At 35.8% G+C, this 71040-nt stretch overlaps 6 protein-coding genes across 9 annotated transcripts; 3 read left to right on the top strand and 3 right to left on the bottom strand.

The window, feature by feature from the left end:
• Nucleotides 1–15922: 15922 nt before the first annotated feature.
• chst3b (carbohydrate (chondroitin 6) sulfotransferase 3b) lies at nt 15923–20878 on the bottom strand. 2 transcript variants are annotated; one of them, XM_028476502.1, is made up of 3 exons: nt 20673–20878; nt 17418–17636; nt 15923–17295 (listed from the first exon to the last, which is right to left on the bottom strand). In XM_028476502.1, exons 2-3 carry the CDS (start codon nt 17495–17497, stop codon nt 16089–16091), a joined length of 1287 nt encoding a protein of 428 aa, XP_028332303.1. In that variant the 5' UTR covers nt 17498–17636; nt 20673–20878; the 3' UTR covers nt 15923–16088. The 2 variants fall into 2 exon arrangements, with proteins under 2 accessions (XP_028332303.1, XP_028332302.1); XM_028476501.1 differs by lacking the exon at nt 20673–20878 and adding an exon at nt 17735–17869.
• A 3526-nt stretch (nt 20879–24404) lies between these two features.
• On the top strand, nt 24405–32298 carry ghitm (growth hormone inducible transmembrane protein). Of its 2 annotated transcripts, none has more exons than XM_028476994.1 (9): nt 24405–24558; nt 24881–25041; nt 25944–26046; nt 29349–29460; nt 29536–29677; nt 29768–29876; nt 30589–30777; nt 31597–31768; nt 31879–32298. In XM_028476994.1, the coding sequence occupies exons 2-9, from the start codon at nt 24910–24912 to the stop codon at nt 31964–31966; spliced, it is 1047 nt and encodes a 348-aa protein (XP_028332795.1). In that variant the 5' UTR covers nt 24405–24558; nt 24881–24909; the 3' UTR covers nt 31967–32298. The 2 variants fall into 2 exon arrangements, with proteins under 2 accessions (XP_028332795.1, XP_028332796.1); XM_028476995.1 differs by having other exon boundaries at nt 24475–24535.
• A 1988-nt stretch (nt 32299–34286) lies between these two features.
• Nucleotides 34287–45861, top strand: LOC114482031 (cadherin-related family member 1-like). Of its 2 annotated transcripts, XM_028477197.1 has the most exons (18): nt 34287–34544; nt 34931–35026; nt 35273–35418; nt 35521–35571; nt 35706–35795; nt 36268–36354; nt 37583–37699; nt 38368–38511; nt 38579–38657; nt 38722–38822; nt 38912–39115; nt 39184–39336; nt 39999–40163; nt 40935–41002; nt 42149–42377; nt 43420–43674; nt 44489–44682; nt 45093–45261. In XM_028477197.1, the coding sequence occupies exons 1-18, from the start codon at nt 34472–34474 to the stop codon at nt 45124–45126; spliced, it is 2286 nt and encodes a 761-aa protein (XP_028332998.1). In that variant the 5' UTR covers nt 34287–34471; the 3' UTR covers nt 45127–45261. The 2 variants fall into 2 exon arrangements, with proteins under 2 accessions (XP_028332998.1, XP_028332997.1); XM_028477196.1 differs by lacking the exon at nt 44489–44682 and having other exon boundaries at nt 45093–45861.
• Nucleotides 45862–48527: 2666 nt separating this feature from the next.
• Nucleotides 48528–50206, bottom strand: LOC114482032 (leucine-rich repeat, immunoglobulin-like domain and transmembrane domain-containing protein 2). The gene is made up of 2 exons (XM_028477198.1): nt 49429–50206; nt 48528–49315 (listed from the first exon to the last, which is right to left on the bottom strand). The coding sequence occupies exons 1-2, from the start codon at nt 50195–50197 to the stop codon at nt 48528–48530; spliced, it is 1557 nt and encodes a 518-aa protein (XP_028332999.1). The 5' UTR covers nt 50198–50206.
• A 2194-nt stretch (nt 50207–52400) lies between these two features.
• On the bottom strand, nt 52401–55014 carry lrit1b (leucine-rich repeat, immunoglobulin-like and transmembrane domains 1b). The gene is made up of 4 exons (XM_028476589.1): nt 54853–55014; nt 54087–54547; nt 53583–53888; nt 52401–53485 (listed from the first exon to the last, which is right to left on the bottom strand). The coding sequence occupies exons 1-4, from the start codon at nt 54972–54974 to the stop codon at nt 52416–52418; spliced, it is 1959 nt and encodes a 652-aa protein (XP_028332390.1). The 5' UTR covers nt 54975–55014; the 3' UTR covers nt 52401–52415.
• A 4529-nt stretch (nt 55015–59543) lies between these two features.
• rgrb (retinal G protein coupled receptor b) lies at nt 59544–62523 on the top strand. The gene is made up of 7 exons (XM_028476708.1): nt 59544–59652; nt 60518–60674; nt 61162–61283; nt 61588–61741; nt 61835–61952; nt 62083–62196; nt 62372–62523. Exons 1-7 carry the CDS (start codon nt 59577–59579, stop codon nt 62510–62512), a joined length of 882 nt encoding a protein of 293 aa, XP_028332509.1. The 5' UTR covers nt 59544–59576; the 3' UTR covers nt 62513–62523.
• Nucleotides 62524–71040: the final 8517 nt, after the last annotated feature.

Below are 71040 nucleotides of genomic sequence, written 5' to 3'. Positions count from 1 at the left end.
ACCCCAATACTGGTGTGGTTTACAACTACCAGCCCACACCAGATGGACAGTTCTGCACCGTGAACCCAGACTTCCAGTATCTGGTCTCTGAATGCTCCCAACCTTCTTCAGAGAATATGGAGCAAGACCAAGAACTCTCCAAGGAACTGGGTCAGACTAGGGACCAGGACCAAGAACTGGGTCAGACTAGGGACCAGGACCAAGAACTGGGTCAGACTAGGGACCAGGACCAAGAACTGGGTCAGACTTCGAACAAGGACCAAGAACTGGGTCGGACCATGAACCAGGACCATCAACTGGATCAGACTACGAACCAGAACCAAGGAACTGGATCAGACTACGAACCAGGACCAAGTAACTCGATCAGAGTGCAGACCAGTAATGATGCGTCCTCTATCAAAGAGGACCAGAAGCATCTGGACAAACTCTCCTCAGAACAGAAGGAGAAGGAAGTCCAGAAAAAAACAAAGAAAGGAAAGGGCAGACGAAAGCGTAAACCTAGACTTTAGATGAAGTCGTCACCTTTAGGTTCACTTAGATTAGACACTTTGTTCTATGTGTGTGAGTGATTGTTTAGGGTTAGGGTTCTCCGGGTGCTCCTACATAAAAATATGTTGATATTTTGTGACTTTGCTGTGGAAAATATTTCAAAATAAAGGGTTCCATTTGATTGATCTCTACTGCTGTTTGTTCTTGTAATTTGTGTTCTTTGTTCTCATTTTATTTATGTTCTCAAATTATTTATTTTGCTTGTTGTAAATACATGTTGGGCTTCTCTGTAGACCAGGGGTTCTCAACCTTGGGTTTGAGAGACACTAGGAGGGGGTCGCCAGATACAATTTGAACCCATTTTACTTTGTTTTGAACTTTTAGCTTATCTATTAGCACACTGCATTATTAGCGGTGTCCAACATCTATTATCTGGTTCAAGGATTTTACAGGTGTATTCAGGCGACACCACAAAATCCCACAATAAAACATCAACAAACAGCTTACTTTGATTATCTGACGTGGAAGAACTGTTTGTCTGGCCAGCTATTCAAATTTCTGCTTCTACCATGAGTAAGTTCTTCTGCCGCTTCTTCTTCTTCTTCTTTGTAGGTGTGTTATGGTGGCGACTAATCTAACTCTGCTTTCTTTCTCATCTTACATTTTCTGGCCATACCGTGTAGGATGTCAGGCATCACAGGACTAAGTCAAAGGAATACAGTCATTATTATTATATTGTAACGGACTGAGTCCCAATGTAGTTTATTCAACGAGTGTTGTGGTTTCCCATGGCCGTGAAGACATCATTGTTACGTGCAGCTTTCTCTGCCAATGTTCGTCTTTGTTTACATGTGTTCTGTGTGTTGATTGGCTGGGAGGCGAGAAAAGGGCGGGGCGTAAGGGGAGAATGGGATAACATTTGGTTCCCACGGGTGTTGGTCACTTTTAACACATTTTATTTCTGATTAAGACAAGGATTTACATCTTTAAGATGACTATATACCACTGAATTACATTTTATTAAATTAGATGAATAAAAGACCAATCTTATTCAAATAAGTAAACATAATACATTAAATAAATAATTGTTTGAGTGAGTCACATGACTAGAGCATAAGCTGCTTTGATCTCTTGAACCTGAGATGAAAGGAGCTTCCATTTTCAGTGGCTGTGGCTGTGTGTGCTTCTGATTGGCGGAGAGTGAGATTGATGTCATCTTTGTGTTCTATCTCTGGACCCTGAGATGAAAGCAGGTCATTCTACACTGGCTGTGGTTCTGTGTGCTTCTTAACAAAGGTTTATGTTTCAGTCATTTTCTGAGCAGCAGCAGCAGTGAGGGAAAGAGTTTTAAAACTTCATTAGATCTTTAACTTCAAAATTATAAGATCAGAACAAACAAAGGACTAACATGGCCTTGACCAATATGAAGTCATTTTCACAGAAAGTGGAACAGGCTCCTCCCACATCCTCGTTTAAACAACACCTGGATTTCTTTCAGCGTCTCTTAGATGAATTAAACGATCTGAAGAAGTGTGTGATCAAGGAACGATCTGAAAAACTGATGGAACTAGAGGCTAAAGAAAGTTCTTTGAAGGACACAATCAAAGACCAAGAAGTCCAACTTGGTCAAAACAGAGAGAAGACCCAGGAATTAAAGGACAAATATGAAGTTCAATTAAAGGAGGCTCAGGACACGTGCAGCAGGCTCTCTGAAGAACTGCAGCTATCTCATGACCAGTGCAGAATCCTCTCCTCTGAGCTCATGGAGAGCAAGAACCAGTCCACCATGCTGTCTGCACAACTGGAGTTCTATAAGAACCAATCTAGTCTGTCCTCCCCAAACCACATGGAGCCCAATGACCAGGTGTGGAAAACAAAACAGGTTGACAGCAATGTGTGTGTCTCACAAGAACCTGATCAGCAGTTCATACCAGTCTACCAAGGGCCCACTACTAGTATGGTGGACTACTCCCAGCCCCCTCAGCGGTTAATTCCTGCTTACAAAGACCCCAACACTGGTATGGTCCACTGTGGTGAGCCCATTTACCCAGTGTACCCAGACCCCAATACTGGTGTGGTTTACAACTACCAGCCCACACCAGATGGACAGTTCTGCACCGTGAACCTAGACTTCCAGTATCTGGTCTCTGAATGCTCCCAACCTTCTTCAGAGAATATGGAGCAAGACCAAGAACTCTCCAAGGAACTGGGTCAGACTAGGGACCAGGACCAAGAACTGGGTCAGACTAGGGACCAGGACCAAGAACTGGGTCAGACTAGGGACCAGGACCAAGAAGTGGGTCAGACTAGGAACCAGGACCAAGAACTGGGTCGGACCATGAACCAGGACCATCAACTGGATCAGACTATGAACCAGAACCAAGGAACTGGATCAGACTACGAACCAGGACCAAGTAACTCGATCAGAGTGCAGACCAGTAATGATGCGTCCTCTATCAAGGAGGACCAGAAGCATCTGGACAAACTCTCCTCAGAACAGAAGGAGAAGGAAGTCCAGAAAAAAACAAAGAAAGGAAAGGGCAGACGAAAGCGTAAACCTAGACTTTAGATGAAGTCGTCACCTTTAGGTTCACTTTAGATTAGACACTTTGTTCTATGTGTGTGAGTGATTGTTTAGGGTTAGGGTTCTCCGGGTGCTCCTACATAAAAATATGTTGATATTTTTTGACTTTGCTATGGAAAATATTTCAAAATAAAGGGTTCCATTTGATTGATCTCTACTGCTGTTTGTTCTTGTAATTTGTGTTCTTTGTTCTCATTCTATTTATGCTCTCAAATTATTTATTTTGCTTGTTGTAAATACATGTTGGGCTTCTCTGTAGACCAGGGGTTCTCAACCTTGGGTTTGAGAGACACTAGGAGGGGGTCGCCAGATACAATTTGAACCCATTTTACTTTGTTTTTGAACTTTTAGCTTATCTATTAGCACACTGCATTATTAGCGGTGTCCAACATCTATTATCTGGTTCAAGGATTTTACAGGTGTATTCAGGCGACACCACAAAATCCCACAATAAAACATCAACAAACAGCTTACTTTGATTATCTGACGTGGAAGAACTGTTTGTCTGGCCAGCTATTCAAATTTCTGCTTCTACCATGAGTAAGTTCTTCTGCCGCTTCTTCTTCTTCTTCTTTGTAGGTGTGTTATGGTGGCGACTAATCTAACTCTGCTTTCTTTCTCATCTTACATTTTCTGTCCATACCGTGTAGGATGTCAGGCATCACAGGACTAAGTCAAAGGAATACAGTCATTATTATTATATTGTAACGGACTGAGTCCCAATGTAGTTTATTCAACGAGTGTTGTGGTTTCCCATGGCCGTGAAGACATCATTGTTACGTGCAGCTTTCTCTGCCAATGTTCGTCTTTGTTTACATGTGTTCTGCGTGTTGATTGGCTGGGAGGCGAGAAAAGGGCGGGCGTAAGGGGAGAATGGGATAACATTTGGTTCCCACGGGTGTTGGTCACTTTTAACACATTTTATTTCTGATTAAGACAAGGATTTACATCTTTAAGATGATTATATACCACTGAATTACATTTTATTAAATTAGATGAATAAAAGACCAATCTTATTCAAATAAGTAAACATAATACATTAAATAAATAATTGTTTGAGTGAGTCACATGACTAGAGCATAAGCTGCTTTGATCTCTTGAACCTGAGATGAAAGGAGCTTCCATTTTCAGTGGCTGTGGCTGTGTGTGCTTCTGATTGGCGGAGAGTGAGATTGATGTCATCTTTGTGTTCTATTTCTGGACCCTGAGATGAAAGAAGGTCATTCTACACTGGCTGTGGTTCTGTGTGCTTCTTAACAAAGGTTTATGTTTCAGTCATTTTCTGAGCAGCAGCAGCAGTGAGGGAAAGAGTTTTAAAACTTCATTAGATCTTTAACTTCAAAATTATAAGATCAAAACAAACAAAGGACTAACATGGCCTTGACCAATATGAAGTCATTTTCACAGAAAGTGGAACAGGCTCCTCCCACATCCTCGTTTAAACACCTGGATTTCTTTCAGCGTCTCTTAGATGAATTAAACGATCTGAAGAAGTGTGTGATCAAGGAACGATCTGAAAAACTGATGGAACTAGAGGCTAAAGAAAGTTCTTTGAAGGACACAATCAAAGACCAAGAAGTCCAACTTGGTCAAAACAGAGAGAAGACCCAGGAATTAAAGGACAAATATGAAGTTCAATTAAAGGAGGCTCAGGACACGTGCAGCAGGCTCTCTGAAGAACTGCAGCTATCTCATGACCAGTGCAGAACCCTCTCCTCTGAGCTCATGGAGAGCAAGAACCAGTCCACCATGCTGTCTGCACAACTGGAGTTCTATAAGAACCAATCTAGTCTGTCCTCCCCAAACCACATGGAGCCCAATGACCAGGTGTGGAAAACAAAACAGGTTGACAGCAATGTGTGTGTCTCACAAGAACCTGATCAGCAGTTCATACCAGTCTACCAAGGGCCCACTACTAGTATGGTGGACTACTCCCAGCCCCCTCAGCGGTTAATTCCTGCTTACAAAGACCCCAACACTGGTATGGTCCACTGTGGTGAGCCCATTTACCCAGTGTACCCAGACCCCAATACTGGTGTGGTTTACAACTACCAGCCCACACCAGATGGACAGTTCTGCACCGTGAACCCAGACTTCCAGTATCTGGTCTCTGAATGCTCCCAACCTTCTTCAGAGAATATGGAGCAAGACCAAGAACTCTCCAAGGAACTGGGTCAGACTAGGGACCAGGACCAAGAACTGGGTCAGACTAGGGACCAGGACCAAGAACTGGGTCAGACTAGGGACCAGGACCAAGAACTGGGTCAGACTAGGGACCAGGACCAAGAACTGGGTCGGACCATGAACCAGGACCATCAACTGGATCAGACTACGAACCAGAACCAAGGAACTGGATCAGACTACGAACCAGGACCAAGTAACTCGATCAGAGTGCAGACCAGTAATGATGCGTCCTCTATCAAGGAGGACCAGAAGCATCTGGACAAACTCTCCTCAGAACAGAAGGAGAAGGAAGTCCAGAAAAAAACAAAGAAAGGAAAGGGCAGACGAAAGCGTAAACCTAGACTTTAGATGAAGTCGTCACCTTTAGGTTCACTTTAGATTAGACACTTTGTCTATGTGTGTGAGTGATTGTTTAGGGTTAGGGTTCTCCGGGTGCTCCTACATAAAAATATGTTGATATTTTGTGACTTTGCTGTGGAAAATATTTCAAAATAAAGGGTTCCATTTGATTGATCTCTACTGCTGTTTGTTCTTGTAATTTGTGTTCTTTGTTCTCATACTATTTATGCTCTCAAATTATTTATTTTGCTTGTTGTAAATACATGTTGGGCTTCTCTGTAGACCAGGGGTTCTCAACCTTGGGGTTGAGAGACACTAGGAGGGGGTCGCCAGATACAATTTGAACCCATTTTACTTTGTTTTTGAACTTTTAGCTTATCTATTAGCACACTGCATTATTAGCGGTGTCCAACATCTATTATCTGGTTCAAGGATTTTACAGGTGTATTCAGGCGACACCACAAAATCCCACAATAAAACATCAACAAACAGCTTACTTTGATTATCCGACGTGGAAGAACTGTTTGTCTGGCCAGCTATTCAAATTTCTGCTTCTACCATGAGTAAGTTCTTCTGCCTCTTCTTCTTCTTCTTCCTTGTAGGTGTGTTATGGTGGCGACTAATCTAACTCTGCTTTCTTTCTCATCTTACATTTTCTGTCCATACCGTGTAGGATGTCAGGCATCACAGGACTAAGTCAAAGGAATACAGTCATTATTATGATATTGTAACGGACTGAGTCCCAATGTAGTTTATTCAACGAGTGTTGTGGTTTCCCATGGCCGTGAAGACATCATTGTTACGTGCAGCTTTCTCTGCCAATGTTCGTCTTTGTTTACATGTGTTCTGCGTGTTGATTGGCTGGGAGGCGAGAAAAGGGCGGGCGTAAGGGGAGAATGGGATAACATTTGGTTCCCACGGGTGTTGAGGTGATAGATGACAGAGTAAGACGGTTCATTTTGTGTTTAAATTGTTTATTTTGGCTTTGGCGGGCCGGATTAAAAAGACCAACGTGCCGGATGTGGCCCACGGGCCGTAGTTTGCCCCCTATGCAATAGTTGGAAGACTCTCCAGGTCGTCATTGATCCAACTCGTATGGATCTGCACCACCAATAAGCCATAACTTTAACAAATATCTTGAACAAGTCCTTCCCTGTATGCTTTTACATCTAGATCGTATATTTTAAGGAGCTTTTCTGTGGTTTCAGACATTTCTCCATCACAGTGTTTATCTCTGAGTGCCTCCAATATGGCCGCACATCCAGGTTACTGCCCAGAACATGGCAGAGGTAAAAACCTTCTATAGAACAAAAGACAGATAACGTAGAATAAAAAATAACAGTTTTATTTATTGTCTTCACCTTTTTAGGCTTTTAGTTTCTAATTGTAAAAATGTAAAAAATATATATAAATATTTAATTGTGTTTCTATATGCAGCACATTTCAGAAACTCTGCTATCATGTATTTGTTCCATAAACAATGGCCTGTTGTCTCTGTTTAATTCTGTAAACTAAAGAGTTGTTGTTGGTCCTGAGGCCACCAGGGAGCGCTGTGTCTGTTGCATCTAAACAAAAGTAATGAACATTTAGTCTTTTATATTTTATCTTCCTGCATATTTGCACTCATATGCCACTGATGTGTTATGAATATTCTTTTTTTCAACCTGGCAAAGGAATTAAGCCATAACTGTCAAGTTTTGGATTTGAAAATAAGGGAAATTTTCTAGCTCCCACTACCAGACAGGTTAAAAGGCTACAGGGACATTTATTAACAAAGAGCTGATCAATATGTGTCACTCATTAACCATCTACTGTAACTGAGCTTTACATGTTGTTCTGAGAAGTAAAAGCAGTGACTCCTAAAACTAGTATTTTGATACATAATAAGCTATAATATATATAATATTGTAATTTTCTATACAGCCTAAAAAAACATATATGTGTATATGAAGCACACGTGTTTATTTAATATACTTGCAGTTTATATACAAATCAACACATTAGATATTTACTGTTAATTTACATTGCATGTCTTTAGGTTAGACATTAACATTTTATTTTATTATATAATTTATTATAATTTCTCATACTCACTCATGTGGTTCTCTGGTATTCACTAATGACTTATTAAACACATTTATTACAGATGTTACATTATTTAACACTTTATAATGTGATTGGATGATTTTTCATGGTGACTTACGTGGTTCCTTCTGCTGTGGTAGACGTTAAAATATCAGTTATTAATCTAACAGAACGTGTAACTGTGTCACATCCTGATGGTCTTTATGAAGATAAACTCTATGTTATATTTTACAACATATTTACACCAGTTCTTTGTTTTTATCACCAGAACGTCTTCATTCATCATCTCTGTTCTGAGTTGTTTCTGGGTTTGTTGGTGATGTTGACACTATCTAATTAACTGGAGTCTTTTTTCCATCTCCGCTGTGTTTTCTGTCCACATTAACGTTAGCGATGATCTCTGCGTGTGTTTGCACCTGCTTGTCAGTCGTATTATTTTCCGGTGCTAAAACAATCAGCAAACAGTTCCAGATTTATTGAATTACATTGTGCCCACTGCATTAATTTATTTGCATTTCCTCCTCCCATATTTTTGCTCCCCTTTGAGCTCCGCCTACTTTAGACATTTAATAGCGGGAAACGCTCTAAATGGACTGAGGGCACATTGTGCACTCCTGATTCCCTGAGGTTTGTACGGCTCATTAGCGCATGGAGTGACGTTTGCACGCGTGTTAATACCTAACCCTGTAGTGAATCTGCCCCTCAGAGACGGACAAACATCTGCCAAAGCTTAAAGTCAACAAAACTTGATCCTGTTTTAAAATCAAGTTCCTTTTGACATTGTTTGACTTGATTTACTTTAATTTTGAACATGAACGTAACAGCAGTGTATCTCACATTGAAAAAAAGAAGATAATAATGATAGTAATACAAAAAAAATAAAAATAATAAATTAAACAAGGCAAAGAGAGAACAAATGTTACAAAAATCCTGCTCGTGAAGTCTGTACATGTTGGAAAAGGAAGTATATACTTAAATGATCCTACTTATTGTAATATCTAGTACGATGCATAAAATCTTCTTATAATAAACACCTATTTACACTATAAATATACATAATTCATTGATATATATAAATATATATATATATAATTATACAATTCATGTGATCCATTATACACACGTATTTACAATTTTATCCCTTTAACACAAGATAGACTTTATATATTTATGTTTAATTTGCTTTAAATTCAGACTTTTTTTTATTTCAACACACAAACTGTTCTACAACTAAAGCTTTTTTTGTTTTCCGTGTGTGTAGTGACACATTTTGTCAGCTCATCAAATTTTATTTAAATCCGTTTAGAAGTTTTTGAGAACATCTACTTTAACCAATGCAAACATTCCCTCCTTGGTGGAGAGTCAGAAGTTATAGAACCCTGTTCCCATCCTTAGTTTGGTGGTTTACTTTCCTAAAGTGAGCTGTATGGTGACACGTGATGTCCACTAAGACGTTCCTCCATCTCCTCTGATGTCAGCAGTGACTCCAAACGACAGTCTGGATAAACTCATGGATGTAGTTGAGTTCTGCTAAAGATCATCATGATGTCACATCTTTACTGACGTGGTTTATTTCTTCCTTTCTATGGTTTCTCTGATAAACTGTGAACATGTGTTGTTTATACCAAACACTGTCAGAGCTGGTTTGTTATTTCTGTACCAGAATGACTGACTGTGAAACCAGAAACAACATAAACTGAGAGATTGTAATTCACATTTAGATTTAAAGTTTGCACATAAAATGAGAGGTTTGTGGGTTAAAGAGCAACAGTTGTGCTGTTGGCGTCTGCAGAGATATTTTGGAGGAAAACACGTCTGAATTATCACTTTTTATAAGATGCAGTTTGGCTGTCACTGCTTTGTCATCCATTATTAGCCTTTATATATTTAGGTGTATATTCACCTCTTAACTTCTTATTTGATGTATTTATTCATCAATTTACCGCTGGTTTAAGTCAAGCACTTACAACTTCTATAAATCCTTTCTATCAGATTATCATTATCATTATGTTTTGGAGCTAAAGGTTAGATTATTAACATCTGTATGATGATGATTGACTTTTATTTGTGAACCATGTGGGAGACAAAGGAGCAGTGTGTTCTCTTTATCCCTAAACTTTCATTTATTATTAAATATATTGAACTGACATTGTGACATGTTGATGATTGTTCAGGGAGTAAATATTTTTATTATTTGACAAATGCACTATTTGGGCCCCTAAAGATCATTTAGGTTACATTATTGATAAAGCAAACTAATAATGATGTTTTAAAATCTCATGAACCAATTTTTTGATATATGTTGTTTTTCCATAAGTTTAAATGTAGCCCCTCCCCTATAGAAAAGTAAAGAGAACCCGCCTCCTTCTTACATAAGTACCAATTTTTATAAACACAGAAGATATGAGTGACTCTAATTTAGGGTTAGGGTAGAGAGTTAGTGTCAGAAAGACTTTTAATAGAATATCCACTCTTGAATCCACAATTCCAAGAAATTAAAGTGTTTGTTTGAAGATTAAAAAGCTTTGAGTTAAATAATCTGTTAGTGGACATTAATAACAGTCTGGACCTTACACACAGATGTTATTGTAGCTGTAGGGGACATCACATGGCACTCACTCTGTTCATCTACCGTAATAATAATAATAATAATAATAATAATAATAGTGTGATTATGTATTATATTTGTCCTGTCTGGACCGTACCCTGCCTCACATCCTTAGCAGACTAGCACAGCTGTTGTTGCACAATGACCCTAAACTATGACTTTATCTTGTGTTCCTTGTTCCTTCTCTAAAACTATGCATACCTGAGTCTTTCCTGGCAGTGAAACACACGCAGGTGCACAGCAACAAAAACAGCCTTTTACAGTTGGAATCTGACATTTCAGGTTTATTGACCACACTGTGAAAAAGAGGGGGGGGGGGGGGAATCAACACCTCTCTTTGCTGCATTAAAAAAAGAAGAATTTTTATAAACACAGAAGAAGAAAAGCTCCTCAGCCAATCACAGAGCATGACTGAACCAAATGTTTACGTATTTATATTGTCACTATCTCACAAATGTCCTGTTATTAATTCATTTAATTTACATATGTGTGTCATCATAGTTCCATTAATTATGAACTATAGATAGATCGATAAAAGGGTGGATGTTTAAACTTTTAGAACACATTTATAAAGTTGTAAAGATGAATTCTACATCAGTGAGACATATGGTAGATGTCAAATGAACAGTTATAAAAACCATGAATGCGGAAAAAAAACTGATGCTTTGCTTTGAAAGGAAAAACCTCCAAAATGTAGTTTAGATTATTATTATAAAATAATAAGTGCTGTGTTAACAGAAGGTAAACAGGACGTTTAATCTTTCAATGTAATGGGTAAATATTAGTTCATGTGATGCATGGGTCTTTTTATAACTTTTTTCCATGGGGTCAGAGACATCGTTCATTTTCACCCACCAACCTTATGAGACCACATCTTTGTGCAGTAGAAATAGAACAGCTTGGTATGAAAATGTTCCCTTCCTGTTGCTGAATCGTTTCCTCCTGCGTTGACTTCACACTCAGTGGAATTTAAAAGGAAGTACAGATAAATACTGAAAACACATACAGTAAATGGAGACATAATGGGTTTAGTGTCTGTTCTTTACAGAACAGCTGGAATAGATTTGATGTGAAACAGAAAGTTTGCTGTAGGTTTCACATACAGTATAATTACATGTATTGTGGTGTAAAAGATTCTCTTGTTTTATCACTTTGGTTTATGACAGTGTTTTAAATGAGAAGTGATAATAATATTTATATCTATTGATCTATATATCAATAGTTTTGTAAAACAAACATTACAAAGAACAAAAGAACAAAGCTAGGTCTAAATCATATTTACAGGAGCCAAGATCAAAGTGTGAAGGAGCCACTTTATTATTATAATTCATATTTATTCGATTATTCCTTGTTTCATTACAAGTGTGATTTACTGCTCAGAAATGTGTCTGAATTCCAGATCACATTAACTAAACCTAAACTAGGAAATCCACAGTCGGCTTAATGTAATCATTGTTCACGTAAACATTTAGCTGCGTCTGTATTGGACGGTGCAGCAGAGTCACATGACTTCTGCTCACATGTTAATCAGGAGAAGTTTGTCATTAATATAGAGGATAATCTGTGATCAGTTCATATACATCAGCCCCACATTGTTTCTCATTAGTTTGGTTTGAACCTTCTCCGTTTTTTAAGCGTTTAACTGTAAAGACTGAATTATTAGAGCGGGACAAACACTTACAGTAGCTCCAACTGTTGCCAGCGTATAAAAAAGTCACTGATGTGAATGAAAGAGAGTGAAATGTAATAAGTTAATGATGGTACCTTGAGTCAGACTGCTTTTTGTTTGGTTTTATCTCTCTTTAGTGTATTACTCACTGTATGTTGACTCTTGTTAAATTCATTTACACTGCATTTTATGAATCGTCTTCTATAGAGTATAAACACATTTTTTTGTTTAGTTTTTGCATTGTGGTAGGGTTAGGGTTAGAGTTAGCCCTAACCCATGGTGACGGCATAAAAATGAAAAACAAGTCAAATCAGATCTTATATTTAATGTTTACTTTGGCTCTTCTTTCGCCCACAAACTAGTTTGTTTTCCAGGAGGCGGAGACGCACTAAACTCCTGCTACTTTGACTAAACAACAACAATGGATATTTAAGAGTGTAATGTTTCTCTTTTCCTGTGTGAGCTGTTGCAGCGTTGGCTTGGCTTTGTAAAAACACTGAGGTCATAGTGGAAAAGATCAAGACAAAGAAAAGGCAGCTTAGATGGACTTTATATGGGCAGAGTTTCTCAGTGTTTATCACATCCATCCATCCATCCATCCATCCATCCATCCATCCATCCATCCAACCATCCATCCAAGTTACATTGTTCAGATTATAAGGCTCAGACCATTCTTTCTTTAATTGGAGCCAATACAGGAATGTAAATATAAGGTTTTGAAATATGTAATTTTTAATTTGAAGCAGAAACTGGAACAGGACATCCAAGGTAAACATATTCAGTTCACTCCTATGTCAAATTTACATACGCCAATCATAGAGCATGTTCACAGAGCATTCAATAAGGTTGGAAATTTAAAGAAACTCTAGGTAGAGTGTAGCACAAAGGAACAAAGTAGTAAATATGTATGAAAATAATACAATAAAACCCAAAAGTCAAATCTTTTAACAGGATATTTTACGTAAACACCTTAGACACTAAAAAAGGTGCCATATTTTCTCTATTAATCTACTGTACCTCTAAATTACTATTGTTTTTTTTACATTTCAGTGGTTGGATAGTTTGAGGATGTGGTCACATCACTTTTCACATCATTTACGTTCTAAATTCAGAATAAATGGGAAACTGTGTCAGTGCTGCTGTCAGCCACAACGGAAGTTCCAAGAAAAACCAAAGTGAAATAGTTGCACAATGTAGATATTGTATATATTTCTCTGATCATTTAGTATCTTTTGTTTGGTCTGATACATTATAGCCAAATTATGTTTTTATGAAAAGATCAAGACTGACTTTTTTAAGAGCAGAAACATCAGCACAGCGAGACACATGGTACTTCCTGAGAAAAGTCTCATAAAACCACAGTTACCTTTTCCTGTAAAAAGCCCCAATTTAGAAAAACATCTGACTTCACAATGACTGGCGTCCACATACTTTTGATCCACTGTTATTTAATGTCAAGAACTTTACAGGGTGAAATATATCTGCATGACTCAACTAAAATCAACAGTTTGAGGCGTGGGGCAGCATCTGCTGATGCATTGATAATATTCCCAGACAAAGAGTGAGAAGTCAATAATAGGGAACATGTATCTTTGCATCACTTTTCTAGTGAATGCTGGGAGTATTGTTCTCTTTTCTCAGCACTGTCATATTTTCACTCATTATCACATGCAGAAACCTGCAATAATCAAGCAAAGTTTTATGAAATGCATTCCTCAGTGCTCAGCAATTTGCAGGCTATTTAGATTTATTTCTTCTCCTCAACCATCATTATCACCTCAGACTCCAGTCGTGTACGTCAATCTCAAGCACGTCTGAATTGCCTCTATTTTATGGCTGTTTATCACAGCGTACTGCACGCTATGATTCTGCTGCTTTGCATATTCCACAGCCCTCATGGTTGATGTGGCTAAACATGATATAACTCAGCAGGAGGGTGTGGTTACCTAAATGTTTCACTGCTCAGAGGGGGGGAGGGGAGGGCTGAGAAGGCTTTAATTCAGTGGAAAGTGGTTATTCTATATTTGCAGTGACTCCACCCTCCACACGTCCCACATAAAGTCAGTGCAATGGAGGAGTTGATGAATGCTCAACCTCTTCTCATTAGCTGGATGCTGCAGACCTAACAAAACTATTTACAGAAATAGAACAACCAACTTAACCAGATAATGAGCTGTTGATAACAGTGAACACTGTGATGTGGCTTAGCAGCAGAGGAACGGCTAAAGAAGTGTTGAAACACAAAAAGCCACGATGCTGCGTAAAAAGGAGCAATCGAGGTAAATACGGAGACGCTGGGTGATTTCTGTAAGCGGGTGTGGTCAGGTGGACCAAAATGACACGGACCACATTATATGTAAAGTTAGGAAATTACTAGGTTGGAAAACTTAAATAGATGGGCCCACAGTGGTAAACAGCTGCCTCTGCACTGCATCCTTCATTCCTCTGTGGGACAAACCATTGGATGTGAGGAGAATAGAGAGAATAGTTACAGCTAATGCTGTAGTCTAACATTTACATTTGATAGAGGGTTATGTTTGTAATTATTCTATTACCACCCCCCCCCCCACCCCCAAAAAAAAAACAATAAAAAATCACAATAAATGAAACAAATCCTCCTGAACAGTCATACCTTTATTTTAATTGCATTCCACCAAACAGGAAACACAAAGTATGACCAACGATGCAAACCTTTATTTGGGTTGCTTTGCGTTTCCATAGCAACCTGATTTGGGTTCCACATCATAAATATGGCAAAGCCATTCAAGCCTTAAATACATTGGTGATCCAGTCACTTTAAGGTTTGTAGCATGGAAAGCGTGAGTTTACTAATTATAATGACCTTTTTAAGAAGCGTAAATTAAAATCAGCTTGTGTGTCTATATGGATTATTAGTGCTGAATAAAATACTACCACTGTTGAATTTCTATTTTTATGTCATTTGAAAAGCATTTTGTTATTTAGACGTTGACTTAGATTTGAACTTAATAAGCAACATGAGGTTCACTGCTTTTTTTAATGGCCTGTCAATGCATGGAAATTGAACATTAACCTTCTTCATTGCTTAATGGCAGGCTAGATGTTTTTATTTTAGCAGAATACACTTGCATTACGTAAAAGTTTTACAGCTAAAGCAAAAGCAGTTCATGTTTGCAAAAACACAACAACAGAAAAAGAGTTTTAACGTAAACAGAATATTGGTGTCTCCTGATTATGACTTTTGTGTCAACAAATACTTGTCGACAAACCTCGCACAATCCTGCAAACCAGCTGCAGTTGGAATGTCAGCGTACAGTAGCACAGCGGACATCTGTTTTATACGATGAGTCCTGACGACAACTTCAAACAGCTCTTTGCCTAATTACAAACATGCAGGTTTGCAAAATACAGTACAGGTGTGCAAAAAAGGTATCCCTGCAATGGCAGAGGAACAGCACATTCAGACATAAAGTCAAACAGACCTCTGAGAAATACAATATTAGGATTAAACAGTGATTAAAAACTACTTTCTAATGCGTTCACCAGCATTTTCATACAAAGCAACACATTTTGGTTGCTTTCTTTGGGATAACAACAGTATTTAAAATTTTCAGAAGATGCCTTGTGCAGAAATAACTTATTAATAAGCTCACTGTTTTTCTCTAACATACAGTTATCCCTCAAATGTACCAACATTTGTAAAGTAAATACATAAAAAACATGCATTCAAAGTGTTAGTCAAAGGAGACAGTGTGAAGTGCAAATATAGCAAGTCTAAATTTAACTTAAACGTTAACTTTTTGGACATTACCAAGACATTCTTCTTTCAATAGTTAGATTTGTTTCTAAAAAACATTTTTTCAAAAAATCCTCAAACATTCTTAAATAGTATAAACAATAATAATAAAAAAAAAACAACAAAAACAAACAATACATTTATTTTATTTTATAGCTACAGCTTTTGGGAAAAATCTTGTTTATATTTTGCTGATATATTGCATGATTGGTTTGATATTCAATTAATAAACCAGTAAATATGAATGACTTTGGAATTGCTTGAATTTAAATATTTTAAGCAACATCATTTCTTACTTTTTGGGAGGATTTGCATTTCTTGTTTCAAGTTTTGGGTAATTTAGTTGTGTTTTAGTCTAAAAGAAGTTCAAAACTTTATCCTCAATGAGACTAATTGACTTGTCTGTTAGCATTTTTTCACTGTTCACAAATTTGTACCCAAAAAGTTTCAGTGTTGGCCCACAGACTCTTTGTACAACTTGGGCGATCTTAAAGGGTAGATTAAACCTCCATTTCTCTACTTGTTCCGAGGAGTTTTTCTGCGTTGAGTAAACACCGCTGGCTTCTTTGGAGGCCTGAGTGTTCCTCAAAATCCAGGCTTTGACCTGTGGAGTGAATGGGATCCCTGTAAACCTGTACATCTCTGCTGCCTTCCTCATGGGGAACCGAGCGATGTCCTCATACCGCACCAGCATGTATCTCCGACGCAGCCACGGTGGCTGTCTGAGGCCGATCTCAGCCGACAGCCTGATGTTGTCACAGTTTCCTTTCAGCTTCCTCACCTCATCCTCATCAATAGGGACATTTCTGCCCATGGCCCACTCCTTCCAGTTCTTGTATTTGGCTGTGAAGGCCACCATTCGTGAGGCCAATACAGCCCGAGGATCCCGAACCAGCTGAATAAACCTAACGTCAAGCCGAGGATCCTCAGCCAAAGGACGAAGGGTCTCCAGCTGTCGCACCCTCACTGACTTGATGGCGATGTGTTCCTTCTGTCGGCAGGACTCTGAGGCCATGGTCAAGTTCAAAGGCCCACAGCGTCTGGCCCGACAGTGATATCGTTCAAAGACGCCTTTAATAACGGGGCTGCACACGGACTCGTCGCACAGAGAGCTGCTCGACTCCCGTCGAAACAGTGCTGGAGTGATGTGTTCCAGGGGTTTGGGCTCAATGAAACGCTCTAGTAATGTGAAGTTGCACAGCAGTAGTTGTTGTAACACATCCCTGTAAGCTTTGGCTGCTGCTGTGGCGTTGGTGCCACCGGTATCCAGAGTCAACATCTTCTCCACGTGCCACAGGGGCTCGAACAGATAGAACATGTTCCCGCCTTGTTGGTTGAAAAACTCCCCCACAAACGAGGACCCTGTTCTGGTAGTCGCCAACAGGAGAATGTGCTTCCGGCCTCTTATCATCATCTCCTGGTGCTCGCTGCAGTTTTCCAGGCGTCGCTTAAGTTTACTGAGTGTGAGGAAGGAACCGTTGACTTTCTGAAGTGTGTGTAAGAATCCACTGGGATGAAGAGGTGTTTGTTGAGTCTGCTTTGATGTAAGCTTATCTGAGACCCTAAAAACACATGAGTCACAGTTAGATTTAATGAATTAAAAGTTATGTGTTGTGCAACTATTATCATAATAAATGTGTATCTAGAAATGGTTAAATTGTTCATCTGAGTAAGATAGACATACCTGGATATAATGTTGTTTTCCTTTTCTATGATAACAATTCCCACAAAAAAGACAATATATATAGTGTATTTGATCCTCATTCTTGGATGTAGCTGTGTCTCCGTACGCCTTTACTGACTGATTCTTAATGGGTTCTGCCAATCTTGCCACGGGCCTCCAGTTGTCTTCTTAAAGATGTGAGCAAGTATCTGCGTTCCCTGTTGTAGGCAAAGTTTCATTCTGTAAATGAAATGAACATCAACATGTCAGATACACATTTTTCACATTTAAAAAATTGTGAGGAAGTGCTTTGTCTGTTTTTCTGACCCTATACCTACTTCTCATTAAAAAGGGAGAAGACCACTCAAATGTCAGATGATTAATAAGCATGTGATACAGATTCCCAGTTCCTCTTCTGGTGAAGGAATGCAAAGTGAGACTGCACCATCCTGCTCAACAAAGTAAGACTAAGGCTTTTCCTTGGAGACCAAATATCCTGTATTTGTAGCAAAGGACAAAGCTGAAAGTCACTGTGAAATCTAAACCAGTTCTTGCCACAAGGAAGTGCTTGTTATCTATAAGTGCACCAGTGCATTACAGGAACATGCCCACCCACCATGAGCACAGTGAGACTGCTTTAATCAGACCGTGTACGAGTTGACTCAAAATATACAAAGACAGACAAGCTGAAATACAGGTGATAGGTGAAAATTACGCCTGTTTTCTTTCTTTTCAGATAAATACTATGTCTGCTAAACTACATGTCTGCTACTGAAGAAATAAAGACAAAGAAAGAAGTTAGAGCTGCCACATCCTCTTCCTCTGACTGCAGCTGCTCTTCATTGTCAACACCTAAAGGATATGGTAAAAAAAAGTGCTGCAGCTGACATGAACTCCTGCTAGATGTTGTGCTTCTGAAACAGTGTCTGAAACTGACACATTCAAGTGCTAAGAAACAGAACAGTGGTCTGGTCGCTTGTCCCACAGTCATAAATTGTAGTCTGCAGAGCCTGGGGGCCACTCGGAGCTTTTAGGAGTCTGCAGAGGGAAGTCTAGCCAAGATAAGTGTGGTATTAATGTCACCTTTAGGTGAATATCATCTCCATTACTGCACCTTTATAATGCTTTGCTTTAAACTGAATGGCTTATCTTTAGGTATTAGGCTTTAATAGGGCTGGGCGATATATTGAGTTTTCTATTTTGGTGATATCAAAAATAAGAATATCAAATATATAGATTTACATATGTATACTTTTTATAGCTTATTTTGTATCAAAATAGGCACAGCTTTCTCTACTTCTCAGAACAGCGTGAAAAGCTCATTTAGATGGATTACTGAGAGCGTCCTAACCCAGACCTTCTCCTTTACAAGCCACACTCACACGTGCTGTCCCTGAGTCACTAAAGTGACATATTGTTCAGCCGTTTGATAATAAATGTGTCTGCAAATTTAACCCTGAATTATGTTTTTGGTCAGACTTAATTTGATTGGAAATTATTGAGATTTTTATCATACATCAACATTTTTAGAAAAATTAGAGAGATATGAGTTTAGGCCCTAAACAAAAAGTAATGAGACCAACAATGACATCACTTAATCAGCAAATTACAAAACCACATATGAATGTAACTATTGAGCTTTTGATAACAGGGAATCCCGTTACACAGATGTAGTTTCTGAGGTTAGGCTCACGTCCCGGTTCTCACATCATCTCGTCCAGGGCCAGTTTAGGGCAGAGGAGTCCGTCCGAATGACTGCAGTCCAAAGCCGAGGATGGTTGAACACTGTGTGTGAAATTCTCAGAGTGGGAATGGGAAGTTTACGGCTCCAATGGAGCACCGTCCACGTGGAATGTGGCGTGGAAGGAAAAGGTGAACAATTCGTCCACTGAGACACGTTTTCACTGGAAAGAAAAGTGGGATTTGTTTTGCACCACACTGCTGCATGCCACAACCACAAAGAGCCCCTCACAGAGGAGTGACTTGACCCCCCCCCCTCCTTTCTCTGGGTTGTGATGGCATAACATAAACTCACAGGTCATTTACACGTCACTAAAACTCTGGATGATTCAAGTCATGTTGGGCTGGACTGTAGTGATTTTACAGTTTTGAACACAATAAATACTACAGTCCATGTGACTTACAATTGTTCCTAAACAAATAACACGTCCTTTTCCCCTAATGTATAACACTGGAAGTTAATTAGGAGTAGCTAATTTAATATTTACTTTCAAAATAAGAAGACAAAAAAATATTCTGCATCAACAACTCATCAAGAAAATAAGTGGTGTGATGTTCTGTCATGTGTGTGGTAAATTAGATGTAGACCAATTATCTCTGCTTATTGCATCTGCTGTGCAAAGTGGAAAAAAAGAGAAAACACAAGAGCTGACATTGTTGAATATTCAAAAACCACTGAGGCATATGACACGTTTGATCATCTGCTCATAGGAAAACCTGCCACTGCAACATTTATCATGTTCATACACATGCTTCTAATAACCACCTCTGATTTAATGTAACCCTCATCTGAAGACATCATACACCCATACGCAACATTGCTTTTTTATCATTAAACTGGATTTGAAATATTCTGTGTAGAAAAGATATTTACAAAATACGTATCATTTCCTTCCATATAATACAACAATGCATTAACTTGTTTTAATTTTCAAAATAAATAGTGTAGGCTCTTATAGTGTATTCATTTAGTTGTTAGTAATTAAAATACACTCATTTAATGTAAAAGAAAAAAATGATTTACATGAAAATAATGCTCTTTCCAAATACCAGCAACAATATTTGTCTTTAGAGATGCCATGTGTGTTATTATGACAATGTTTGATCAAACTCTATAAAGATGAGTGGAAAATACATATTTAGTAACTAACTAATAAATAAATCTGCAGTGCATGAACTCAAGGGTCATTTAGGCAGAATAAAGTCATGTTTTCTTAATAAACTATGGAGGTACATTTGTGTCTATTTTTCAAATTAAAAAAAAAAAAAAAAAACTTCTTCAAAAATAAATATTTTCAAAGAAAAAAGAGTTCAATTACAAATAAAATTATATTTCAGACCCAAATAATTTGAACACGTTTTTTCTTTGATTGAATTTTTTTGTTGTTTTAATTGATTAATAAAAAAAACACACAAATCTACCTCCATAGAAAACTTTACCTGATGATTTATTACATGATTATTCTCTAGTGATCCTAGATGTGTGTTAGTAAAAAGCTGTTCATAAGTTAGTAGAACATGTGTTTGGTTGCCCACCATCATGATGATCAGCTTCTTCAGACGTTCCTCTTGCCATCCATGAAGCTCCGTCATTCTAAAAGTCTCTCCTGAGAGAAAGTAATCCCGTTACTACTCAGCACCACAAATAGTCCGAATCACAATCAAAATCAGCAGCTGGAAGAGTTTCTGAGAGGGAAACCTCTGGATCTACTGGAGTCATGTTTTAGGAGGAGGAGGTCAGTGAGCTCAGTGAACTGGATCTGTCTGCGACCCACCCACCCTCACCCTCACCCTGACTCACCCACCCACCCTCACCCTCACCCCGACTCACCCACCCACCCTCACCCTCACCCCGACTCACCCACCCACCCTCACCCTCACCCTGACTCACCCACCCACCCTCACCCTGACCATAACCCACACTAACTCTGAGCTAAACTTTAGACTAAATAACGGATTCACTGTAACGGTCCCTCAAACATTTACTGTAAATAAACACCTACTGTAAATAAACTTTATATATAAGAAAACAACATTAAATTGGTGATACAACTAAAGGCTGATGGGGAAAATTTACATTTATTTCATATAATTTAGGTCAGTTTAAAATGTTACTTGTTAGAGAAAAGCAGTACAAGCACGCCCCCTAGTGGAATAAAACCACAGTTAACAGAAACAACAGGTGTCGATGTTGTTTTATATTTTATTTACTGAGTAGTTTCTCCTTTTTTTCAGATTTAAGATGTGCTTTAATGTATTTAATTCAAACATCATTCGATCGTGAAGTTTAATAATATATTCGGGTGAATTGTAGATCTTGTTTGATTATTCCTATATCTGCGTCAAATATTTGTTTCATATTTTCAAATCTGTTAATTGTATTAACATCATCATTGTTATTATTATTATTATTATTGTTCAATTATTATTATTATTGTATCTAATAGTATGCGTCGCCGGGTGGAGCTTTCTTATCAAACTTTCTCATTTGACTCATTTATGTTTTTAAAACTCACTTCTTCAACAAGTGCCAGACTGTGTTATTGTCCCTATGTATTCATATGTATTGTATGAGTATATGTATTGTTACTGCATAATATAAGTTTAGTTTAGTCTTTATTTGAAGGGACAATGCATAGATACATTAATGTCATAAAAGAAAGATATTTTCTACAACAGCTAAATTAAGTGTGTGTGTGTGTGTGTGTGTGTGTGTGTGTGTGTGTGTGTGTGTGTGTGTGTGTGTGTGTGTGTGTGTGTGTGTGTGTGTGTGTGTGTGTGTGTGTGTGTGTGTGTGTGTGTGTGTGTGTGTGTGTGTTTGAAAACTTCATCTCCCAGAATGTTCTGTCGCCTAATGATGACGAATCTGGTATAAAAAAAAAATTTAACCAAGAATATTCAAGAAGGTTGCAAAGCAATTGCGTCAGAACTGTCACTGCTGCCCGATCGTTTCAACTGCCCGATCCTTTCAACGCATGCGCGTAAACTACGTCACTTCCTTCACTCTAAATCTTTACGACAGCGCTCCTAGGACGTAATATTTTATTTGTAAATTGATCATACCACCTTTGTTAAATAATTTGATGGTACACATGTAACTGTTTTTGTGGTGTTTTATTTGTTAATTTAAAAAAAAGGGAAAATCAGATGGGTTTCCGATCTTACAAATTACCCATGATCCCTTGCGCGCGTCGCCATCTTTTGTGTGGCTGTATCCTTTACAGGTAACCCAAGCTACCAATGTTAGCCTAATTTAGCCTATTTTAGCCTAATTTAGCCTAATTTAGCCTATTTTATCATATTTTATCATATTTTAGCCATGCCGCATACATGCGTTGTGTGGGGTTGTTCAAACAGAGCGAAGCCAGGGGAAAATAAGACAGTTTTATTGCATTCCTAAAATAATAACTAGTCAAGGAGAACAAACAGAAGAAACAAATGGTTATTTATCATCAACAGGAAAGGTTTCAAACCTGACCCAGAAAAGCGACATTATAAAGTCTGTAGCGATCATTTAATTACAGGTAAGTGTAGATATTATACATGTATGTACAATAGAGATGTTTCATAGCAAATATTAACAATATACAGTCTTAATATACTCTCTTGATTAAGAATCAAATAAACACAAAGAGAAAAGGTTTTTATGAGCTTTTATAATTCTACTTTCTAATAAAAATCAAATGAACTATATATATATATATATATAAAGCAGAAGATGGATGGATATATTATTTTTTATTTAAATAAAAATGATAATTAACGATATGCTGTCATTCTTATCAAAGTGTCTTGAATACAAATATAAAACAAAACATTAAATATGATATGAGCTACATTTGAACTTTATTCTGTTAAATAATGTTATATATTTCTATCACAGTCAAAACGATCATGTACCCTTAATTTCTGTATTTACAGGAAAGAGGGCAGATCTTTACGATGTTGCCAATCCAGACTGGGCCCCGTCTCTCAAAATGGGCCCCGAACTGCCAAAAAGAAACACAGTCGACCCTGAGTTTTTAAAAAAACGATATCAGCGGGAAAAGGAAAGGAAACACAAAGTCAAGGCTGCAGAAGCTCTACTCTATCTTCAAAAAGCCTCAAGTCCAATTGGTGACGTAGGAATGGGAGAATTAAATCTTCATAAAGACTCAACAATCAGCGATGAAGAACCGGGTGGATCAGATGTCATTGTTGATGACAGTAATGACAACGCAGAAGATGATGCGAGTGACAACGCTATCAGTGATGCACGTCTCATCGAAATGATGAGGACTGAGTTACAGAGACTCGCAAGTGAAAATATTAAGTTGAAAGACAAATTGAAAGAAACCAGGATAACACCAGAGTCATTGAAAGATGACCTTGACAAGGTCAGACATTTCACTGGACTTGACTATCAAACACTGAGGGCTGTGTTTGGATTAGTACAGGACAGTTTACCTGAGAGAGCAACAAGCCATTTAACAAAGTTTGAAAAGTTGATGGTAGTGCTAATGAAACTTTGTCTAAATCTTAGCCTACAAGACCTGGCATATAGATTTAAAGTGTCTAAAAGTTGGGTAAGTAAAGTGTTTCAAGATGTTATTCATATATTATATGTGAAACACAAGGGTCTAATTTTATGGCCAGAAAGAAAAGAAAATTGAAAATGTCAATGCCTGAGGAATTCAGACAATATTTCGGTTTAAAAGTGTCCATCATCATTGAGTGTTTTGAGATATTTAGTGAAAGACCATCCAATCTTCTGGCTAGAGCTGAAACTTGGTCAAACTACAACATAACACGGTAAAGTTTGTGATTGGAATAACCCCTCAGGGAGCAGTGTCGTTTTTGTCTAAGGGATGGGGTGGACGTACGTCAGATAAGCATCTGACAGAAAACTGTGGTCTTCTAGACAAACTTTTACCAGGAAATATTGTACTGGCCCATCAAGGATTCGATATCCAAGACAGTGTCGGGTTGAACTGTGCAGAGGTAAAAATACCAGATTTCATGAGAGGAAAGTGATGGTTTTGTTTTGTTTTTTCCGAACATGTAAAAATAAAAATAAAGAGAAAAGGAAGCAAAAAGTAAATAAGTATTATGGACAAGCAATAAATGAGATCATACAAACAAACTCTCAAATACTTTCTATATAAATGTAATGAACACATCCGAAAAGGAGTGGGAAGAAGTATAAACTTATACTTATAATAAAAACAGCCAAAATTAAAACAGGGTTGTACAAAAACTTTACTTTTAGCCTTAATTTTTAAACCAAAATATAAATCCCTGTCGCCATGGTGACAGGTAACCTGATCACGAACTGCCGTAAAATAGAACGACCGGATGTAGACGCGCATGCGCTGAACGGATCGTGTCAACCATCAACACACACACTTATATCAGCTAAGGTGAGCTGCGGACGCATTTTCTGGTATGTATGTAACCGTGACTTGTATATTGAACTCAGCTGTAATGTTGTTATTGTTTTATTTGGATGTTAACCGTGTATATAAAGTAGGTTTCAGTGTTCGCTAGCTGTGTACTATTTATTTTATTTTATTGACGCGTGTGAATTAGAAAACTACGTAACAGCAGCTAGCTAGCTAGCTAGCTAGTCCAAGTGTGAATATTCTAAGCTAACCTACGAATTAAAGCACTTTTATTTCTCATAATAACCATGGAGTCATTGTTCTAAATGTTTGTAGACCATGTGTTGTAATTTCCTAATGAGTTATGCTTTGTTTTTGTCTCAGACTGACTGAGTGAACATCCTCTAGCTACCATGCTAGTAGCGAGGCTAACATGCCTGAGGACTCTCCCTCTCGCCGGACTCCGTCCTGTGTTGACCCACAGTTCTCCAGCTCTGAGGTCCTCCATCCTGAAGACCAGTCCACCACTGCTTAGGCCTCAGCAGGTACTGTCATGCTTTGTATTTTATTATTATTTTTATGATTAACCAATGGAAAAAGCAAAACAGACAAACTACTTTAGAGTTCCTTTATATTTAGACGTTTAAAGTGAAAATGTTCATAACTTCCTCTTTGTCAGGAAACGTTAGCTGGTTAAGGCTCTGCTCAATGAGCCAGTGGTGGTGATTGTGAACTATGGAACTATAACATCTGACTGAAAACATGAAAATTAACTTTGAAATAATATCACAGATAGGGAAAGTCTTAACGAATGTCTTTTAAATAAAAAAAAAATCTCACCTCAATTCTAAAAAAAAGCTCAATTAGCACAACTCATTTCTATTGTTATTGTTTCAAAAACAATACATTTCTGACTTAAAAATTGTGAAATCATTATTTTTTTTGTCAGAAAATGATACCTCCTTTTTTCGTTAGGGTTAGATTGCGTTTAGATTGATTTCCCATCATTTAAAACATGGTATTAATAGTAAATACACTTGATGTGTTACTATTTGGTAACAAATATTAACACATCATTTTACTCAATATATTTATGTTTATACTGCCTTCTTCCATGACCTGGTTTTTTGTTCTTTATTCTTTTTTTATTCCCGTATAATGATTATCAGACTGTTTTATCGTGGCCAAATGCATCATCATTTCATTGTGCAGTGTATCTCTGAGGTTTTGTTTGAAATACAATACAATAATCTAATTTATAGCTCTAATCTTACTCTACGTCTCTTGGTTTTACATAATAAAGGTACACACCAGATTAGTTTTCACACATATTGTGGATGTTATTGACCTTTCTTCCTTCCTCAGTGTCTGCAGTTTCATAGAAAATGCTGTTCAACATTTGTTTCCCCACTTGGTAAAGTTTGTGTTTATGTATTTTTCCCCCCAGGGATTTTCTTCCAAAGCTCGATTTGGTTTTCGCCGTGTGAAATCAACCAGGGATCAACTAAAAGAAGCAGCTTTAGAGCCAGCAACCGATACAGCCATCAAAAGTAAAAACATTTACTCTCACATTCATCCTATTTTATTTATTTTTCTACTAAAAGCAGTATTGCAAAAACAAAACACATTTTGTTCTTAAATAAGTTATAAATGAGAAGAAGCCAGTGCCTTTTCATCTTAACTCAGTTTGTTGGTTTTTCATTATAATTGTGTATCACTATGAGCTCAGTGCATCGCTATTTTAATAAGGCCTGAAACATAATCCACAACATTAGACTGTGTTCAAATATACACCAATGTAGGACTCTCGCAGATTTAGTGCTAACTCTGATTTTTTATAAAGTTAGTTTCAGTTGATGAATGAGCATTGTTTCAGATCAATAAATACATGAAATGAGAAAAGTCCCAGAGTTTTTGGAATGAGACAAAGATGACAGGATATAAATGTGTAACCCCCTGGCCAATTACTGACCTGCAGTCTGACGCATCGTTTTTCAGACTCGTTCCTTTTTTCTTTACAAATAAATACCGAGGTCCTCATTTATAAACATTGTGGAGGATTTAAACCAGTCCTGTTCTTTAGACATTTAACCTGGAGTAATGTACCCCCTACTCCTGCACACTTAAAAAACACAATAATGTAATGTCATATACAATGTCGTCCTACAGTGAAATTAGTCTCTGAATTTTAAAATGTTAAATCTTTCTCCACATTAAGTCTTATTCTATATTTTGTTTTGCACATTTTTCACCACTAGAGGATCTACTTCATATCCATAACCCATGTTCCAGAGGTTGGAATAAGTCATAAATGCAAGTCTTAAAGTTACAAGTCAAGTCACAACTATGTGATCAAGTCAAACCAAGTCACACGTAGGCTTGTTTTACAAATTTTAACTGTGGGACTTTTATTTCTTACTTATTTAAATACAAAATTGCCTATGGGTTACAAATGTAAATAAATTACCCTAAATGTAATAAATACAATTATATATTTACTTTTAAGAAGCACTTAAAATGCACTGAAATAAAATCAATAAAGATGAATTAAATGAACAAAACTTTGCAATAGCTATATACACTGTCTATATGGTGTTTACTGAATAAAAAATGAGGTCATTCAGTCATAGTTCACCTTCTACCTGAGGCACTCAGTTTGGCTTTAGCACAGTATGAACTACCTCTAGGGGGCAGTGCAGTGTTCAGAATATAAATAAATAACTTTTCTTATCTTCTGCTAGCTCTACATGGAGTTATTTTGCTGTGATTTAATGTCATTTAAACCACTTCCTGTTTAAAATGTGGAAGTGTTAAAAAGGTCTATTATCCTGATGCATCTGTGTAACTGCATAAACAATATGTCTGCCCCCTCTCAACATACAGTAATACCATCTTTAAAGGGGAAATATTATGCAATTTTTCACTCATCTTTATTTTTCCTAAGAACCCTAGAAACATAGTATTTGAAGTTTATTTTCCAAAACTCACCTGTTTTCCAGAGTTTTAGCCTCTGAAAAGTCTGTTTCTGAGCAGTACTGAAATGGGGCAGTTTTGGGGCGTACTTATATATTTTCATGAATGGGCGTGTCTAGAGACGCTGACTCCATGTCTCGCTCTTTTACAGGGTGATCAGTGATCACCAAAGCCATCTGTTGTTATTTTCAGCCAAAAAACTGGACATTACAGTAAAACACTGAGTGAGTCTGTCTCAGTGCTTTATGGTCTCACAGCAGCAGCTGTCATTCAAACTCTCACTAGAATGTTAATCTGCTGAGTCACTTTCTCCTCCTCTGCTCTTTTAACTACAGGAATAGTGCATTTTTATTTAATAATCATTTGTTTTCTCCAACCGCTGCGTTGTATTGTGTCACAAACACGTCAGATCAGTGATACGATGCAATATAACAGGTTCACCAATGCGCTGACACGACAGTGTACGATCACTGTGGACACGGCACCGCCAGCAGGAAAGTTCTGTATTTAGTTTTACTGGACTGTGTGTGTGCTGTGTGGACATCAAGTTACCTCATCTGTGTTCAAAAATATTTTTCATAATATGTCTTCTTTAAGTCTAGATTTTATTGTCATCTCACCAGACACCAAACAGATGGTTTACATTCACAAACTTTATTATTGTCAAAATATTAAAAAAAAAACCAATGATCTTTTTACTGTAGCGGTGGGCAGTGGTTTTAAAGTTTTGAGCCCAACATTGTTTGTTCTGTTAGGAGTTAGATTCAAACTTTTACAATCTTGTTACTCAGGCTGGCGTCCGTGGTGACCACCTTCTTGGACTTGCTTTCACAGCATAGGGGGATCGTGTGGCGCGTGATCGAGCGAGCACCACTGGCGTGGGAAATTTTCAACCCTCTGAGGCCAAGTTTAGTGAAGTTTGTTTGTTGTTTTATTTTTGTAATAACATTTAATTCAAAAGATTGTTTCCAAGATGTGCTTTTTAAATTTAAATGAGGTTTTATGTTGGACCTGCAGTGATATTGGAATGAACACACACACAGTAGAGCTTTTATCAGACTAAACAAGAAGACCTGAGAGAACACCACCCAAATCTGTCCCACCAGAATGAAGACGATGTCTCTTTAAACCTGAACACGTTTCAATCAGACTTTGTTCACATCTGGGTGCGTGCACGTGGCAGCTTCACGTGCGCTACATCTGGTTGAAGATCTTTTTATATTGAACGGTGCACACAGGCAGCATCAGGGGCAGCTAAAGGGCTGTAGGGGTCCTCAGGTAAAGACTGGAGCATCTGAGCAGATCGCCTGTACTAAATGGACAGTATGGTTGATGAATGTGTTTCTGGGTTATTCAGATTACAAAAAGAGTTTAAACAACCCGTGCACATTTGGAAACAAATATTATGACGTTACCGATTAAAAAAGGTAAAAACAACAGAAAATTCTCCTACGTTGCTGAAAACTGAAAGTAGGGGGCGCCATCGCTTCGCAGGGGAGAAAAATTACAATGTCGGGGGTCCCCTACACTCAATAAATATATTTACTCAAGAATAAAAATCATCATATAATAATATTCAGTGCTGTGAGCTACATCTTGATATGTAATGTATGGCATAATTTAATACTTGAATATTTTGCTCAAATATTAGTTTACTTTCATTTTTGTGTTTCGGCTAATGTTATGTATTATATATGCTTTGGTTATTATGTTTTAATTTGGTTATATTTTCTTTTCTGTGAATGTTAGAATAGCTTTAGCAGTATAGCTAATGGGGATCTAAATAAAACAATTTTGTTTCTATTTCTTTTTAAATTTCATTGTTTTGCAGAACATTCAAAGTACTGGTGTAGTGTAATATAAGGTATTATTTTGTTAGTTGACAGCATGGGGAGGATGATCTTGGCTGGGGGTGCAGCCGTTGGTCTGGGAGCGCTGTGCTACTATGGACTGGGCATGTCTAATGACATCGGTGCCATCGAGAAAGCAGTGTGAGTCTCAGCGTTCTCTAACATTTCAAAGCTTTAGCTTCGTGCTGTTTAAATGTCATTTTTATTGTTGTGCAGGATCTGGCCTCAGTATGTGAAAAACCGCATCCACTCCACATACATGTACTTCTCAGGAAGCATAGGGCTGACCGCTCTCTCCGCCGTAGCCGTTAGCCGCACCCCGGCACTCATGGGTCTGATGATGAGGGGATCCTGGCTCGTAAGTTTTATAAATATGATTTCAAATGAACAAATGCTCACTTGTTAACATGTTTCCATGGTATGATGATGTTTGTAATCAATAATCCAGGCGATTGGAGCAACGTTTGCAGCTATGATCGGTGCAGGCATGCTGGTTCGATCTATTTCATATGAACACAGTCCTGTGCCCAAACACCTCGCTTGGATGTTTCACGCAGGTTTGGAAATGATTCATATTAATCCCTTCTCACTGTACTGCAGGGTTTCTCAACCTTGGGGTTGTGACCTCATGTTGGGTCTCGAAATGATAAAAATAAAATAAATTACTGATTAAAAATAAAAACAATTTAACTTATATTTTTCTTTATTTTATTATCTATTTTGCACAATTAATAAAACAATACATCACAGAAATAGAGAAAGCTCAAATATAAATATATATAAAACATCTGGTGCATATTGTCACTTTGTATTTGTAACACATTATGACAAATATGATCAAAAACTAATTCCAGAGGGAAAAAAGTCCATGGGTGTCGCCAGAAATGTGATATAAAAATGGGGTCACGACCTGAAAAAGGTGAGAAGTCTGACTGCAGCCTGTAGTTGTGGGCGGAGCTCAACTTTCAATAAACCAATTGCATTCAGACTTGCTCTTACCGTAACCATAATCCATATCTGTTTTATGTCTAGAAATATGTAACATATACAATTATTAATATGGCACAATTTATTTATTTTGAGGTTGATTATTTTTAACTGTATAAGAATCACACAGCACAATAGCGTGCCACATTAAGCTCCGCCCCAAACTGCAGACTGCAGTCAGCAGTACGTTTTCTGTAGTTTCCTCAGTCAAACACTAGAGGTCATCAGACCAAAGGTGAACAGAACTAGTCCATTGTGTGTGTTTTGGTTCTTTTTTAACAGGTGTAATGGGTGCAGTCATCGCCCCCCTCACCCTCCTCGGAGGACCCCTGATGATGAGGGCTGCCTGGTACACAGCAGGCATCGTGGGGGGGCTGTCTACTGTTGCCATGTGTGCACCAAGTGAGAAATTCCTGAACATGGGAGGACCATTGGCTGTGGGCTTTGGAGTGGTCTTTGCCTCCTCTATTGGTGAGTGACTTTAAAAATATTACCAAATGGTTATGGATACGTCATTGTACAATGTTATGTTATATGATGTTATGTTATATTATGATATGTTATATGATGTTATGTTATATTATGATATGTTATATGATGTTATATTACGTTATGACGTTATATTACGTTATGATGTTATATTACGTTATATGGTGTTATGATGTTATATTACGTTATGATGTTATATTACGTTATGATGTTATATTACGTTATATTACGTTATGATGTTATATTACGTTATATGATGTTATGATGTTATATTACGTATATTACTCATTTTGTGATCTAATGGTTTTGAATAGATTTTTGCGATTCAGGACTGTCATGGAAATTTGATAAAATACTTTTTATATTAAGTAAATTTTTGAAGTGAAGAAACGACAGGGACTGATATTTAAAAACTAAGGCACAACTGATGTTAAAATTGTTTTTTTAATAGTCTGTGGCCCAAACTGGTCCATATTTGGTCCCTGAACTAAAATGAGTTTGACACCCTTGGCATAGATTATTCATAGTATAGACTGGGCGTGTCTCACTGCTCCAGAAGCCACACCCCATAATTCCCCCTAGTGGCAGGTCAGGAAGAACCTGAGGGTTTATTTACTCTTTAAATAAATGAACTGAATTTTTAAATGACCATGGGATTAAATATGTAATCAGTTGTTTTTCTGTTATAAAGTTAAACACATAAATAAAGGTGTAATATAATAATGTTTCTGTATTGTGCATTAAATGTAAATGAATAAGTTAGTGAGTTGACTGGTTGTCTGTGTTACATGTTCTCTGTAGGATCCATGTTTTTACCTCCCACGTCAGCGTTTGGCGCTGGTCTGTACTCAGTGGCCGTTTATGGAGGTCTGCTCCTGTTCAGCATGTTCCTCCTCTACGACACACAGAAGGTCATCAAGAGGGCAGAGACACACCCACTGTATGCCGTACAGAAATATGACCCCATTAATGCGTGAGTCTGAAAATAACCCTCAAATGCTTTTGCACTCATAACTAATCATGTACTTTAACTGATTACAGTTGTAAATATTCATTGTATGTATGGATTTGTCTGTTTCTCAGGTGTATGGGTATTTACATGGACACGCTGAATATCTTCATGAGGCTGGTGATGATTCTGGCTAATGGCGGTGGAAGTCGGAGGAAGTGAACATCAGCAGAGCATTGGTCGATAGATGAATACATGATATACAAATCTTTAAGCTTTAAGAAATACGTTATTAGGTGAAAGTAAAGTTCTTTGATTTGGAAAATATCTGGTTATTATCCACTTCAGCTTTGATGTTTCTCACATGTATTTATTTTGTTTTAATGTGTAATTGTTTTGCTTTATGGTTTTATTTTCAGTGCTCCACAGATAATTTGTAAATAGTTCTAATTCTTGCAATATTACACTAAGCTGACATATCAATGCTTAGCTGTGGTTCATATTTCAGTTTGTTTTTGAAACATTACATCAATAAATAATGGATTTGAAACTAATGGTGTTGTTTAGTTTTAATGTAACATTTTGTCTGAGTGTTTTCACACCAACACTATCTGGTCTGTTTGAAGTGGACTCGAGTTCAGTTCATCTGCATGTTTAGTTTGTTTGAGCTGGTGTGAAAGTGGACCAATGGTTTGGTTCTAACTAAAGTACCGTACTGAGACCACCTCCAGAGGTCAGAGTGGCCCGTGTGTGGTGAACGCTGACCGTCCTGGTATGTAGCAGCCTTTTTGGTCTGCGGAGGCTCCCGTTGCACGCCGCGCAGTGTGTTTTGGGAATCACTAACTTCATTTCTTTCTTTGGACTTAACTAGAGATGAATCAGGGACAAACGTATGGTCCAGTGCCTCATAGAAATATGGTCAGATGAGCACCCACAAAAACACCAAAATTATTTACATTTTTATATTTTATTCATAGCATTTGGTTCCTTTGCTAAAACACTGGTGTGAATGAGATCTGAACTCATTGTAATAACTTAAGGACCAAACGAACCACTACTGTCTACTGGACTAATGGGTGTGAACACCCTCACATTACAAAGGTTCATATATTTTAGTGACAAACAAAATGTACTGCATAGTTTTAACATGAAAAGCTTTTGTTTATTCTAACACTTTGTAGAGCTGTGTTTTACACTTATTGTTACTGTTATTAATTATGTAACATAAAATAACCTTTGTTTACTTTTGATTAATTCCTTTTTATTGGGATTTATTTTTTGATAAGCATGTTTAAAATATTCACACTAAAATGTTTGTCGTCCACACTGACTGATTGTATTTCTCCATAAACAGTCGTCGTGTTGCAACAGATGACAAAGGCTTAGCGTTCTAATCCTCTTGTCCACCATCTGGCTGCTCCTCTAAAATTAAACCTTAAAACCAGGGCACTTGCAACAGATGCTAACATCTGTAAATATGCAGGTGTTTGATTAAAGCACGTGGTTCTCACAGCAGCAGAGCAGTGTTTTTAAACCTCTCACATCGTGGTTGGGACACGCATGACTCATGCTTTGGTGTTTGGCTAAAAGTCCTACAGATGGGACGGATAAAGGAGGCAATAATGGATGAGGTTGGCAAAAGCTTCAGCCATCAGGGGATAAAAATGACCTCTGAGTCATTTTCAGATTGATGACTAATATTTGGTTAAAGCCTGAGGTTTATAGAGAAAAACATGCTTAAAGCATTTAGGTAGAGTATTAAGATCATTGTGGTTAGTGCTGTGTCCCTGTGAAAGGTTGTTTTTAATTCTCTCTGAATGTTCCACTAATGACAGGGTGTACATATGACTAAAGAAACTACTGTAGATTATTGAGTTTCCATAAAATGAAGAATTATTAAATCAAAATACAATCAAACAGTGACTTTTTTTCACCTTTTACACCTGTGTAGCTTTTATTTTTATGGTTCTTGAACATAATTGGGTTTAAAGTTGTGGCATATCATTAAACAGTTCAATAATTAACATGATAGATCTTTAAACCCAACACATTGTGCACTACTTTTCTCTACTGCAATGTAAATATAGTTCCAATTGTGGTAGATTGTGTCTCTTCCTTTTTAATTTTCTACATGAGATGTTTACTGTATGCAAGGGACCCGTACCAAGATTTATTACCAACAATAAACATGGGGCAGAGGTGGGTAGAGTAGCCAAAAATGGTGCTCGAGTAAAAGTACTGTTACATGTAAATGAAATGTATTTGAGTAAAAGTAGAAGTATGCCTCAATAAATTTACTCTTAGTAATTTATTTTCAAAAAGTTACTGAAGTACATGTAATTCATTACTAATTACTTCTGTGTGTGGGATGAAAGTAACCATTACTCTGAGTACTATTTACTTTAATTAATCAACAGTAGTTCTACTAGATATAGATATATTAGTATTCTTTACTCCTCTGAGGGACTATTGCTGATTACAGATGATTTAGTTCACAGCAATCATTAAAAATGTGTGATGAAGATGATGATGATGATGATCACACCCCACAGTGTGAACCCTGAACCAGGAGCAAAGGCAGTATAGATGTCTGCAGAGGGAAGGGATGCGTCACTGGATTAGTGGCTGAGAATCTGTCCCCTGAAGCTGAGACGCCTGCAGAAGGGCACGACGTGCACAACGTCGTTCTTTCCCTGCTCCGACCTTCCACATGAGCTGCTCACCAGGATGAAGAAGCAGAAGAAGAACACCACCACCTGTGCTTTTCTCTTTCTCGTTCTGTTTCTTCACTTCTCTGTGGGTGAGAATGGATCCATGCTTTGATGTCTTAGCTCAGACTTGTTCTTATCTGGTTAATCCTCTCACACACACACAGAGGGCATGTCCTACTGTTTTACTATTTATTCATATTCATACCTGTGTTTTTCAATTGACTACATAATCCTAATATTATTTGTCTTTTGTTTTAATATCCTGCTATCGACTCCTTTGTAGCAAGTGAGTTCAACCATAATTTAATGTTATTATCATGGCACTAATCATTATTAGGATGGTTTTTTTTAATACTGTAATACAATTTCAGGCTTTTTATTGTGTATGCTAAATATTTTAGAAATGATCAGGGTATTGTTTACAATATAACACAAGTTAAAATGTTGATCTGTTTATTTTTATTTTTTTGTAAAGGACAAACAGACTATGCTCCATATTTTTATGATAACGGTCCCAGCAGCACAAGTGGAAATATGGCTTTGTTCAGCATCTCTGAGGATACGCCTGTTGGTAAGTTTATTATTAACAGTTAATAATAATGTTTGTTTTGGTGTGAGATGTGTGTAAATGTGTTTATGATCAAATGATCATACCTTATGGATGCTGTGTCTAATCACTGTATCACCTTAATTATGACGTACAGTAGCTACATCACAGGGAGAAAATAATCACTTCAACAAACCTGAAAAGCTATGAAATGCTGATTTACTGTATATTTGTACATCTGACAGGTTCTGTTGTTTGTTTCTCCCACAGGGAGGCAGATTTACATCCTCAATGGTTCTGATCCAGAGGGAGATCCAGTCAGGTATGGGCTCACCTTTGAAATGGGAACCAAAGAATACTTTAGGGTGGAACCCAAATCAGGAAACGTGACTCTGATTCAGGAGCTTGACCGAGAGGTGAGTGTTATGTTATATATATATATATATTTATATATATATATATATATATAAGCTTAAAGACAATGGCTCAAAGTGACAGTGTTGTATTTCCGTTCATAGAACCAGGGAGAAATCTCAGTCCTCGTCAGCATAACTGACGGTCGTAATAAAGTAAGTTTCTAATTAAGAATTGTTTTCTACTTCATCATTGTGATTGAAATCCAACTAATAATATACAGTATTTCTGTATAAAATATACACTATATAAATCAAAGTGCAGTGATTGTCTGATCTTGTGGTTTCAGGTTGTTGAGACGGTGAGAGTGTTTGTCACAGACGCCAACGATGAATCGCCTGAATTCCAAAACCTGCCTTTCATTATTAATATTCCAGAGGTACATCATAACAAACCCACACTAGGGAGATTCACTGCTTTGCTTTTTGCTTGGTTCCAATTGGAAACGTCTGGACAATCACTGCACATTTACTTTTTCACAACGTTTTTTCTATTTTCAGGAATAGTGTTTGAATATTCTTATTCATTTAGGGAGAAACTATTAATGACCATAATTACCTTTATATCGTTCAAGTTTCTGAAATCTGTGAAAGTTACGCATTCTTCAGTTGAACAATAAAATTATTGACAGTGTTCCACCTTTTACTGACGTTATATTGCCTGAATTTTGGGTTCATATTCAAAATTAATAAATATAAATCTGGAAAAGTTAGATGTTACTAGCCTAACACGTCATAAGACAATGGAGTTAGAATAGATGAAAATTTTGACTCTAAATCTAACAAATTTGTCTATTAATGATAAAGTAAAAAAAAAAAAAACAACTTTTAAATCTTTTTCTTTTTTTAAAGGACACAACTCCAGGAAGCAGCATCTACAAAGTTCACGCTGTGGATAAAGACATGGGTTCAGGAGGCAGTGTTTCATATTATCTTCAGGTAAAATTCAAGAATTTAAAGCTTTGATTAATTGTACATCAAAGGTGTTTTATAATTTATAAAGTGTTTATAGCAGATTAATTATTGTTCTTTGGCTCAATGTTATTATTATTCTCAGGGTGTTTTCATCCTATACGTGCACTACACGTGGCTGTTTGTTTACTAATCACACATTCAGCTTAGCTTTAGCTTAGCTTTAGCTTAGCTTAGCTTTAGCTTTAGCTTAGCTTTAGCTTTAGCTTAGCTTTAGCTTAGCTTTAGCTTTAGCTTTAGCTTTAGCTTTAGCTTTAGCTTAGCTTTAGCTTTGGACGCTCCGACACTCTGCCACACATCCTGATGTCTGCCAACATGTCTGTTCATTAAAGTGTGAGCGATACATAATTTAGCTTTATGATCATTTATGATGCATTGCAGCGTACGTGCATGTGTGTGTGTGCGTGTGTGAGCGCATGTGTGTGTGTGTGTGTGTGTGTGTGCGTACGTGTGTGTGTACGTGTGTGAGCGTGTGTGTGTGTGTGTGTGTGTGTGTGTGTGTGTGTGTGTGTGTGTGTGTGTGTGTGTGTGTGTGCGATCCTGACACTCAGAAATACCCAGAGGTGTCGCTGACGTAGGAAAAGAACATTTAAATGATGAGAACGTGTGGAGTAACAGATTATTCTAGAAATGGTGTTACTGTAGTGGATTATATTCCAATTCCATTTGAAGCAAGGCATCAGAGGCTTAATAAGGGTTTAGGGTTGATGGTTTGATTCTGGTCTGTAGCTGAAAGCCTGCTAGTAAATTATGAGATAATGCAGATGTGTCAAAGTTCAATAACTTGAAACATTTCACAGTAAAACTGCATTAATGCCACTGTTTAACACTTGTTCTTGTACATTGTGTGATGTGTGTGTGTGTGTGTGTGTGTGTGTGTGTGTGTGTGTGTGTGTGTGTGTGTGTGTGTGTGTGTGTGTGTGATGTGTGTGTGTGTGTGTGTGTGTGTGTGTGTGTGTGTGTGTGTGATGTGTGTGTGTGTGTGTGTGTGTGTGTGATGTGTGTGTGTGTGTGTGTGTGTGTGTGTGTGTGTGTGTGTGTGTGTGTGTGTGTGTGTGTGATGTGTGTGTGTGTGTGTGTGTGTGTGTGTGTGTGTGTGTGTGTGTGTGATGCGTGCGTGCGTGCGTGCGTGCGTGCGTGCGTGCGTGCGTGCGTGCGTGCGTGCGTGTGTGTGTGTGTGTGTGTGTGTGGTCAGACCTCCTCCATAGCTAAGTTCACCATCGATGGTCACAGTGGGATCCTCAGAGTTAAACCAGGAGAGACGTTGGATTATGAAACCACACCAACACATTTTGTGACTGTAGTTGCAAAGGTGAGAAGTTTCCATTTGTTTGAATATTTAACTTATTACATTCTTCTTTCAGATGTTTGTTAAGAGACCAGTATAGAATAAACACAGGTTCAATTTATCTAAATTCAACTCAGTCTAGATATAAAATCAGCAAACATCACAGTTTGTCTATTAATCTGTTTTTTTCTGCGATGTCTAAAATGAATCTGTCAGAAGGTGATGATCTCCTGTTGAAAGCGTTGCTTCTAACGAACCTCAGTCTGTGAATAATAATAGTTTGACGGTAACGATGATCAGCTTTTTATAACTGTAGGTTGTTCTGTGGAGATACCACTGTTTAATCTTTGAAGAATTCTGAATAATAATGAGCATAAATCACTGATAGCAACTGAAACACCTTCAATATGTATTTCTGTTATAGTTTAAGTATAAATGTATTTTTATGTAAGTTAATGTTCCAAAGCTTCACTCCATAAACACATTGTTGTAGTGAAATGTTTGAGTGATACGGGTTTGATTCCCTGGGTGAGAAAATGTTCTATGCAGCATGTTCTCCCTGTGCTTGTGTGGGATTTATTGGTTGATTGAAGAAATCTGTAAATTATTCGTAGAAATGAACGTGGACGTGTGAATGGTTATGGGCGTGGCCTTGTTTGTAGCGTAAATGTGTTTGTCTGTTTGTTCCCCAGGACGGAGGTGGAAAGTACAAAGGGAAGCACCAGGTGATGACCTCCACAGCCACCATAACCATCAATGTCATGGACGCTCAGGACGTCCCGCCCTCCTTTGTGGGAACCCCATACTTTGGATACATATACGAGGTCTCGGTGCCTGTAAGTCTCTGCTTCCATGGCTCTGTTTAAAAAAGAAATGATTAATGTTTAATGTTTCTGCTCTCAGGGTTCTGAAATATTCACGGTGTATGCCAGAGATGGGGATCAAGGCAACCCGAACCCCATTCGTTATGAGATTTTGAACGGTAGGAACAGAGAACGTGTTTACGTTTGAGCTTCACTGACATAACTTTATTGATTGTGTTTCAGGGAGCCATAGCGTGTTTGACATAAACAGCACGAGTGGAAGCATCACGTTGACGACTCACCCAACGCTGCTGAAAAGTGAACTTTATGAAATCAAAGTCAAGGTGAGTCAATGATGTTTAATATCATTACGCTCAGTATTTACTGTTTTGGTAATATGTGTTTACAGTATATTTAACATTTTTACACTCAGGCCTCTGAGGTCGGACTAAACAATCAATTACTGGATTACGACGTTACTATGGTGACCGTTCGGGTGGTGGATCTCAACAATCATCCTCCGACTTTTTACGGAGAAAACGGACCACAGAGCAAGTTTGAGGTGACCATGTATGAACATCCACCTGCAGGGGAGATCCTCCGAGGCTTTAAGATCACCGTCAATGACTCTGATCAGGTGAAAACTGATGTTCAATGTTCTTAATTCATCTTTAAATCTGATTCATCTTTTGTTCCTGTTTATAGGGAGCAAATGCAAAGTTTAAGTTGAGACTTGTTGGTCCAAACCGAGTGCTTCGAGTGGTTCCTCAGACGGTTCTGAATGAAGCACAGGTGACCATCATAGTGGAGGACTCCAATGGAATTGACTACGAGAAGGGACCGACTCTGTCTTTTAAGGTCAGATCAGACAGTTTAGCATTAGAGGCTAAACATACGTTTAGTTTAACATGAGTTTTACACATTCAGCGATTCATCAATAGATACACGTATTAAACATGTGTTAACCTTTGGAGATGATTTATTATTATTAAAGATCACTTTGTTCCTGTGTTTTTACAACTTCAGTTCAAATCAAAGCAACACAAACAGAATGAATGAATATGTCAAATATTACAGTGTTTATATAATCACATAAATCTTATAAAAATTATAAAGTCATAGACAAATATTCAGCACAACGCAGTTTAAAAGCTGTTATATTAAAAACTTTTGGAGGACTACATGTTGTCCTGGAGGTCCTCAGTTCTGCATGCTTCAAATCTTCATCTGTCGTACGTTTTCAAAATGCTGCATTTACAAAAATCTTGTTCTGCAAAATATCAGATACGTTTCTCAAAGCTATGAAGTGTTCTAGAGGACAATATCTACAACATGCAGGACAGCAGCTCTCCAGGACCAAAGCTAGACATGTGTGTTCTGTAACAGAGCCCATGTGTCACATGTCACATGTTCACATGTCACACAGTCAATACATAAACGGGGCCACATCAGAACCCTGCAGGACTGCGACCGTCTAGGACTAAGATTGGACAAACTTTATGATTCTTTTCCTTTTACAGCTGCTTGCAGTAGAAATTGACACACCTGAGCGGTTCAGTGCAACAGCTGATATTGTGATTAACCTCCTGGACACCAACGACAACATCCCTAAATTCAGTTCTGAGTATTACATCACCAGAGTCCCTGAGAATTCTCCTGGAGGCTCCAGTGTTGTGTCTGTGACGGTGAGTCCATCACATTTGAGCTTTAGCCTGGTTAAAGTATTATATAACTCCATCAGTCAATATATAGATATTATTATTATTGTTATTAATATTATTATTATTATTATTATTATTATTACGCCTATTGTTCCCGTGCTTGTTTTTAGCTGGTTCTGATTTATCCATCCCACTATATTATCAGACATTTTGTACAAACAGTGATTCTCAACATGTGGGTTCTGTCACTTTCTTCAGACTTCACTACCCTTTACTCACTACCCAGTAAATATCCCTTTTTTCCTATTTTTTGTCAAATTTTTTGAGTTCTTTTTACACTTTTATCAAATTTTTGTCCTTTCTTTAATTTTTTTTTTAAGTTAACTTTTTCTCGATCAATACCACTTGTTTCCTTTTTTCTCTACATTTTGCTCTTTTTCACTATTGTTTGCCACATTTTGCTCATTTTAGCTCCTCTTTGTCATTACGTTCCACCTGGTTCACCTTTATCTGCCCATTTTTTGGCCATTTTAGTTTTTGTTACTTTTGGATCATTTTGTCTGTCTCTACTGGCTCATGAAAAAATAAAAATAAAAACCTTGTGGACCAGCCCACTTTAGGTCCATGCCCGGTATACCACATGGCCAGTCCATGTGATCTTAATTGATAAGATTGGTCAATGGTTACTGTACGTACCCGCTCCTCATTGTGAAAGAATGTAAGATCACATGAATTTACTTATTATAATGCTGAAAGGAATAATAATGTGATTCCCTCTCTCTCTCTCTCTCTAAGGCCAATGATCCAGACTCTGGGCTTTGGGGAAATATCAAATACACCATTTATGGATCAGGATCAGATTTGTATGTTACAACTTTTCATTTCTGCCAAATTAAGCTAACACACTTAGGTCAATTAATAATTTAGAGATATTATGTTACAGAACAGGATGAACATTAATTCATGTTGGATGGATCAAGCGTGTGTCGTTGTATTATATTAAAGTGAAGAGTTGCTTTGATCAGTTCTGTGCTTCATAATCAATGTGCTCTAAAATGGCTGCGAGACGCTAGCTAATCTCCTAATTAGATTAAAAGGTTAAAAATAGACATCTCACACAGGCAGAGCCAATTAGCATGCAATGTGACACATACTCTGAGAAGCAAGGCAGCATGTGGTAAAGAAAAGTGAGAATTTATGCTCGCCCGCCACCAGCGACCTGAGTTAATTGTGTGAAAGTTATCAGTTCAAATGCAACTTGTGATTTTTCACAGTGGAACACATGAGACAAAAGTTGACTGAGGTAGAAGAAGTAACTTGAAAACATGGAAATAGCCTGAACGTGAAGCTTTTTTTGTTGTTGTTGTGACTTTATAACTTTATTTTAACGTAGTTTGAAGAATAAATTAACTCTTGACAGTAGTGTAGTATCTGTGCATGTAGTGATTATATTCTGGTTCTAGTTTCCATCATCACTGATGTTCATCATCAAAACATGACTTCATTCATACTTTTTGAAATAGAAAAAAAATTAAAAGTGTTTATCTCCCAAAAACAATGAGTTTTGGGGGAAACGCTAGTTGACTGCTATAGTTGAATAATATAATTCTGATTATAATGCCAATTCATTGAAAGAAAAAAAATATTAAAGTTTATGAATAAAGTTGAATTTAAAAATTGAAAACTGGCTTATTAAAATAGTATTTGATCAATGAAATATATACCAAGGTATTGTAGCATTTTATTAATTTAAACCAATAAGCAAACATACAAAAAAACAAAAATAAAAATGTTGTCTATATCATAAATCATCTGGTTTGCTTATTTTTACTTCATTTAATTCATTAGTTGCTAATTGACCACTATTATATTTCAGCTGTAAAATACACACTTCATGGAAATAAGACAGATCTTTTTACTGGAAGACAGTTCATTAGTATTGAATGATATGTTTTTCTCACTGCCAATGCTAATGTGATGCTAATGTGATGCTAATGTCTGTGCTGCAGGTTTGCCATCAGCCAATCATCAGGCCTCATCACCACGCAGCCCTGGACCAGCCTGGATGCTGAGGTTCGCTCTAAATACAACTTCTACGTGAAGGCAGAGGACGCTGAGGGAAAGTACAGTCTCGCTGAAGTCTTTGTCACCGTCCTGGACATGAACGATCACTCACCGGAGTTTGATGACAAACTTCTGGAGAAAACCATGGTCATTGGTTCACCCGTCAGAGTAGAGGTACGTTATTATGGATCATTTTTATAGAAACATTAAAATATCAATAAAAATGTGTTTGAAGGCTTTTGGTTTTTATATCTACATGAAAAGATTCATAATCTAATAAATGGTCAAGAAACGGTTTCATGATTTGAATATAATAACACATGATCATGTGATCAACACATGCTAATTACTCATTTCATAAAACATACATATTTAACCTGTACATTGGTGGTTAAATGAATCTGTTCCCACACAATTAAAATCTGTATTTTCTTCCAGAAATTGTGTTTTTGTTGGTTTAGTTTCTTACCAGGGATTTAAAACTTAAGGTTAGTCACAGGTGGAGGAAAGTTGATGATCTGTAGATGTTGTACAATGTGATTTATTTTAGCTTAATAAATTGTTATATCATGATTTTATTTGTCATTAATCATTAATAAACTCTGTAAAAAATAACTATTTATTTCAATAGTTTTTTTAAAGCTATAGGGAGCCATTGTATAAGAGTCAAAGGGCCACATTAGGCCCCAGAACCACAGGTTGCAGACCCCTGCTCTGTGTAGTCGCATAGTCTGCCTATAGCCAGAAACACATGTTAAATCATTACTAGAGAAATAAAGTGTATTTGCTAGTTAAAAGTAATTTTTTAAGTTTTAACAGAGAGCACTTAAATGGAAACTCACTAGAATTATGTATTAGTGGATAAATCAATAACTTCATAAATTCATCTATTTGCCTTCAGTGACTTTACATTAAAGTAACTAGTTATTTAAGATTAGAATGTTTTGTAGATAGACTTGGTTGAAGAACATTTTCATTAACTCGTGTAAATAAGGTTGGTAGGGGGGGGGGGGGGGGGGCCTCTTATAGCCTAAAAACATGTTCATTAACCAACTTTTAACTGATTTAAACTTATCTGTGATTGTGGTGGACCCATACATAACATACTCTACTTATTAATGTTTTTATATAACTGTATATTTTCAATGTTCACTGACAGAAAAACAACTAAATATGTTTTTTATTCACATTTTAAAAGACTAATGGTTTTCTCCAGGCCGTAGATGATGACGCTGAGTCTCCAAACAATGTAATAGAGTACTCCATCATGACTGCTGATCCCAACAATGCGTTTGACATCAACGCCAACACAGGGGAAATCCAGCTGAAGCCGTACATCAAGTCCATGGAGATAGTGCAGAACATCACCAGACAGAAGGACTGTAAGTGGACGTTGGTGGTCCAGGCCAAGGACCGGGGCTCTCCATCCTTCAGCACCACGGCCGTTGTTAATATTGACATCACGGAGGCGGTAAGACTTGTTCCGTCTGTACTGCTTCACTTCATGCCTGAGCTGTAGATGTAGCTCACATGTGTCAAACTCATGGCCCAGGGGCCAAATCCGGCCCTTTTGAATATCCAGTTCAGCCTGCAGGAGAAAGTAAAGATGATGGACAAAAAATAAATCATTGTTAAACTAAACTCAACAATATTTACTGGTGCTTATATCGCACGATTGCAGTCATTTTTAATATTAAACTGTTGAAAAAAAACTCAAAATACTTACAAAATCCTTTTATTTTACCCAAATTATGACATAATATTTCCCTTTATTAAATAGAAATTGATCAAAACATATAGGAAATTTAAAGTGAAGATCATGTTGGGACTGATGTCTGTCAGATTCTTACGTATTTAGTATTTCATGTACATGCACCAGTGTAAACTAAAGCACAACAATGTGGAAATTATTTGTTTTCCTGTGTAAAACCTGAGGCCCACTTGAAATCAAACTGGTCCGTATTTGGCCCCTGAACCAGAAGGTGTTTGACGCTGTAGGTGCTTTTGTATAGATTAGAGGTTGGTTTCATTTGCTGCGGCTTCATCACATTCCAACGTTATCATCATCTCTTTAAAGCAACAACACATGCTAACGTGATCCGTGCCTAAAGTTTACCTAACGTTACTAAATCTCAGGGTTTGTCTCCATATATTTATGTAAATGTGATGCATAAATTGTTTGATGGTCATCTTTTCATTAGTTCGTCACACATTTCATCCTCTTACGTTTTATGATGATTCATTGTTCTTGGCTTTCTTTCTGTGTTGTGATTCATGCTTTTCAGATCAAAGGTCGCATTATTTCATACTTCATGGGCCTCAGCAAGCGTCCGCTGACTGTATTTGGAATATTTTTCAGCATTGTCACGTCGCTTCTTTTGTTGACAATCTGCATATCGACAACCCTGTACTGTCACGCCGTGAAAAAGTCCAGAATCAACCCAGAGAGTAACTATATTAAAGTGGTCCGCAGAACCAAGTGAGAGCTTCATTCAGAATGTTGACTGTGTTTGTACGAGAACACATCGATGACATCATATCGACCCAAATTTAAAAGAAAAAAAGGTTTAGTTCCTGTTTGTAATAGACATTATAATGATATTTTTCTACTGTTTTTTTATTGTCATAATAATGAAAATAAACTTTTCTAAATGTAAGTTAACTTCTGTTTGGGTGTTAAATGATCAATATACATGATGTTATTCCTCATCAGTCAAAGCTTAGACTTTTGTCATCATTAGTCTTTAACTTCAGGCTTAAAGAAGAGGATAGATAAAGACACAATGATGTGTTGTCCGCGTCCATCACTAGTGCTTGCATGCTTTGGCCAAATGTTTCATTATTAGGCTTTTGATGGAGATGTAAACTGTTATTTTTGTTTTTTTACAGACTCCTCTCAAAGGGCCAATGGCTGCTTTTTTAATGAAAAGTAGAGACAATCCTCTAAAAGCTCTAGGCATGGTCACAGTTATTGTTAGTGTATTAGTTGGTGTGACTGTCTTCATCTCCACGGCTTTATTCCTACGCAACTCAAAGTCCAACAGGATCATTCCAGTCCGTCGCATTATTAAAAGACCACCTAGAGACCAGCAGCCCTGGACCTTCAACATGTCCAGGGTCTATTTCACCAACCCTGGCTCTAAGTTCCTGATCAGTGACACAGAAAGTGGTTCACAGCAACGAGTGAAGCCCCCACCACCCACTGCCCCCTCCCTCCCCCCACCAACCCAGTCCAACCCCCGCCCTCGGACTATTCCCACAATATCTGGTGTGTTGGCTTCCAAAGGCTCCAAGAAAACCAAAGCTGGTCCCAGAGGGAAAGACGGGAACATGAGTTCTGCTTTAGTGTCGGAGCTGAAGATGAAGTTGGAGCAGAAAATCATTGAGAGCAACAAAGGAGGTTGTTATTAAATCATTCTAGTTTTCACTAACGTGACCTGAACTGGTTCTGATCTACTGTAGTTTATCTACTCTAAGCAGGGTTGGGCTCAATTACAATTTTCAATTACAATTCCATCTTCAATTATCCATGTTCAGTTATGATTATGTTGACCTGCCTTTTTTTCCCAATTAAAATTACAATTATTATTGTTCCCCTGAAAGTCAATTACAATTACGTTATCAATTACTAAAGTTAAATTACTCAGCCTTTAATAAATAATCCCATGAAATGTAACCTTCCTCTTGTGTTAGCTTTCTGTTAGCATCTCTAATGCTAACGGGTCAGTTCGACCCATGTCTATATTCAGCTGTAAAATACAATAATAAATATGATCTATCATCTAATTAGTTTCTCATCTATTGATTACCTTGTTAGGCTTCCTAATCAATGAATATATTAATATTCATGGTGTGGGCGTTACCCATAGATTAATATTCTTAAATGTTAAAATGATCCTAAAGAGAAATGACAGGTAGTGGGAGAAGTTGATATGAAACATATTTTAATAATTCATAACTACATACTGTATGTATGAGACAGAACTGTAACATGGTGCCACAGGTTTGCATTTATTGAAATTGTAATTAACAGTTTTTATACAATTTCCATGGCAATTACAATTACAAAATTAGTTATCTTGAACTCAATTACAATTCATTTACCATTTCTATTACGATTCCAGTTATAATTACATCATGATTGTAATTAATTACCATTTATGCTAATGTAAATCATAATTGACCCCAACCCTGACCCTGAGCATAATGTTGATAATTCATAGTTTTAAAGAATGCATCCATTCCTACTTTGCTCTGACTCTTAGACAAACACAGTCACATGTTGACAATAGTCGTAGATTATCACAGCGCCACCTTGAGGAGAATCACTTATTAAGAATATGTAGCAGCACATACTGTGTTAATGGGAGGTGGACTGTATACATAAAGTCTGACATTACGCTGTCATTATTATGATATTAACCTGTCATTAGCATGAATAAGTTGTTATTAAGTTTTGTTCGTTACCCTAACTCCACTAGATCCCTCCAACCAACCCAAAAATGCCAACATAGCTCCAAAGGTGTCATAATTTAGTGAATGACACTTAATGACACCTTATCCATGCTAATGACAGCATAATATCAGCCTTATGTATAAAACGTCACTGCTTAATAATGAGTGCTAAATCATCTGTGTTCATATTTTACTGTGTATGGCTTTGGCAGCTGTGAAGTTCTTCTTTTGTATGTTTACAATGTGCCACTGTAGGTTTTTACCAGTTTGCTTTCATTTTTTTAAAAGAAGTAAATGTAGCGCAAATCTTTTATATATATATATATATATATATATATATATATATATATATATATATATATATATACATACGTATATAAGATAATAAATGGGTTAGTTTTAGGTGTACAGCATTGAAATATGTGACAATGCCAATAGAAAGTCACAGCAGTAATAAACACTTCTATTCACTGATGTTTGAATAAATAAATTGTTTACGTTACATTCTTAAGTTTGGATTCCTGTGTATAGAACCTGGACATTATAGATAATATATATATGTATTTATAGATACTATCAGTTTGCTCTTTAATGCCTTCTAACGTAGGCTACAGTCATGTTATTGCTGTAATAATGTCAGATACTGTAGAAATATTGGTTGTGATATCTAACAACTTTGTATTGTCTTTGTACTGTCTTGATTTTGAATAAATATTTGAAAATAATTTCATCAGTGCTTCTATTTTATCTTGTGATTAGTAATATAGCATCACTTAAAGATCATTAATGTAGCTTAATATGAACTAATACATGATAATTGATCTGACTTTATAAACCCTGGAAGATAAAATGAGATATTAGGCAGCATGTTTAGGTTTATATATATATACTGTATGTATGTATGTACAGTATGTGTATATGTATATATATATATATATAATAATTGAGGTTTTAATTTTATGCGTCTGTGGCAGATACCACAGCACAGACAAATTGATGCCTTGAATGGGTGAAAGCAGAATTCTTTTCCGGGGTTGTTTTGTTTTCTGTAAAACGATTTGAGATGAATATTTGATTCTAACATCATTATAACGTGCTCTGTGTGTTTGAGCCAATCTGTGTTTCTCTGCAGGAGCTCGGAGTCGTCATTAAATGGAAATATCATGACCTGCTGACTAGGACTCGCTTTAATCTGCTTAGTCGTGTATGTATAAATGCATGGGTAAACACTGCTTATGTAACAAATCCCACAAGTGATTGTGCTAAAAAAATGGGAATATGTCTGATTATTCATCTTTGACTTCTCTTTAATCCACATAAAATACATTTCATTCCAGGAGAGGATGTGAAATCTGCAAAACAGCTTGAAACAACATGTTGTTTTCTGTCATCGCATTAATACAAACCACAGTGAATCATAAAACCTAAAAAAAAACATTCTTAGTTCAGTTTAATCTGCTCAAGTTAACAGAAATGCTGACAGTACAATATTTACGTCATCAGATTTAACAATTATGATTATTTACATCGAAACCAAACATATTTACACTTACACACTCTGGAAACTTCATATCCTCTTTTTGTTCATGTTATTTACATAAAAAATATCTCCCATTAAAAGAGAAAAGGCAATTTCTTTTTGATTAAGTGTTTGAATTATTATTGTATCTTTTCTGTATTGTTTCCAGTTATATTAATAATAATGATTATTCTTTCTTTTCCCTGTTTGATATCATTGTATACTTATATGTTTAGTGCAATTATAAATGATAATTGCTTCCAAGTTTCATCTTTTTAAAAGAGGACTTATTTTTCTGGTTTGTTAAACTACTCGTAGTACGCAACACGTTTCAGTTTTTGACTTTCACGCTAATACAGATGTGCTGCACTTCCTCCTTTGCACCTATTGTCCAACTTTTGGCCTTTTTTGGGCTTTTCCTCTGAGTTCCTGCACAGGCCTTCATCACTGGCCGCCTGCAGGCTGTCGAAGGTTTCCTGCCTCTCTGAAACTTGCAGGTTCTCTCCGTGCATTCTGCTCTTTTTCCACAGATCAACACAGCGGTCCAAGCAGCTGAACCTGGCCTCTGTAGTACAGGCGTACATCCCAGCTGGAACCGCCAGCACCATGGCGCACACAATGACTATGATATGAATAAGCCTCTCCCGTTGCTCCAGCTCGCTGATGTCACTTCCTGTCACAAAGACAATGCATTGGCCTTCTCTCGGGGGGTGGTTCTTCAGGGAAACACACACTTCGTATTTGGTGACGGGAAGCAGATCACTGACTGAGTAACTGTTAATGCCTGGACCAATGTAGATCATCTCCTTTTTGGGTGAATCGTATTTGCCAAAGTGAATGGTGAACCATGTTTCCGCTGGGTTCTCCGTTACCGCGTACCACTCTAGGGTTATGCCGTAGACTGTCTGTTTGGCAATACGGATATCAATACGGAAGTTTTCTTCAGGTGACTGAATTGGGATGGATGGAGGGAGAAGAGCAGTGCTATTTGGGGTGCTAATGTTTAGTATTATGCGAGCAGAAGAGTTACCAATAAAGTTATTTGCCATGCAGGTGTAGAGTCCTCGATCCACCACGTGAAGAGAAGGGATCAATAGCTGGGACGTGACAGTCTCCTCATCTATGTGTGTCTCAGTAGCTGCAAAAGAGAAGATAAAGTAATAAATACTATCATAATAAAGCCTAGCTGAGTGCTTCCACAACAGGGTCTCAACGATTTATTGGAGTACATCAATATAAAAAAAATCTTACCAGCAAATCCTCTTATGACCTTCAGATTGTACATCCATTGAATGGCAGGGTCTGGTCGAGCCTTAACTAAGCACGTGAGTGTTGCATTTTCACCAAGTGGTAGAGTGATGTTGGGCTCTGTGGCGGTGGCCATTGGCTGCATACAAGTCTTTAACTGGATCTCATGAAAAAACTTGTTTGCTTTGGAAGAAGGGCCTGAGCACATTAAATAGGAATTCATCAGAATGATAGGAGGGCCAATGACTCTGATGAATTCAACAAAACCTTTAAGGCGACAATCACACAACCAGGGGTTTTCGTGCAGGGCTAAAACCACATTGGACACCAGACCTTCTTTCCCCCACGACTTCTCTGCTTTTTGGTAAAGAGGCCAGTTTAGGAAGACGTCTTTTGACATGACACTCAGCTGGTTGAAGGACAAATCTAAATAGGTCAGTCCAGGTAAATGTCTCAGAGCATGTTCAGATAGAACATCTAATCGGTTATTCTTCAAATCCAAAATTTTAAGCTTTGGTGTGTCCTGAAATGCGGTCCATGGAACTGACGACAGCTTGTTGCCTTGAAGCCTGAGCTCCGTCAGGTTAGTGAGTCCCTCCAGACTTTTGATGTTCATTACAGCAATCTCATTAAAGTTGAGCCAGAGAAACTCCAAGGCACTGACTCGTGAAAACGATCGGCGAGGTAGCTCGGTCAGGTGGCAGTTTTCAATTCGGATTTTGGTGAAATCTTCAGGGATGTCCTCTGGGATAGTTCCCATGGAGGTTTCCATACATAACAAAGCTCTAGAAAGACAGATGTGACTTATTTCATCTGGAATCCCTAAAGAGTATTTTTATTTCTAATAAATGTATAAATAATGATAGTCTGTAATTTTAAGCCTCGTTTAGATTACAGGTTCAATCAACTCTTGGCTGTTTAAAGGTCCCTATTTCAAATTTAATGTAGATTAAGGATTGACTTACCTTCCCATGTTTTCATTTGTACACGAACAACCCAGCAAACAAGTTGGTGAACCAGGTGTGATCAGATATATTATCAAAACAATGCCTAATGCGACGTTGTACACATCCATGTTCCAAGGCTAGCATGTGAAATAGACATGACTTTGGCCCACAAGGAGTAAAGCCTATTACCTTAATCCTCCTCAACGTAACACTTAAGACATGAGACACAGGAACAGGTGTATTTATACCAATGGTCCACTTTGCCCCAACATGCTCAGATCTACATTTATTTATACATTAATAATTTTGTTGTGACGTTTTTAGTGGAAAATGGTGTTAAATGCTTCATTTTTATTTTCATTGAATTTATTGTCCGTTACCAATGCAGCGTCATTGTTAGAACAGGAGGTCTATCTGTATTAAGTGGGCTGAAGCCCATCAGGCTTAGCGGCGCTGAGGGGCGGTTCCAGACGGTCAGAGACAGATGTCTGTAAAAGGCTGTAATCTGACCCCAATAATCTGCACTGATCGTCAATCTGGTTTTTAAAGGTTGAATCTGCATTAAAAAGAAATAAAGTCCATGACTAGAAGTCAAACAACTAAACATCTTTGATTTGTATGATTTTTTTTTTGTAAACTTACCTAATTTTGACTTTAAATCAGATCAGAATCATGTGTTAGCAGCATGTGATCATTTTTAGGATCACTACGATCTGCAACAATGTTCAAATTAAAACGAATAAAGAGAAAGGTTATCTCATCATCACTAACGTAGCAAATAACTGTTGTTTTTACACTGTATCTTTATAAATATTTTAGAAAACATTCTGATGTGTTCGTATTTATTAACTTCATTTTGCACTAGATTCAAGCTTTCTGACAGTCATCTAGGACATGTTATTGCAGACAAACACATAATGTTCTGTCGCAACATAAACTAATATTTCAAAACAAAAAAAGAAAACGTGCTTAGAATAAGTAAAACAGCACGCTAACCTTAGCACCACAAGGTGAAACTAAATAACTATAAAACCAACCAACAAACTCTGGGTAAAAGGCACTGCTTATTAATGCAATTTGCCGTATTTTCTCACATAGATCTATGTTTAATCTTCTTTTTCACTTTCAGGGAAGTGAAACTTGGCCAGTTATTGTAATTTAAAATGGTAGAAAGTCTATTACAAAAACTTCACAACCACTACCATCCATCCAGGGACACCAATTAACTTAACATAATTATTGTTTTAAAATATTGGACAAAATAGCAAAGAACATGCAAATTCAGGCAGAATAGAGTACAACCTTCTAACAAAGTTGTTGCATCTCTAATCCTGCACCATTCATTTAAAAGTGAACCTTTAAATAAAGTCTGTAAATTAGCCACAAAAACGAGATGTTTCAGTTTGTAATCATCAAAAATATTTATCAACTTTCAATGATTTCAAACATCTCATGTTGGACTCGACCACGTTTTCTAAATTTATTGTGTAGGTTCAACAAATGAGGCACTCATCAGATTAGGTCAATGCAGATCAATCCTTAATAAGAAAAGATGTCAGCATACATGAATACAAAAATATTTATTTGATACAGTACATTCATACATACACATGGAATATATTATGTAGATGTTAGAAAACGGGGCTAGACGATAGGTGTTGGACCCAATGATAAACCTTTCAAATTGACATTCTATGCAAATTCCCCAAAACACAGCAGCTGTTCTGGTGATACTTTGTGTTCAACTACAGGTTCAACACATTCCAAACGTTACAGCTTTGAAAAATAAAAAGGTATGGGTTTAAGATAGTTTGGGCCAGCTCGTTTTCTCTCTTCTTTTATGTGGAATAATGTCTTTAACAGTGTACGTCACAGTGTAATATTTCCCTTTTTTCTGTCCACAGAACAAAAAGGTGGTTTTTATTCTTTCAAGGCTGTAAATTAAGTTCCATCTGCAGTCCTCGAGTCGTCCAAAAGAAGATCTTTCAAGTCCTTTGAGTCTCTCTTGACATCCACCAGAAAAAATGAGGCATGAGTTTAATTTTAGCAGAAATACTCATTAGGTGGCCCTTCAGTCCTGACTGTGGCCTCTGAGTCAACGCTGGACCGTGCAGAGAGAAGTCTGTTGGATTCATCAGGAGTGAGCCTGGTCAGATACTCGCCTTCCATCCCTTTGGCTTTGTTTGCTGGACCAAGCGTCTCAAAGGTGACGTATGAGTCCTGGATGTCCTTAGACGGCCTTCCCAACAGTTTTTGACAGCGTTTCTTCAGAGCCCCGCAGCACACGATCAACGTCAGGGGGACGGCGATCACACATGCCACAGTTATCACCACCACATTGATGAGCTTCTGAGTTCCACTGGCACTGGCGGCCTCATCTGTTGAGAAGATTACACATTGCTCCTTTTTTGGGATCAGGCCTTTGACACAAACACAGGCTATGTACTTTGTCTTTGGCACAAGGCCGTCAATGGTGATTCGGTTTTTTCCAGCACCCACATTGATCCTACGCATGTCTCTTTCGCCAAATACTGCATATAGGACACTGAACTCTGTGTTATTTGTGGCTGTGGGGGCTCGCCAGTTCAGAGAGACAGTGTGGTCAGTGTCCCCGATCACCTTCACCGAGCGCACAACCCGTTTCTCTGGGGCCTGCTGTAAAGACGAAGCATTAGCTGCCAAGTTGCTTAAACCATGCGGTTCCACCTCCACAGATTTCTTAGGGTTTGATACTTGGTCTTGTTTCTTAGAATCACCTTCAGAGACACTGTAACTCTCAATCTCGTACTTTCCAGTCACGCCTTTCCCATTGAGAGGCTCAATGATGGGCTGAGCGGCTGAAGCGGTGGGTGGTGGGACGTATCTGGCGATCAGCTTCTCCTGGTATGCTGCTCTTCCAACGCCACCAGATTTCTTCCCTCTTGGTCTTTTAGAAACACCTCCACCAGCCTCTTCTGATCGAATGGAGTCTGTGATCACTAAGGAGATGATGGCATCTGCAGTTCCCACAAAGTTGGTTGCTTTGCAGAGATATTTTCCAGAATCATGATAAGAAACTGCAGGTACGCTGAGGATCGACCAAATGATGCCTTCCTTTGAAATCTCTTCTTGAACTGCAAAAACAAAGCACACATGCATATATTTAAGAAAACTGACGCATCTAAGTTTGTGTTCTTGAGAAATATTCGAATTAGTTCAGGTAGAACTCACTGGTGCCGTTCATTTTCTTGCCATCAACACGACTCCAGGACAGCTCTGGGATGGGGACTCCAACTGTGCCACAGCGCAGCAGGACATTGTTGCCGAGTGAACTCCGAACACGAGCCACAGCGGTGTGCACCCGGGGGCCCTGACACCTCTGGAGCTCGGCTTCGGTGAAAGGAACCCCCGACAGGCTCTCTGGATCAGCACACCTCAGCCGGGTGTCAATGAGTGCTACGGAGGACGAGGGGGATTTCTGAAACTGGACAAGATCGTACAGTCGGCAGTCGCACATCCATGGGTTGTCATGGAGACCTGCAAAGAAATAAAGTACGACTTCTTTGAAGAGAAAAAAATCTAAAATAAAAAAGTATAAAATTTGACACACTGCAGACAATAACTATAATTAGACTAATCCTTAACTAACTCAGCTAGAAAAGCTGCTGATGTCAAAGTAGTGGGCGTCAAGCGAGGCAGCTTAAAAACAACGCCCCCGCTGTTCTACAGCCTCACCAAGAATGAGTTTGGAGGACTCTGTGTCTTGCGATGGCTTCACGTTCAACCACATTGTGAGAACATCTGCCGGAATGGTCGACAGACTGTTGCTGGACAGGTCCAGATACGTAATATTCTTAATGTAGACGTTGGCTTCTGCAGGAATGATGGAGATCTTGTTGTTGTGCAAGTCGAGGAGCCTCAGGTTTGGGGTGTCACTCAGAGACTCCCAGGGAAAGGTGGTGAGAGCGTTTCCATCCAGTCTGAGCTCATCAAGGTTGCTAAGACCACGGAAACTCTCGACATTAAGGGAATTCAGGGAGTTGAAAGACATCCATAAAAACTCCAGGTTGTTGAGGTAGTGGAAGTTGTTGCTAGAAATCCGTGTAATTGCTGTCTTCTCGATACGAAGCTTTGAGGTGTCCGTGGGAAAAAATGGAGGAATTACAGTGATCTCTGGATCATTACAAAGAACACTTCTGAAAAAAATACAAAAACATAACATTTTTGATTTACAAGGAAAATATGACAGTAAGTATTATTTAGCTTCAATTATTGGTGCAGGCTTTTGATGACACGATATGTTTATGTCTTTAAATATGTACATAAATTCAAAAAATGCAGTAGACCATTGTTCAGTAACAAGCAAAGAAGATTAAAGAGCAACTCCAAGTTAATCCTCCAACATGCTGAGTGACTAAATAGTGAAAAAGCAAAGACTAAAAGATATAAACTCTAAAAATTCTGAACAGAAGGACATTTTAGAGAAACTTTAACTATTTACCTTGCTTTGGATCCATCGCTCAACTTGTGAAAGAAGCAGCTACATTGTGTCGGACACGAGCTGCTCATCACAGGAAGAAAAACTAAAGCCACGCAAAAAGCAGATTTAAAGTGTTGAATCATTTTTGCCTCCTGCAAAGGGCTAAATACTAAGTAGCTACACTACAGTTCCAAAGAGCGAAGCACAGAGGTCTACGGGGACAGGTGTTGATCCATGGTGGTGGTTTGCAGACTATGGGCTCAACACTGCTGCGCCTGGTCTGCATGCAGAGATAAAAAGGATGGGCAGGGATTAGAGAGGGACTTGGGTTATTTGCAGTCACACGATTAGGCTACTGTTTCTTGGGTCTAGATATAGGCTGCGTAGTTTTCACTTTTGGTCTGTGGCGCAGAACATCAGGCTGGTAAACAGCTCATTATTGTGGAGCATATTGGAAAACTAAAAAAATGTAAATAAAAGTATTGATTTGATTATTTTAGCGCACATTTTTAAAATGTGTTTTTTTGTTCTCTCTCATGTTGACAAAATACACAATGAAAATATAAATATTAGAAATGATAAAAACGAATAAAATGGGAAAAAGGGTTTTCTGTGACATCCTGGAGGGCTACGATTACACAATAAATGACCACTAGATGGCAATGTAAATATTATTATTACAAAATATTGTACACATTTTAGTTTTAACCTGAATTCCAACCAGTGAAATAAAAGTATTTCTCTATTGACATGTACATAAATAAAGACTAAAGTAGATCCAGTTTATGGGAATTGGTGGACATGATTGCTGTTACATCATGTGTTTATGAGTAGAACTGTGCAGATATGACAGATGTGTTGTTATAGCCTCTCCTGGTTTTTCTGCAGGTGGTTTATAGACATAACAGGATCTTAAATGCTGTAATCTTATCAACTCTTTCATGCTATTGTAGCATTATTTTGAGGGTAAACGTTAAATATTTGAACACATAAAAGTGAACTTTCCTCTTATAGGTGATGCTGTGTTTTTGTAAGGAAAATATCATTAAACATTTGGTTTTTTTTGGTTTTTTGTTATAGAAAATTGGAGCATTTCCATCAGGAAAGTGAGCATGTGATTGATGGAATAAGAAAAAATAACCTACTTTCAGGTGAAAATCTGAAAGTAAAGAATGTCTTGTTTCTAGTTTTGCCATCATTCTTTTAGTCTTTGAATACAAAGAGAATTCCAACAGTAAAACCTTTGTTTCATTGTAAAACAAGCAGCTTATGGTGTAGGAACTAAAAGTCTACCAATGGAGAAAGAAATAACAACAAATGTTCTGACAAGTTAATCAGTAGATTTTATTCTTTATATTCCTATGGAGAACATTTCAGTGACAGTTTAAATTAACAATATATACAGTATCAGAAAAGAGTATTGGGACACATTGTTACTTCACAGTTAATGAGTTTGTGGTAATCTGCAGAGATTATTGTGGTGCAATCAAACTCCTTTTGAAAAGGTTTAAACAGCTAACTTTATATTTGTTCTCTTTTCAGCATTAAACATCCATCCTTCCATTTATTCACATTTCACTAAACTTTATAAATTGTTCACACACTGTACGACTCATGAAATAAGAATGTTATAACCTGGATATTGTGTCTAAATTCACTGTTTGGAAAGTGGAAGGTAAAATATAGATTCAATATTGCATTGTTTGCATCAAACAGAATTTATGGTATTATGTGTAATAGAGTAAAGAGTACAAAAAACTAATATAGCATCACATTAAAAAGACAATGCAATCAAAAATAGAAAGCAAGCAAAAAAATAAAATAAAGAACAGTTAGAAGATTTAATATAAAACTCTTTACAGTGGAGTGAATAAATAGTCACATTTTATTTATTATTGAAAATATACATAAAAGTGATGTGTGTAAATACCTATATATATATATATATATATATAGATATATAGATATATAGATAGATAGACATATAGATAGATAGACAGATAGATAGATAGATAAATATAGATAGCTAGATAGATAGATAGATAAATATAGATAAATATAGATATATAGATATATAGATATATAGATATATAGATAAAGATAGATAGATAGATAGATAGATATATAGATAAATATAGATAGCTAGATAGATAGATAGATAGATAAATATAGATAAATATAGATATATAGATATATAGATAAATATAGATAGATAGATAGATAGATAGATAGATAGATAGATAAATATAGATAAAGATAGATAGATAGATAGATACTGTAGATACTGTAGATATATAGATATATAGATATATAGATAAATATAGATAAAGATAGATAAAGATAGATAAATATAGATAGATAGATAGATAGATAGATAGATACTGTAGATAGATAGATAGATACTGTAGATAGATAGATAGATACTGTAGATAGATACTGTAGATAGATAGATAGATAGATAGATAGATAGATAGATAGATAGATAGATAGATAGATAGATAGATACTGTAGATAGATAGATAGATACTGTAGATAGATAGATAGATAGATAGATAGATAGATAGATAGATAGATACTGTAGATAGATAGATAGATAGATAGATAGATAGATAGATAGATAGATAGATAGATACTGTAGATAGATAGATAGATACTGTAGATAGATACTGTAGATATAGATAGAGATAGATAGATGATAGATAGATAGATAGATAGATAGATACTGTATAGATAGATAGATTAGATAGAATAGATAGATAGATAGATAGATAGATAGATAGATAGATACTGTAGATAGATAGATAGATAGATAGATAAAGATAGATAGATAGATAGATAGATAGATACTGTAGATACTGTAGATATATAGATATATAGATATATAGATAAATATAGATAAAGATAGATAAAGATAGATAAATATAGATAAATATAGATATATAGATATATAGATATATAGATATATAGATAAAGATAGATAGATAGATAGATAGATATATAGATAAATATAGATAGCTAGATAGATAGATAGATAGATAAATATAGATAAATATAGATATATAGATATATAGATAAATATAGATAGATAGATAGATAGATAGATAGATAAATATAGATAAAGATAGATAGATAGATAGATACTGTAGATACTGTAGATATATAGATATATAGATATATAGATAAATATAGATAAAGATAGATAAAGATAGATAAAGATAGATAAATATAGATAGATAGATAGATAGATACTGTAGATAGATAGATAGATAGATAGATACTGTAGATAGATAGATAGATACTGTAGATAGATAGATAGATAGATAGATAGATACTGTAGATAGATAGATACTGTAGATAGATAGATAGATAGATAGATAAAGATAGATAGATAGATAGATAGATAGATAGATACTGTAGATAGATACTGTAGATAGATAGATAGATAAAGATAGATAGATAGATAAAGATAGATAGATAGATAAAGATAGATAGATAGATAAAGATAGATAGATAGATAGATAGATAGATAGATAGATACTGTAGATAGATAGATAGATAGATAGATAGATAAAGATAGATAGATAGATAGATAGATAGATAGATAGATAGATAGATAGATACTGTAGATAGATACTGTAGATAGATAGATAGATAGATAGATAGATAGATAGATAAAGATAGATAGATAGATAGATAGATAGATAGATAGATAGATAGATAGATAGATAGATAGATAGATAGATAGATAGATAGATAGATAGATAGATAGATAGATAGATAGATAGATAGATAGATAGATAGATAGATACTGTAGATAGATAGATAGATAGATAGATAGATAGATAGATAGATAGATAGATAGATAGATAGATACTGTAGATAGATAGATAGATAGATAGATAGATAGATAAAGATAGATAGATAGATAAAGATAGATAGATAGATAGATAGATAGATAGATAGATAGATAGATAGATAGATAGATAAAGATAGATAGATAGATAGATAGATAGATAGATAGATAGATAGATAGATACTGTAGATAGATAGATAGATAGATAGATAGATAGATAGATAGATAGATAGATAGATAGATAGATAGATAGATAGATAGATAGATAGATAGATACTGTAGATAGATAGATAGATAGATAGATAGATAGATAAAGATAGATAGATAGATAGATAGATAGATAGATAGATAGATAGATAGATAGATAGATACTGTAGATATATAGATATATAGATATATAGATATATAGATAAATATAGATAAAGATAGATAAAGATAGATAGATAGATAGATAGATAGATAGATAGATAGATAGATAGATAGATAGATAGATAGATAGATAGATAGATAGATAGATAGATAGATAAGCTGTGGGACAAATTTCACTTAGTCTGAATTCTGTTGCTCAAAGGCTAATGTTTGTATTGTTTATTTGATTGTTAGTTGATATAAAAACACCATTTCACATGTTTCATCTGTGATTCCTTATTATTCTAAAGGTTCATGAAGTAAAGCAGAGGAGAAAAAGGTCAGAGGATGAATAAAGTTCTGGGTTTTCAGAGTAATAGACACATGTGTGAGGTTTTCTTTTGTTTGTTAGGACATTCTTGGAGGGATTGTTGGTGGTGGGAGTGTTTAAAGATTAGCCTCTTTATGCTGAAAGAGCCTTTATAAGAGCTGTTGTTCTCCACGGGTCAGGGAAAGGAAAGCAAACACTGTAAACTCTGAAAACATGGCAACGTACACTTTACCGGAGGGATTCACGGAGTTTGACATGTTTACGTTCGGCACAGCGCTGCTGGTCGGAGGTGAGTCACCACCATTTAAATTAGAGAGAAGGACACCCAGGAAGTGCTTTTCCTCAACTTAAGTTTTAATTGTTTTTTTAAAGCTTTTATTTCAGGAAAAAATCCTATTTTGTTTTAAATGTACAGCTACAAAAAGTTGTGCAAAATGGTAAAATAAATAAAGCTAAAGCAACAGTAGGCCTACAATTCAAACACATTCTGTTCTTGCTCCACTTTGAGTGGACGTGGATCGATCTGATTCAGGTGGTGATCAAATACAGATTTTTATTTAATGTATTTTTTTATTTAACTGTCCTTTAAAAATATATGTTTTGGCTCAGAGTAAATTTGTCTTTACTTGAATATTCTTAATGACAAAATATGATTTATTAATTTTAGCCTCTGTTACTGATTTTCTTTCTGTTTTATTTTATGTTTTTATCACTGTATTGTTATTATTTTAGCTTGTCTGTAAAGTGTGTTGAAAAGCGCTTCTAAATAAAATGTATTATTATTATTATTATTATTATTATTATTATTATTGTTTACGCAATAACATTAAGCGACCGATAAATGAAAAGCTCTCACAGTCTGGTATTATCTGTGAAATGTAAAAAGTACATTTCTTTAATTTTACCTTTGTTTTTAATCTTGAGTTTGTCTTTTTTTCTGTATAAATTTGACATTTTTACACAAATATTTAATCTGAAAGATTTCAAATAAAAGCTCATTTTTCCCATATTTCCTTTTTGATATTTTATTATACAAGCGACTGACAATTTCACACAATCCAAAAGTTAAGGATGCCTTTTCCTACGTTTGCAAAACTAATGTCTATAATGTGTAACATATAATCTTTGTTTTTGTATTGATTTGTTTTTTACAGGCCTGCTGGGTTTCTTTCTCAATACCATCAGTATTATTTCCTTCATCAAAGTGAAAGAAATGAGAAATCCCAGCAACTTCTTTGTGTTTAATCTGGCGATCGCTGACCTCAGCCTGAATATTAATGGACTCACTGCTGCCTACTCCAGCTACCTCAGGTATACATTTATAATATCATCAACATATTTTGTGCATTATTTTTATTTACATGTAATCAAACTTTTGGTTAAATGTTTTAGTGGAATATACAGTGTGATATATTCTCATTAGACACACTATACTGTGTTAAAGCAGGAGCTACCAGGCCCTATTGTTCATAAGCTGTGGTTGTGTGCTTAAGCTTTCTTTCTGAAGGCATGAAAGCTTCTTTTGTTTAAAATAAAGCTGTAAAAATGAGCTCAATCAAGCGTCATGTTGGATGAAAAAGTTCAGCACTGACCTTAATAGAATTCATTTTATTTTTGCTTTCTAATGTGTCTTTACCTGTGTTTGGTGCACATGGAAATGGATTAAAAAAGTATTGGAAAATAAATTGGAAATAACATGTTTTCCTGGTTGGGATTCATTGATCTAAATAGTTTTTTCCTCATATCTATGACTTTTGGTGCAGCCTGAACATTGATGTCGTATCTTTGTCTTTTCTAGGGTTTGGCCTTTTGGCCAACAAGGGTGTGGCTATCACGGTTTTCAGGGAATGATTTCCGTCTTGGCCTCCATCAGCTTCATGGCTGCTATAGCTTGGGATAGATATCACCAGTACTGCACCAGTGAGTTCCAAGTTCAACAATAAGATGCTGCCAATGAGGGCAAAGTAATGATAGAAATGACTGGAAACAATATTAAAGAATAAATCAATGAGTGAAGATGTGATCTTATTTAGCAGTTTTTTACTCTTATTTTGTGATTTTTTTTCATTTTTTTTTTTTTTTTGCAAGAGCAATAAACAACATGCATTTTGACATAAATGAGAAGCTTGAATTGTTGACTTATTTTGTTAGTTAAACATTATATAGAAGAGCTAATAGTGTAATCACCTTCTGTTGTAATAAAGTGCATGTTTATGATCTGCAGGACAGAAGCTTTTCTGGAGCACAACTCTGACTATGAGCGGCATCATATGGATTCTCTCCATCTTCTGGGCAGCCGTGCCCCTCATGGGATGGGGCGTGTACGACTTTGAGCCTATGAAGACCTGCTGTACGCTGGACTACACCAGAGGCGATAGGTAGGCTTAGAAAAATGCATCTATAGAGGAAATAATGAGCTTTGATAATGTTGTGTTTTTTAGTCTAAAAGCCTTTTTCTTTCTCATGAACAGGGACTACGTCACCTACATGTTGACTCTGGTGCTGTTTTACCTGATGTTTCCAGCCTTCACCATGTATTCTTGTTATGATGCAATCAACAAACATTTTAAGAAAATCCATCATTACAGAGTAAATTTTTTACATTTGACATCTATTCTGAATCCTTGTATCCTCTAAATATTAAGGTTTTTTCTCTGGAGTTTGAAGTATTTCAATTGTTATTAAGAGTAAAGAAACTAAAGTGATGATTATCTTCCAGTTTAATACCAGTGTTCCATTGAGAGTGATGCTGATGTGCTGGGGCCCTTACGTCCTCATGTGTATCTACGCCTGCTTTGAGAACGTCAACATCGTCTCTCCAAAGCTCCGAATGGTAAACGTTTAACTTGTTTATTTGTTTGTTTCATACAAAAGCTGTGAAAGTTCTGTCCTCACACAGAGTTTGTTTATCTTATATTTCTGTGTTTTGTGTTTAGAATAATTCTGCAGTTTGATGTTCTTGTATTACGGGGAATTGAATAATTAACAAAACAAGTTTTCTCTTGTAGGTGCTCCCAGTTTTAGCAAAAACAAATCCCTTTTTTAACGCTCTGCTTTACTCGTTTGGAAATGAGTTCTACCGAGGAGGCGTCTGGAACTTCCTCACTGGGCAGAAGATTGTTGAGCCAAATGTGAAGAAGTCTAAATAAAATGAAAAAGTTCCATTACAAGTATTTGTTCTATTTACCAACATGCTAAGATCTATAGACATATGTGTGTTGTTTTCATCAAGTTTCCATATGAATGCATCACATTTTTCATTAATTCTCTCATTGCTCATTGCGTGCCTTCAAAATAAAGTGCTGTTCTCTCTAAATTATTTTTTGTTCTTTAGGTTTTGTTTTGTTTTTTGTTTTTTTTTAGAAATGAAGCAGTTTTAGGTCTAGAAATGACCTGTTTCTCAACACACACAACTCTGTGTTTATGCTCTGAGCTGTTATGTAACACCTATATACTGTATATATATATATATACAGTATATAGTGTGAAAGTCTTTCTGTGTTAAGACTGCAGATGCAATTATACTTTACCGTGTGTGGTCGATAGCTTAAAGTTAATAATAAAAACAGCAGATGAACAGAAGAAACTAAATGAAGAAATTAGAATCAGCTGATATTTACATGACAGCCTCATATTGTAGATTTTATAGATTTTAACTGAGTCACTGTCAGTGTTCATGTGGATCTTGTTCAGTTTTTTCTTTCTCACTATGAATTTTATTTTGTTAAGCGCTTTAAGATAACTTTGTTATATTATGAGCTATTTAAATAAACATAGATCTGTATATCACAGTGACATGTTGGCTCACTGATCTCCAGCTCATAGAGAAGCTTATTACCTGGTATTAGGCCCCTCATGCTTCTCATGAACCTGAGTGGTCGGGTCTGTCAGGGACGAGTAAAGAATCCAACAGATTACCTTTAAATACTCAGAAACTGCTCTTATTTTCACATGGAGCTGATTAGAGGACGCAGTTTAGACTTTAGTCTAATTTGGTGTGAGCGAGGAGTACATTTAGCAGCAAAAAGAAGGACTTATTACTGACTGACACAGATTACACCATGCATCCTCTCACCAGAGGAAGTGATGGATTGTTTAACTGCGTCACCTTGAAAGCTTCAGGAACATTGGATAAGAACACATTGGTTCTAATGCAACACTGCTGGGAAGCAATAAATAAAACCCAGCGTAATGTGACCCTGATATCATCATCTGACTCTGTTTGTTTACAGAATAAAATACAACCAGTATTATTTCTGCTAAACATCACTACAGTTAAATATATCATTACATATATTCAGTTTATCACATTTTAAAATAACTTTCATTCTGATGTATTCATTAACATTTAACACAGCACTTTTATTGACAACATTTCAGATGCAGGATGTCGCCAGTGATTTATTGATCAGTTATTGCTAGAGGAGTAAATAGTATTGATATAGCTACTCAGGTAGAAGTACTGTTACTTATTATATAAAATACTCAAGTACAAGTAAAAAGTGGCTCAAATAAATAGTACTCAAAGTAAAGTTACAAGTTATTTTCACCCCCATGTTTATTGTTGGTAATAAATCTTGGTACGGGTCCCTTACATACAGTAAACATCTCATTTTAAACTTAAAAGTAAAGAGACACAATCTACCACAATTTGTTTCTTTATTCCCTGGACACTAGTCCAACACAAAGGCCTATTTCAAAGAGTATAGTATAACCCCAATCTAACACAGAATGTGGAAGTATTATCAAAGAAAACTGGTACAGTGAGAACATGCAAACCTCACAGATGGAGGTCTCAGATCTGATCTGAGTTCTTTTTAAGAAACCATTTTTTCATTAAACACTAATCCATTTGTTAAAACCTTGAAAGCACATACAAAGCTTCAGCTATATAATATTTATTTATTTATTTATTTATTTATTTATTTATTCACGTTGTCTGTTGTGACAGATTTGTTTTCCTAAGGTTTTACTGCCCTCTACTGGTATTATTTAAAATACCAGTGAGTTTACCTGGAAAAATTCAATACACAACCCCTGTACCAGAGACTGATATAACTGTTTTGAAGCTATAAATATGTGATAACAAGGATTAAAAATGCAGTAAAGCATCAAAAATTTTAAATTGGAGAAAAAATAGTTTTTTTTAAGACAAGGCTATCATAAGATCATAAAAACTACTTCAAATATGATGAGCATACTTAAACTGGGATTAAAAAGCAGTATGAAATGAAAAATGAGAAACTTTTAAAAACACCCAAAGATGGAGGTAAGGCATAAAATTGCAAAAATATTTGAATTTTTTTTTTTAAGGAAAAGGCTGCAATAAGACCCTAAAAACTACTTCAAATATGATGAGCATACTTAAACTGGGATTCAAATGCAGTATGACTTGAAAAATTAAAAATTCTGAAAAACATCCAAAAATGGAGGTAAGGCTATGGTAAGGCATAAAATTGCAAAAATGTTTGAATTTTTTTTTTTTTGAAAAGGCTGAAATAAGACCCTAAAAACTACTTCAAATATGATGAGCACACTTAAAATGGGATTAAAAAGCAGTATGACTTGAAAAATGAGGAATTTTGAAAAACATCCAAAAATGGAGGTAAGGCTATAGTAAGGCATAAAATTGCAAAAATATTAGAATTTTTTTTCCCCTCTGGTAAGGCTATCATAAGATAATAACAACTACTTCAAATATGATGAGCACACTTAAACTGGGATTAAAAAGCAGTCTGACTTAAAAAATGAGAAATTTCGAAAAACATCCAAAAATGGAAATAAGGCATCAAATTGCAAAAATAATTGAAAATTGTTTTTTTTTTTTTTTTTGGAAAAGGCTGCAATAAGACCCTAAAAATTAGTTCAAATGTGATAATCACACTTAAACAGGGATTAAAATGCAGTATGACTTGAAAAATGAGGAATTTTGAAAAACATGCAAAAATGGAGGGAAGGCTATAGTAAGGCATAAAATTGGAAAAAATTGGAGATTTTTTTTTTATTTTTCCCTCTGGTAAGGCTATCATAAGATAATAAAAACTACTTCAAATATGATGAGCACACTTAAACTGGGATTAAAAAGCAGTATGACTTGAAAAATGATAAATTTTGAAAAACATCCAAAAATGGAGATAAGGCTATAGTAAGGCATACAATTCCAAAAATAATTGAAATTTTTTTTTTTTTTTTTTTTTTTTTTTTTTTTGGAAAAGGCTGCAATAAGACCCCGAAAATTAGTTCAAATGTGATAAACCCACTTAAACTGGGATTAAAATGCAGTATTACATGAAAGATGAGAAATTTTGAAAACCATCCAAAAAATGGAAATAAGGCTATAGTAAGGCATGCAATTGCAAAAAATTGGAGATTTTTTATTTTTATTTTTTTTTCCTCTGGTAAGGATATCATAAGATAATAAAAACTACTTCAAATATGATGAGCACACTTAAACTGGGATTAAAATGCAGTATTAAACAAAAAATGAGAAATTTTGAAAAACATCCAAAAATGGAGGTAAGGCTATAGTAAGGCATAAAATTGCAAAAAATTGGAGATTTTTTTTTTTTTTTTTTTTTTCCTCTGGTAAGGATATCATAAGATAATAAAAACTACTTCAAATATGATGAGCACACTTAAACTGGGATTAAAAAGCAGTATGACTTGAAAAATGATAAATTTTGAAAAACATCCAAAATGGAGGTAAGGCTTTAGTAAGGCATAAAATTGCAAAAGTGTTTGAATTTTTTTTTTTTTTTTTTTTTTTTCTCGAAAAGGCTGCAATAAGTCCCTTAAAACTACTTCAAACATGATGAGCACACTTAAAATGGGATTAAAAAGCAGTATGACTTGGAAAAAGAGAAATTTTGAAAAACATCCATAAATGGAGGTAAGGCTATAGTAAGGCATAAAAATAAAAAAAATTGGAGATTTTTTATTTTTTATTTTTTTTCCCTCTGGTAAGGCTATCATAAGATAATAAAAACTACTTCAAATATGATGAGCACACTTAAACTGGGATTAAAAAGCAGTATGACTTGAAAAATGAGAAATTTTGAAAAACATCCAAAAATTGAGGTAAGGCTATAGTAAGGCATACAATTGCAAAAATGCTTGAATTTTTTTTTTTTTTTTTTTTTTTTTTTGGAAAAGGCTGCAATAAGACCCTAAAAATTAGTTCTAATGTGATAATCACACTTAAACTGGGATTAAAATGCAGTATTACATGAAAGATGAGAAATTTTGAAAACCATCCAAAAATGGAGGTAAGGCATAAAAATGGAAAAAATTGGAGATTTTTTTATTTTTATTTTTTCCCTCTGTTAAGGATATCATAAGATAATAAAAACTACTTCAAATATGATGAGCACACTTAAACTGGGATTAAAGTGCAGTATTACACGAAAAATGAGAAATTTTGAAAAACATCCAAAAATGGAAATAAGGCTATAGTAAGGCATAAAATTGCAAAAAAATTGGAGATTTTTTTTTTTTTTTTTTTTTTCCTCTGGTAAGGATATCATAAGATAATAAAAACTACTTCAAATATGATGAGCACACTTAAACTGGGATTAAAAAGCAGTATGACTTGAAAAATGATAAATTTTGAAAAACATCCAAAAATGGAGGTAAGGCTATAGTAAGGCATAAAATTGCAAAAATAATTGAAATTTTTTTTTTTTTTTTTTTTTTTTTTTTTTTTTGGAAAAGGCTGCAATAAGACCCCGAAAATTAGTTCAAATGTGATAAACCCACTTAAACTGGGATTAAAATGCAGTATTACATGAAAGATGAGAAATTTTGAAGACCATCCAAAAAATGGAAATAAGGCTATAGTAAGGCATGCAATTGCAAAAAATTGGAGATTTTTTATTTTTATTTTTTTTTCCTCTGGTAAGGATATCATAAGATAATAAAAACTACTTCAAATATGATGAGCACACTTAAACTGGGATTAAAATGCAGTATTAAACAAAAAATGAGAAATTTTGAAAAACATCCAAAAATGGAAAGAAGGCTATAGTAAGGCATAAAATTGCAAAAAAATTGGAGATTTTTTTTTTTTTTTTTTTTTTCCTCTGGTAAGGATATCATAAGATAATAAAAACTACTTCAAATATGATGAGCACACTTAAACTGGGATTAAAAAGCAGTATGACTTGAAAAATGATAAATTTTGAAAAACATCCAAAATGGAGGTAAGGCTTTAGTAAGGCATAAAATTGCAAAAGTGTTTGAATTTTTTTTTTTTTTTTTTTTTTTTTTTCGAAAAGGCTGCAATAAGTCCCTTAAAACTACTTCAAACATGATGAGCACACTTAAAATGGGATTAAAAAGCAGTATGACTTGGAAAAAGAGAAATTTTGAAAAACATCCATAAATGGAGGTAAGGCTATAGTAAGGCATAAAAATAAAAAAAATTGGAGATTTTTTATTTTTTATTTTTTTTCCCTCTGGTAAGGCTATCATAAGATAATAAAAACTACTTCAAATATGATGAGCACACTTAAACTGGGATTAAAAAGCAGTATGACTTGAAAAATGAGAAATTTTGAAAAACATCCAAAAATTGAGGTAAGGCTATAGTAAGGCATACAATTGCAAAAATGCTTGAATTTTTTTTTTTTTTTTTTTTTTTTTTGGAAAAGGCTGCAATAAGACCCTAAAAATTAGTTCTAATGTGATAATCACACTTAAACTGGGATTAAAATGCAGTATTACATGAAAGATGAGAAATTTTGAAAACCATCCAAAAATGGAGGTAAGGCATAAAAATGGAAAAAATTGGAGATTTTTTTATTTTTTTTTTTTCCCTCTGTTAAGGATATCATAAGATAATAAAAACTACTTCAAATATGATGAGCACACTTAAACTGGGATTAAAGTGCAGTATTACACAACAAATGAGAAATTTTGAAAAACATCCAAAAATGGAAATAAGGCTATAGTAAGGCATAAAATTGCAAAAAATTGGAGATTTTTTTTTTTTTTTTTTTTTCCCTCTGGTAAGGATATCATAAGATAATAAAAGCTACTTCAAATATGATGAGCACACTTAAACTGGGATTAAAAAGCAGTATGACTTGAAAAATGATAAATTTTGAAAAACATCCAAAAATGGAGGTAAGGCTATAGTAAGGCATAAAATTGCAAAAGTGTTTGAATTTTTTTTTTTTTTGTTTTTCTCGAAAAGGCTGCAATAAGTCCCTTAAAACTACTTCAAACATGATGAGCACACTTAAACTGGGATTAAAAAGCAGTATGACTTGAAAAATGAGAAATTTTGAAAAACATCCAAAAATTGAGGTAAGGCTATAGTAAGGCATAAAATTGCAAAAATATTAGAATTTTATTTTTTTTTGGAAAAGGCTGCATTAAGACCCTAAAAATTAGTTCAAATGTGATAAACCCACTTAAACTGGGATTAAAATGCAGTATGACTTGAAAAATGAGATATTTTGAAAAACATCCAAAAATGGAGGTAAGGCTATAGTAAGGCATAAAAATGAAAAAAAATTGGAGATTTTTTTTTTTTTTTTTCGTCTGGTAAGGCTATCATGAGACAATAAAAACTACTTCAAATATGATGAGCACACGTAAACTGGGATTAAAAAGCAGTATGACCTGAAAAATGAGATATTTTGAAAAACATCCAAAAATGGAGGTAAGGCTATAGTAAGGCATACAATTGCAAAAAATTGGAGATTTTTTTTTTTTTTTTTTTTTCCTCTGGTAAGGATTTCATAAGATAATAAAAACTACTTCAAATATGATGAGCACACTTAAAATGGGATTAAAAAGCAGTATGACTTGAAAAATGAGGAATTTTGAAAAACATCCAAAAATGGAGGTAAGGCTATAGTAAGGCATACAAATGGAAAAAATTGGAGATTTTTTTTTTTTTTCCCTCTGGTAAGGCTATCATAAGATAATAAAAACTACTTCAAATATGATGAGCACACTTAAACTGGGATTAAAATGCAGAATTACATGAAAAATGAGAAATTTTGAAAAACTTCCAAAAATTGAGGTAAGGCTATAGTAAGGCATAAAATTGCAAAAATATTAGAATTTTTTTTTTTTTTGGAAAAGGCTGCATTAAGACCCTAAAAATTAGTACAAATGTGATAAACCAACTTAAACTGGGATTAAAATGCAGTATTACACGAAAAATGAGAAATTTTGAAAAACATCCAAAAATGGAAATAAGGCTATAGTAAGGCATACAATTGCAAAAAATTGGAGATTTTTTATTTATTTATTTTTTTCCTCTGGTAAGGATATCATAAGATAATAAAAACTACTTCAAATATGATGAGCACACTTAAACTGGGATTAAAAAGCAGTATGACTTGAAAAATGAGAAATTTTGAAAAACATCCAAAAATGGAGGTAAGGCTATAGTAAGGCATAAAATTGCAAAAATACTTGAATTTTTTTTTTTTTTTTTTTTTTTTTTTTTTGGAAAAAGCTGCAATGAGACCCTAAACATTAGTTCTAATGTGATAAACACACTTAAACTGGGATTAAAAAGCAGTATGACTTGAAAAATGAGAAATTTTGAAAAACATCCAAAAATGGAGGTAAGGCTATATAGTAAGGCATAAAATTGCAAAAATACTTGAATTTTTTTTTTTTTTTTTTTTTTTTTTTTTTTTTGGAAAAGGCTGCAATAAGACCCTAAACATTAGTTCTAATTTGATAATCACACTTAAACTGGGATTAAAATGCAGTATGACTTGGAAAAAGAGAAATTTTGAAAAACATCCATAAATGGAGGTAAGGCTATAGTAAGGCATAAAATTGCAAAAGCGTTTGAATTTTTTTTTTTTTTGTTTTTTTTCTCGAAAAGGCTGCAATAAGTCCCTTAAAACTACTTCAAACATGATGAGCACACTTAGAATGGGATTAAAAAGCAGTATGACTTGAAAAATGAGGAATTTTGAAAAACATCCAAAAATGGAGGTAAGGCTATAGTAAGGCATAAAAATGGAAAAAATTGGAGATTTTTTTTTTTTTTTTCCCTCTGGTAAGGCTATCATAAGATAATAAAAACTACTTCAAATATGATGAGCACACTTAAACTGGGATTAAAATGCAGAATTACATGAAAAATGAGAAATTTTGAAAAACATCCAAAAATTGAGGTAAGGCTATAGTAAGGCATAAAATTGCAAAAATCATTAATTTTTTTTTTTTTTTTTTTCTTTTTGGAAAAGGCTGCATTAAGACCCTAAAAATTAGTTCTAATGTGATAATCACACTTAAACTGGGATTAAAATGCAGTATTACATGAAAGATGAGAAATTTTGAAAACCATCCAAAAATGGAGGTAAGGCTATAGTAAGGCATAAAAATGGAAAAAATTGGAGATTTTTTTATTTTTTTTTCCTCTGGTAAGGCTATCATAAGATAATAAAAACTACTTCAAATATGATGAGCACACGTAAACTGGGATTAAAAAGCAGTATGACCTGAAAAATGAGATATTTTGAAAAACATCCAAAAATGGAGGTAAGGCTATAGTAAGGCATACAATTGCAAAAAATTGGAGATTTTTTTTTTTTTTTTTTTTTTCCTCTGGTAAGGATTTCATAAGATAATAAAAACTACTTCAAATATGATGAGCACACTTAAACTGGGATTAAAATGCAGAATTACATGAAAAATGAGAAAT

This window comes from Gouania willdenowi, chromosome 19 (assembly GCF_900634775.1).
Source record: "Gouania willdenowi chromosome 19, fGouWil2.1, whole genome shotgun sequence".
Classification (NCBI taxonomy): Eukaryota; Metazoa; Chordata; class Actinopteri; order Blenniiformes; family Gobiesocidae; genus Gouania; species Gouania willdenowi.
This window is presented reverse-complemented; position numbering and strand designations above follow the sequence as displayed.

Excerpts from the sequence above, each read along its gene's own strand:
- chst3b (XM_028476502.1), bottom strand. The coding sequence starts at position 17,497 with ATGAGGATCAAATACACTATATATATTGTCTTTTTTGTGGGAATTGTT. Across the intron at positions 17,296-17,417 it reads GAAAACAACATTATATCCAG|GGTCTCAGATAAGCTTACAT; the intron begins GTATGTCTATCT and ends ATGTGTTTTTAG.
- ghitm (XM_028476994.1), top strand. The coding sequence starts at position 24,910 with ATGCTAGTAGCGAGGCTAACATGCCTGAGGACTCTCCCTCTCGCCGGA. Across the intron at positions 29,461-29,535 it reads GGTGCCATCGAGAAAGCAGT|GATCTGGCCTCAGTATGTGA; the intron begins GTGAGTCTCAGC and ends ATTGTTGTGCAG. Across the intron at positions 29,877-30,588 it reads CGCTTGGATGTTTCACGCAG|GTGTAATGGGTGCAGTCATC; the intron begins GTTTGGAAATGA and ends CTTTTTTAACAG.
- LOC114482031 (XM_028477196.1), top strand. The coding sequence starts at position 34,472 with ATGAAGAAGCAGAAGAAGAACACCACCACCTGTGCTTTTCTCTTTCTC. Across the intron at positions 36,355-37,582 it reads GTGTTTCATATTATCTTCAG|ACCTCCTCCATAGCTAAGTT; the intron begins GTAAAATTCAAG and ends GTGTGTGGTCAG. Across the intron at positions 37,700-38,367 it reads TTGTGACTGTAGTTGCAAAG|GACGGAGGTGGAAAGTACAA; the intron begins GTGAGAAGTTTC and ends TTTGTTCCCCAG.
- LOC114482032 (XM_028477198.1), bottom strand. The coding sequence starts at position 50,197 with ATGGAAACCTCCATGGGAACTATCCCAGAGGACATCCCTGAAGATTTC. Across the intron at positions 49,316-49,428 it reads GGTCATAAGAGGATTTGCTG|CTACTGAGACACACATAGAT; the intron begins GTAAGATTTTTT and ends TCTCTTTTGCAG.
- lrit1b (XM_028476589.1), bottom strand. The coding sequence starts at position 54,974 with ATGATTCAACACTTTAAATCTGCTTTTTGCGTGGCTTTAGTTTTTCTT. Across the intron at positions 54,548-54,852 it reads AGCGATGGATCCAAAGCAAG|AAGTGTTCTTTGTAATGATC; the intron begins GTAAATAGTTAA and ends TATTTTTTTCAG. Across the intron at positions 53,486-53,582 it reads CAAGAAAATGAACGGCACCA|TTCAAGAAGAGATTTCAAAG; the intron begins GTGAGTTCTACC and ends TTGTTTTTGCAG.
- rgrb (XM_028476708.1), top strand. The coding sequence starts at position 59,577 with ATGGCAACGTACACTTTACCGGAGGGATTCACGGAGTTTGACATGTTT. Across the intron at positions 59,653-60,517 it reads CACAGCGCTGCTGGTCGGAG|GCCTGCTGGGTTTCTTTCTC; the intron begins GTGAGTCACCAC and ends TGTTTTTTACAG. Across the intron at positions 62,197-62,371 it reads TCTCTCCAAAGCTCCGAATG|GTGCTCCCAGTTTTAGCAAA; the intron begins GTAAACGTTTAA and ends TTTCTCTTGTAG.